This window comes from Ovis aries, chromosome 12, assembly GCF_016772045.2.
Source record: "Ovis aries strain OAR_USU_Benz2616 breed Rambouillet chromosome 12, ARS-UI_Ramb_v3.0, whole genome shotgun sequence".
In the NCBI taxonomy this organism is placed as follows: Eukaryota; Metazoa; Chordata; class Mammalia; order Artiodactyla; family Bovidae; genus Ovis; species Ovis aries.
Window position 1 is genome coordinate 10,550,455 of NC_056065.1, and position 72,089 is coordinate 10,622,543.

Consider the following 72,089-nt stretch of genomic DNA (forward strand, 5'->3'; position numbering starts at 1 on the left):
TTTATTTCACACTTGATGGTGATTATTTTTAACTTTACTGAAGCATAATTGAAGTACACTAACTCTTGAGAGTCCCTTGGACTGCAAGGAGATCCAACCAGTCCATTTTAAAGATCAGTCCTGGGTGTTCTTTGGAAGGAATGATGCTAAAGCTGAAACTCCAGTGCTTTGGCCACCTCATGCGAGGAGTTGACTCATTGGAAAAGACTCTGATGCTGGGAGGGATTGGGGGCAGGAGGAAAAAGGGACAACAGAGGATGAGATGGCTGGATGGCATCACCAACTCGATGGATGTGAGTTTGAGTGAACTCTGGGAGTGGGTGATGGACAGGGAGGCCTGGTGTGCTACAATTCATGGGGTCGCAAAGAGTCGAACATGACTGAGTGACTGAACTGAACTGAACTGAAACTGTACATATTCAAGGCAGATTATCTGATTTTAACAAATTTACATTCATGAAATAATCAAGCGATGGTGCTTGTCTAAAAAATCCACGCATAGTCCAGCCCCCTCGTTTCCTTGGTCAACACAAGAGTCATTCTGAGAATAGAATCCATCATGGAATGTCTCAGATATTGCCTGCATCATTGCATCTATGTTATGTAACAACATTTTCAGAAAATAATTAGCGGTCTCAACTTTCAACGGCTTATATCTTACCCATTGGGCAAATAATCTTCAATTAAAACATTATCTGAAATAAACTGGACAAGAGAATTCATGTATTCTCAGTGTAATCACAGCACATCTGTGTATTATCTCCTACATTAGAGAAATTTGTTTAAAGGAGAAAACCTACTGAATATTTTTTAGATCAAAAATAATAACAGCCAAATTATTCAACATGATTTTTCTGTATAGAATTAAGTTACAATGAAAGTACGAACTCTTCATGTCTATGACTGGGGTCACTAACGTTTGCTTTGGTCCTCTTTCTGGAACCATTATTATCAAGTTTTCAGAAAACTCATTCTGTTCCAATGAAATAATGTTATTAATCATGAATATCAAATCCCTTCTGATTATACAGTGGAAGTGACAAATAGATTCAAGGGTTTAGATCTGATAGACTGCCTGAACTATGGATGGAGGTTTGTGACACTGTACAGGAGGCAGTGATCAAGACCATCCCCAGGACAAAGAAATACAAAATGGCAAAATGGTTGTCTGAGGAGGCCTTACAAATAGCTGAGAAAAGAAGAGAAGCTAAAGGCAAAGGAGAAAAGGAAGATACATCCATCTGAATGCAAAGTTCCAAAGAAAGGCCAGGAGAGATAAGAAAGCCAGCCTCAAAGATCAATGCAAATAAATAGAAGAAAACAATAGAATGGGAAAGACTAGAGATCTCTTCAAGAAAATTAGAGATAGCAAGGTAACATTTCATGCAAAAACGGGCACAATAAAGGTCAGAAATTGTATGGACCTAACAGAAGCAGACTTCCCTGGTGGCTCAGATGGTAAAGCGTCTGCCTACAATGAGGGAGACCTGGGTTCAGTCCCTGAGTTGGGAAGATCTCCTGGAGAAGGAAATGGCAACCCACTCCGGTACCCTTGCCTGGAATATCCTACGGACAGAGGAACCTGGTAGGCTACAGGCCATGGGGTCACAAAAAGTCAGACATGACTGAGTGACTTCACTTCACTAACAGAAGCAGAAGATATTTAGAAGAGGTGGCAAGAATAGATACAAGAATTATACAAAAAAGATCTTCATGACCCAGATAAAAATGATGATGTGATCACCCACCTAGAGCCAGACACCCTGGAATGCAAAGTAAAGGGGGCCTTAGAAAGCATGACTACAAAACAAAGCTAGTGGAGATGATGGAATTCCAGTTGAGCTATTTCAAATCCTAAAAGATGATGCTGTGAAGGTGCTGAACTCAATATGCCAGCAAATCTGAAAAACTCAGCAGTGGCCACAGAACTGGAAAAGGTCAGTTTTCATTCCAATCTCAAAGAAAGGCAATGCCAGACAATGTTCAAATTACTGCACAATTGCATTCATCTCACATGCCCAGCAAAGTAATGCTCAAAATCCTCCAAGCCAGGCTTTAACAGGACGTGAACTGTCTGTGAACTTCCAGATGTTCAACTTGGATTTAACAAAGGCAGAAGAACCAAAGATCAAATTGCCAACATTCATTGGATCATCGAGAAAGTAAGAGAGTTCCAGAAAAACATCTACTTCTGCTTTATTGACTACCAAAGTCTTTGACTGTGTGGATCCCAACAAACTGTGGAACATTCTTAAAGAGATGGGAATACAGACCACCTGACCTGCCTCTTGAGAAATCCGTACGCAGGTCAGGAAGCAACAGTTAGAACTGGACAGGGAACAACAGACTGGTTCAAAACTGGGAAAGGAGTACATCAAGGCTGTATATTGTCACCCTGATTATTTAACTTATATGCAGAGTACATCATATGAAATGCCAGGCTGAATGAAGCACAAGCTGTAATCAAGATTGCTGGGAGAAATATCAATAACCTCAGATATGCAGATGACACCACCCTTATGGCAGAAAGTGAAGAAGAACTAAAGAGCCTCTTGGTGAAAGTGGAAGAAGAGAGTAAAAAAGTTGGCTTAAAATGTAATTTTCAGAAAACTAAGATCATGCGATCTGGTCCCATCACTTCATGGGAAATAGATGGGGAAACAATAGAAACCGTGAAAGACTTTATTTTTTGGACTCCAAAATCACTGAAGATGGTGACTGCAGCCATGAAATTAAAAGATGCCTGCTCCTTGGAAGAAAAGCTATGACCAACCTAGATAGCATATTAAAAAGCAGAGATATTACTTTGCCAACAAAGGTCCGTATAGTCAAAGCTATGGTTTTTCTACTAGTCATGTATGGATATGAGACTTGGGACCATAAAAAAAGCTGAGCACCAAAGAATTGATGCTTTTGAACCATGATGTTGGATAAGATTCTTGAGATTCACTTGGACTGCAAGGAGATCCATCCACTCCATCCTAAAGGAAATTAGTCCTGAATATTCATTGGAAGGACTGATGCTGGAGCTGAAACTCCAATACTTTGGCCATGTGATGCGAAGAACTGACTCATTGGAAAAGACCCTGATGCTGGGAAAAATTGAAGGCGGGAGAAGAAGGGGACAACAGAGGATGAGATGGTTGAATGGTATCGTCAACTTGATGGACTCTAGTTTGAGCAAGCTCTGGGAATTGGTGATGGACAGGGAATCCTGGCAAGCTGCAGTCCATGGGGTCGCAAAGAGTCAAACATGACTGAATGACTGAACTGAACTGTACTGAATTATGACTATAAATCATGTTAATGCTTGTTTAAAGAGGCCAATATTCACAAGGATACTCATAAACAGACCATGATCATTTTGTTTTGTTTTTAATGTCTGACACTACAAACTATAAACTATTATTTTTAAAATATATTAACATATTTTTCTTAAATATATATCTCTTGAGCTTAAAGATCTTCACACAATGGAAAGAAATGTATATGCAGTCTAATCAGAATTAGCCAAAAAATAAGGTTGATTTTTCAATAAAATCTTAGATTTGTCTTTAGTCCATGGAGCAGGAATGTGGCTAATGACCAGATATTTCTGATAACTGAAACATTCAAAGCATAAGGAAAAGCAGAGAAAAGTCTCAAGACATAAAAGCTGACACTAGTACATGAGGGAATTTTATTTTAAATTTGTATGTCAATTTGTTTGCTAAATACACAGTTTTCAAGGCTCTGCAGCTCTTGATAATACTGTTCTTTTTGTTATTTTCTCCCCCCAAAATCATAACTATTTAAACTATCTTTCAGTGTTCTTTAAGCGCTTCTTAGTCTTGTTGCCTGAGATTACACAAATGCAGTTCTACAACCACTGTCTGTCCTCTAACTTATATCTTTGGAGCCAAATATTAACTATTCTTAATATTGGGAAGAGATGATATAGATAGATACATACATCGGTAGGTACACAGACAGATACATAGATTGATAGAACAGATATTAACTCAGAATCTTATTCTTGGTGAACCTTTAAAATAATGATGGTGATGGTGACAGCTATCATCTATTAAGTACGCTACCATGTGTAAGACAGCTGCTGAATAGCACAAGGACCTCAGCTCAGTGCTCTGTGGTAACCTAGATGGGTGGGATGGTGAGGATGGGAGGGGATCCAAGAGGGCGGGGATATATGTACACATATAATTGATTCACTCTGCTGTACAGCAGAAACTAAAACAGCACTGCAAAGCAATTATATTCTGATAAAAATAAAGATCGATAAAGTGTGCCCTACCCGAAAATGTTTACCATATCCCAAGAATGTTTCATTTGTTCTAATTCATTTTCATCACAACCTAATGAATCAGTCTTATTCCACTTGTCTTACAGCAAATAGCTTAAGTGTCTCACTTGGTTTGCAAGTGGTTGGGCCAGAATTCAGACCCAGACCTACCAGGTGGTCCTAGCCTTGTTGCTGGTCATGTTACACATCCTCCTTCAGACCTCTTATTATTTACTACATCATCGTCCTCTGGGGAAAAAAACATCAATATCCATTAACCTGTTATTAATCTTTTAACACAAAAATCAAAAAACTTGCCAAATTTTGCTAAAGAGAATATTTCCAGATATCAAAATACAAAAATATTCCCATTTTCAGTGTTTACTTAAATGATGTCTGTTGAATATTGTTTTCCTGCCCTGCACACCATCCTATCTATCCAAATTCAGCCTAATTACAACCCTGGTGGATATGCCTTAAAGCACAACACACTTCACATTTGGAGCTCACAGGCACCAGGTCTCATTGACAGGATGACCTTTTCCTCCTGTGAGCAGCAACATGAACAATGCAGACAATGCTCCTGGGAACACTCTATGAAAGACAGTTGACACAGCTTACTCTTTGGGACTGAAGGTCTGTAACATGAGGGATTATATAATTGTGAAGGGATCCGTAACATTCCCGTTTCCCCTTCAGTAGTGAACATTTCATTTTTCAGAGAAACCTAATAATGAACAGTTTCATACTAGGAAGCACTTCTATCTTCCTTCCTAATATACAAAGCATTAGTTCCTTCAAACATATGCATGAGAAATGAACTTTTCTTCTGTTCATTTTACACTGCTAAGATTGAAAAAAAAAAAAAAAAGGAAACACCTGATAACAGAGACTTTGCAAAAGAGATGATTGCCATAAGCCAGCTTCTTTCATAGCTGAGTAATGAAAAGGGAAGTTTTTATTCCTCCTGAATTTATAGGAGCAAAAACTGCATGATTTTGCATAAGCCATGAAAAAGTAAGGGTCACAAAGAGAGAGAATGTGCTAGCCTGGCCTCACCTTCCATCATACTCAAGACAGCTGGCTTATGAGGACAACTCAGCTCAGAAGAGAAAAACTAGAGAAGTCCTAGCAGATGTCCCAAGGACATATCTTAAGAGACCAGATAAAGGAACCCATCACAAGTAACCGTCCCAAAGAAATCACGGATATGAGATCTCCAGTAAAGTTTGTTGCTATTGTCTCTTTCTTTTTTTTTTTTTGAAGGGGGAGAAGGAAAAGAAAGAGTCCATACTTGCCATGACCAGGGAAAACCCATCAGTGGAAGATCAATTCAAGTTCAAGGAGCCCACGTCCTGCCTCTCCTCCTTTGAGGTCCTGGAGGAGTCTTGGGCAGTCTAACGCCCTGGGAGGGGGCAGTGGAATCGTTGATGGGAACATGCCAGGAAATGCCCTGTGCTGCCTTTTCCCATGGCAGTCTCCCAGCCAAAAGCAGCAGCAGAGAGAAGGAGGAAGATTCAACTTCAATGAAGTAAGCAGTTTATCCTCACACTGGACTATACATGATAATTACTAAACCGGGAAATCCTTATAGAACCACTCATAATCAGAGAATGGTTGATTATCTGTGAGTGAATTCCTGCGCACACACACACACACACACACACACACACACAGGCAATAAGTCTGCCCAAGGGCAGAAAACCAACCACAGAATGGGTTGAAATGAATGGAGCAAAAGAAAATGAATGAGCGTATTTTCTATTTGTACACCATAGATATTGCTTACCTAGAATTATTGAAATCCCTTTAGGACACTCATAAAGCACTTCATAACCTACATTTTCATGAATCCTCTGTCATGTGCCAGGCATCGTTACGTTTGAGGACATTTCTGCCTAGAGTGAGATGTCTGTTTTAAACTGTGACAGGAACCTGTTTTGTCCATATCTTTGCCATTTTCTATTTTACATGCCCCAGGTGCTATATCTGCTGCCAAGAGTAGCCAGCAAAACAGATAACTAATTAACTTACCGTATTACTGGTCGTGTTCTAATTATTGATCCGCTGAACTTCTATTTATATGCTACGCTGAAGGAAGTGGCAGAGAATGGAAGTAAACCTCTGCCCTGCAATCAACCAAGAGATTAAAAAGAATCTGTTTTGTGGACTTCACATTAATCTTGCAGTTTCATATGACATTAGCACCAAACATTGCCTATGTGCTATAAGGTGTATGCTCCCTAAGAATTCAGAAGAAAGTACTAAGATCCAGTTTGTCACTGAAAATTATTTTCATATTGGAAAGAACAGAGTTCCTTTAACTGAATACATTACAAATTTCCAGGAAAAAAATGTTATAGATAAGCTAAGAGTATGATCTTGAGTAATGTATAGCAAATTAAGAAAGTCTTATGTTTTATCCCCTTCAACTAAAAGACAATCATTAATAATTAAGGACCCTTGGTATAAAAATATTTTTCAAGCACTTATTGAGATCAAAGGATGAAAATGAGAATTTTTTATCTTTTTTTTTTTTTTTTTTTTTGGTGGCAGTGTATGGTTTGCAGGATCTTAGTTCCCTGACAAGGGATTCAACCTGGGCCCCTGGCAGTGGAGTATGGAGTCCTAAGCACTGGATCACCAGTGAATTCTCCAAAATAAGAATTTTTGTCACAATATTTTATAAAAATCAATTGTGGTTATATAATTTTTCTCATGGTTCTAGGATAAAACACAGTTATATCCATTGAGACTCATCCATCTGGAAGGAATCAAGATGGAATAAAAAATTAGACTGAAACTTAAGACACCTAAGGCCTGGCCCTAGGTATCTTACTAATTAATATGTAACCTTGAAAATTATGTTATGTTGCTTTGAGTCTTGTTTTATTAAATGTATTTTTATAAGATTACTCATATTCCCTAGAAATAAAGAAATTTAAAAGTTCTTATACTATCAGATCAGGATAGGTATGAAAATTGAAAGTGAAAGTCACTCAGTCGTGTCTGACTCTTTGCTACCCCAAAGATTATACAATCCATGGAATTCTCCAGGCTAGAATACTGGAATGGGTAGCCATTCCCTTCTCCAGGGCATCTTCCCAACCCAGGGATCGAACGAACCTAGGTTTCCCACATTATAAGCAGATTCTTTACCAACTGAGTCACAAGGGAAGCCCAGGATAGGTATATTAAATCTTAATCACTTCATAAAGCTATTAAGAAAATAAAAAATATGTATGAGCAAATTTATAAACATATAAAGCGCAATACAAATGCCATGTGTATATTCAGTCATTAAATCATGTCCAATTCTTTGCAACTCCATGGACCGTAGCCTGCCAGGCCTTCTCTGTCCATGGGGTTTTCCAGGTAAGAATACTGGAGTGGGGTGCCATTTTCTCCTCCAGGGGATCTTCCTGACCCAGGTATTGAGCCCACATCTCCTGTGGCTCCTGCATTGACAGGTGAATTCTTTACCACTGAGCCACCTGGGAAGCCCTAATACAAATGCTAGTGAAGGCCAGATTCCTGATAACATACCAAATACATTTTGAAGATCCACTTTGCATAAATTATTTGACTAATTCTCACAATAACTCGGGTCAGATAAATACTTTTACAATCCTAGTTTCATAGAAGTATATTAGAATTATACCAAGGCTACATCAAACCGAGTAAATAGTTGTCAAGTAATCAATCACAGAAAGTTTTCTTACCTAGTCTCAGAAAAATATTTACGGGGGGAAAAAAGTACAGTATATTTAAAATTTGAGATCAGAACAATAATGGTGAATTTAAAGTATAGAAAAATTTGTTATTCTTGAAATTTAGCTTTGTGCTGTTTTAGAGTCAGCTACATATCCTTGGAAGTACCATCCAAATTATACAAATGTTAATAATTATTTGATCCATGAAGGGGACAAGGCAGTAACATACTATATCCAAATCTGTAGTAGTTTAAAATATAGAATTCCAATGTATGTGCAAAAGGAGAACTAATGATTAATGCACAATAGAGGTGATGCTGAGAAATGCAAAGAGGGGTACATCTACCACTTCCATAATTTTGAAACTGGTATGAGTAGAGATTGTGACTTGGATGCTGCCAAAATAAGCCACATGGATATAGGAACCTAAAATAAATTCAAGAAGACACATTTTGCTGTTGTTGCCCATAAATCATACCTTGATATAAATAGATTTGCTTGAAACTTTTTTTTTAAACAAAAAAATCAAAATAGTTTTCCAGAATGGAAACACAAATGAGATTAAAAAAAAAAAAAAAAAAGCCTTCTCTTGTGACACGCAAGTTCTTTTTAGAATTGTGTGATTTGCCCAATGGGTTATTGCTTACTTCCTCTAAAGCTAACTTAAGCTATTTTTCTAAAATCTAATAGTTCTCCTAAAGTCCCCAGAACTAGTAAATCAATCCTGCATGTAATTCTTTGCATAGCCTTCTGCAAATAGTTTGACTAAATTCTCTTTCTTGCCATTTGCACTAACTACAAACAAACTCGGCTTCAAAAGATTCTCACGTTTCCAGAAAGAGCACAAAGACTGTTCCTCCCATCTTGGTGGAGAGTTTGAAGGCCTGGAAAAGCTGAAGAGCTGAGAACTACATCCCACTGTTCTGAAAATTGCTTATGGGCCCCAAACAAAGACAGCCATCTGATTTTGTCATAGCTCTGGTGCAATCCTGGCGTTTCTCTTATAACCCTTTCCTTCACGTTACTTGACACTAGTTTTAACACCACCCATTCCCATTTAATCCATCTAGGCACCATTGAAGAATGGAACTGAAGAAACCCTTGTTGAGTTGAACACAAGCTATCACAAAATTTCAGTAGAAATTCCAAGAAGTCTTGGTAAGTACCAATAACACAAATAGTAAAACCATGCCCATGAGGATAATGGAATTATCTATTTTCAGGTCAATATCTCGAATCTGATTTAGATGAACATGGTGATCTTATTGATCTTGACTCACTTAGAAGACAAACAAAATGAACAGAGAGCAGAGAAATTGAATTGACTTTTTCTAAGTCAACTAAGCATTTTCTCCCTAAAATGTCAAATACACTGTCTGAACATTCTAAGACTCCTGTTACTACTTTTTGTTTGGGTGGAATTCATGTCAATCGTGTTACTAGTTTTAGGCTCATAATAATACCATAACAGTCAGAGATGGGATATTGATCACTCAACAGATATTTTAAAAAAAAAAAAAAAACCTCTACAAAATACATTAATTACTGGAGGCTCATTACCTGGTTCTTACTGATTTTATGTCACTCTAAAAAGTAGTATGCTTTATAAAAGTATATCAAAATTTCAATTTCAGAGAGTTTTCAGAACCTACAGACCTAAATTAACAAAAACTTTTCAAATCAGCACTTAAGTTTTTGGCTGTCTCTGTTCTGATATTAAAAATGCATGTATAGCAACTAACGTGAATCCAGAATGCTAGGAAAGCCTCAAAGTAACTCTGCTGTTCATTTACAGTCCTAAGCCATAGAATCACATAAATATTATGAAAGTTATAAATATTATAAGACTCTCTGGATGAGTATATTAGCATGATCTCTCTGTGCATGTGTGGCCAGTAGGAAGGGTGAGCACACAGGCACTGCACACTTTATTCAGAAGACGCATGGCTTCCCTATGACTCAGTGGTAAAAAATCCGTCTGCCAATGCAGGAGACACAGGTTCAATCCCTGGGTCGGGAAGATCCTACATGCCAAGGAGCAACTAAGCCCGTGCACCACAACTACCGAGCCTGTGTTCCAGAGCCCAGGGAGCTGCAACCACTGAGCCCACGTGCTGCCCGAGCCCCCGAGAGCCTGTGCTCCACAACACGAGAAGCCTGCGCACTGCAACTGGAGAGTAGCACCTGCTGGCCGCAACTAGAGAAAGCGGGTTCACAGCAACAAAGGCCCAGTGCAGCCACAAATGAATAAATTATATAAAAAAAAAAAAAAAAACAAGACACAAGCTCCTTCTTCACTTCCTCCTGAAGAGAGGAGACTCAGTCTTCTGACAGCTCTGGGTGGATGGATAAGGCTTGAATTTACTTCACAGGCTGGAGGTAAGGGGCTGTTCAGATCTCAGCCCCTTATCCTGATTTACAGTCCTCACAAAACAGATAACAAGGTGTTGATAAAGTCTACATGAAATGCATGAAAAATTAGGAAAACATACCCGAAAGATTCTTTCCCCCTTCCCTTTATAAAGAACCAGTGTTCAGTAACAACTTCTCTGAGAGAAATAAAACATATCCTAGTTGAAGCCACAAGAAATTGCTTTCGCAAAATCACTTGTGAACAAATGTGTTGTTTTAAGCTGATGTATACTGATTTTTTTAAGGCAGGATTATCATGCGATGGAGGTGGAAAGTGAAAGTAAACTCTTAGTTGCTCAGCCACGTCTGATTCCTTGAGCCCATGGATGGTAGCCCACCAGGCTCCTCTGTCCACTCTCCAGGCAAGAAGACTGGAGTGGGTTGTCATTTCCTACTCCAGGGGATCTTCCCACCACAAGGGTTGAACCCAGGTTTCCTGCATTGTAGACAGATTCTTTACTGTCTGAGCCACCAGGGAAGCCCAGAGTGGAGGTGAAGTCTGAGGGACAAAAAGGGAATAAAGGAGTCAAGGATGATGGCTGGGTTTGGGGAAGCTAAATAGGCCCAAATTCTGGAGATTCAATTCAGTTCAGTTCAGTTCAGTTCATTTCAGTTCAGTCGCTCAGTCATGTCCAACTCTTTGTGACCACATGGACTGCAGCATGCCAGGCCTCCCTGTCTATCACCAACTCCCGGAATTTACTCAAACTCATGTCCATTGAGTTGGTGATGCCATCCAACCATCTCATCCTCTGTTGTGCCCTTCTCCTCCTGCCTTCAATCCTTCCCAGCATCAGGGTCTTTTCAGTTCTTCGCATCAGGTGGCCAAGGTATTTGGAGTTTCAGCTTCAGCATCAGTCCTTCCAGTGAATTCTGGAGATTATCCATGTGTTTTTTTCTGTGTTTTTATCATGTTGGAGTAATGAAATCTCTTCTTCCTTCCTTCCTCCCCCCATCTCCCCATTCCCTTCCTTCTTACTTTCTTCTGTCCTTTCTTTTTTAAAAAAAAAAACATCAGTTTTTATCAAAACAAATATATACTATTACTTCTGGAAACTACCCAGAATCATTGATCACCTAAACAGGACCAATGAATATATGTGATCTGGCATGTAACAGACAGAACTACAACAAGACTCTCTGTTATTACAACTGGCCATGCTGTTGCATTAAGGGCATTTCATATACCCAGGAATACTGAGAAATATTTTCTTCCAAAGCTTGGAGTTAATTCTGCTTTCTGTATGAACTTTTGTATATTATACAAAATCATATCACATATGTCATACATATAATATTGTACTTATAATAACCTTATAGAATTGCTATTATTTATAGAGTTTTTGTTAGTGAACACATGGAAATTGCAGATTTTGCCTTCATTCCATAAAAAAATTGCTTTGCTAAAATGAAATTCCCTTAGGTTCAACCAAAAAACGTTTTCTATTGTTTAAATAAATAACATAGATACACCCATCCATTTCCTCTCTCCTACATCCATTATTATGCAAACTGCCTCTTTAATCTTTGTTAATAATATTTAACTCCAATTAGTGAGGCATAAGTCCCTCTGATTAGAATATCACATTCCATGTTATATCAGCTCAGTTGTGAATGATATAATGGACATTTTTATTGTAGTCGTTTTTCTTTTTCTTTGCAGGGATATTTTTCCATTTCATATATAAAATAATCTCAGTGTATATATAAAACCAAAAGAAAACCAATGAGAAGACATTCTGGGTGTGTTTGTAAGAATGCTTTGTATGCCTGTGACAATAGAAATTTGAACATGTTCCAATTTTTCGCACAGCTTAGCAGAAATAGCAACATTTCTCTACAAGAATCTCTCTTCTCTCAACACTGTCTCACTACAACCATATCAAACTTCCTCTTAAGTATCTTTTTGTTGCTATTGTACTATTCCATATTTCACCACATAAAAAGCAATCTTTGTGATAAGATTTATGTCTCCTATATTAAAGATGAAACCACATCTATATTTCTACTACAAAAATTTGCTCGTGTTTCTAATGCCATGTTTCTCACGCAAATAAACTTATCAGCATAACAACCCATTTCACAAAATAGAAAAGAGGCAATATTTACATCAATGGTGCTTTGAAACTAACAGTTTCCTTCAGGGATACATTGCAACAGCCTCTTCAGTCCTTTTTCCCGACAGGTTATAAATATTCTCAGAAGTAACTGTTTTGATGTTGCCTTAAAAACCAGAGGGAAAAGAAATAGAGAACACTGGGGCTACATGTGTTTTCACATAAATTTCTCTATCACATTTGACAGCTTAATTACATTGTTGTTATTTGCATTTCTCATGCAACTTCATACTTCAGAGTCCTAGCTAATGGCTTTCCATAAAGTGATACTTCATAGTATTCTTTGCTGAATCAACTCCTATCTTAGTTTCTTATTCTGCAAGATAAATTCAATCAACAACAACCATATGTTAAGAACTTTGAAGTTAAGTTTGTGAGAAAGAACAGTTTCTGAAAGCCTCTATTCTCGGCTTTGCATAATACATGTCTGAAAATCAAAGAGCATTGCATGACAGAAAGGGAATTTAGAGAAATGGCCATGGAAATACTGAGGAAAAAAAGAAATTGTGTTCATATTTCAACACAATTTGGGATGTTTGTATATACTTCCCCTCTAGCAACGTTTACCTGAGGTTTAGAAAAATTTCTGTCATCTATCATCTTTCCTCAAACTTTTCCACTAGAATCCAGAGATAACGTGATAGAAGCACACATTATTTTACTGTTTTGTGCTCTTTAATAAATGTTTACTGCTGTCAGACTCTAATTAATGTATCTTATTTTAACCTTGATAAGGAATGGATAGAGTGATCTGTCTTATGTGACAGGATATTAATAGAATCTGATCTGAATTGCCAAAATTGCATTACTTAGATTTCCTCTCTGGTCAGCGATGCTCATCACCTTTTCACCATATTTTGCTTAATTTTTTTTAATACTGAGAAAAATACTAGAAAACATAGAATAAGGTCTTCTGGTTTCTTTATTTTGCCAAAAGAAATAACTAGGTTCTAAAAACTGGATGTGCACTTTTAGCCACATTTGAGTTGAGTTCAGTCGCTCAGTCATGCCCGACTCTTTGAGACCCCATGGTCTACAGCATGTCAGGCATCCCTGTCCTTCACCAACTCCCAGAGTTTGCTCAAATTCATGTTCACTGAGTCAGTGATGCCATCCAACCATCTCATCCTCTGTCTTCCCCTTCTCCTCCCAACTTCAATCTTTCCCAGCATCAGGGTCTTTTCCAATGAGTCAGTTCTTCGCATCAGGTGGCCAGTGTATTGGAGTTTCAGCTTCAGCATCAGTCTTTCCAATGAATATTCAGGACTAATCCCCTTTAGGATGGACTGGTTGGATCTCCTTGCAGTCCAAGGGACTCTCAAGAGTCTTCCCCAACACCACAGTTCAAAAACAGCAATTCTTCGGAGCTCCACTTTCTTTATAGTGCAACTCTCACATCCATACATGACCACTGGGAAAACCATAGCCTTGACTAGATGGACCTTTGTTGGCAAAGTAATGTCTCTGCTTTTTAATATGCTGTCTAGGTTGGTCATAGCTTTTCTTCCAAGGAGCAAGTGTCTTTTAATTTCATGGCTGCAGTCACCATCTGCATTTTTGGGAGCCCCCCAAAATAAAATCTGTCACTGTTTCCACTGTTTCCCCATCTATTTGCCATGAAGTGATGGGACCAGATGCCATGATAGTTTTCTAAATGTTGTGTTTTTCACTCTCCTCTTTCACTTTCACCCTATTGTTCAGGCTACAGGATATTAAGGAAGGAAAGTAGAGAGGAAAGACGGAAAGGAGGCAGGGGAGGGAGAATGCAATAAATTAAAAAATTAGTTTTCAGGGTTTTAGAAAGAAAGATATTTTGAACAATAATGATAGCAAAATAAACACAACTTTGCCTAAAAGGAGGACTTAAGGATAAGCCTCAGAACCTGTCAGCTCTAGTGATTTTACAAACCATATCTATTGTTCTTAAATGATTTTTCTTTTAAATCTCACCATCCTGATAAGTGGCCAATTAGGGTAATTTATTGATAGGCTCATTAATACTTTTTATTTGGGGCCCTTGGGTGAGTTGCTTATTCTGATTAAATTAAGAAATTCCTACAGACTTTGTTAGCTCGTATGAATGCTCCAATCAGTGAACAATTTTGAAGCCAACCAATTTTAAATAGACTATTTTTGAAAGTTTAAAACATTTTACATGAACAATTTTCCTCATTACTAATCCAGGTTCTTCTATGGTGGAACAATTGAAACAAAGGCATTCTATCTGCAGCAAGTAACAGCGGCCTGTTGCCAAGATTCAGTAATCCTACCTTAAAATTTTATTCCAGGCATTGTTAAAAAAATATGGAGACAGTTGAACTAGATCCTCACAGAATCCAAATCTTTCTACCAGTGAGCTAGCTGACCATTTCAAGCCACAGGAAATTTTCAGACCACCGTAATAAGATCGAACATTGTTTCACCCATTTGTTGGTTGTTTATTGCATGCCTAGACTCTCCTAGGTTTGGCACAGTGCAAAGGATACAGGATTAGGTCTAGGTGCCTAAGAAGCTGACAATCTGATGGGGATATGATGAAAGGACCACAAGGAGTTAGAGGGATAAAGAGTCGACACGGCCCAGAAACCAAAGTGAAAGTGAAAGTGAAGTCGCTCAGTCGTGTCTGACTCTTTGCGACCCATGGACTGTAGCCCACCAAGCTCCTCCGTCCATGGGATTCTCCAGGCAAGAGTACTGGAGTGGGTTGCCATTTCCTTCTCCAGGGGATCTTCCCCATCCAGGGATCAAACCCAGGTCTCCCACATTGTGGGCAGACGCTTCAACCTCTGTGCCACCAGGGAAGCCAAGACAGTAAGAAAATACCCGATATTAACGTGGAAGCTTCATGGACACAGGAGGCAGTGGGGGTAGGGAAGGGGTCTTAGGTGGGACAGTCTCCTGCAGGCTCACGAGCTCAGTGCAGATGGCTGGGCGAGGAGCTAGTTTACTTTATCCTCACAACTGTTAGGGTGATGCTTCCCCCACCTCATCGCCCTCACTGTAGAGAGAATACTATTCTAAATTTGCTAGTGTTCAAGCTACCAGGTATTCATGGTCAGAGGGGATTATTTAAGCTCTAGACAGAACCGATCTTAAACCAGAGGCATAGGTAATTCTTAAAATCCAACTGTTGCTTTGTGGTTGAGAATATTAACAAGAATTCAACATTAAAAATGACCTCCACCTCGTTCAAATTAAATACATCCGCATTTCTATCCTGTTAAAGCTTTCTGCTACCTTCTTCTCAAAAGTCTTTGCTTACAGTGTTTCAGGCCTTTGGTTGGGGTCTTCTTCACATACTTTCTAGCTGAGTGTGCTATTGTTTCAACATTGCTATTTTTGTTTGGGGCAAAGTAACATCTATTCATTTATGCTGTAAATATTAAAACAGACTTTGTGTAACATGCACTGCTAGCTTAAACTTTATTTCTAGAAGTATTTCTTGTGGGTCCTTAAAATTTAAACACCTTTTTGGATCCATAATTGTTTGTGTGCGTGACTTACTTTTGATGCTGTTAAAGAAGCAGCTGTCAGTCTGGCTGAGTTCCTGGTAGCTTCTAAACAGACGAAGTCTGAACAGCCATTGGATATCTTTCACTGAAGTGTTCTGCAGATGTTGGCAAAGAGATAGAGTCCCTTGAAAGGGACAAATGTGCATTTTAAAGTGTATGTAGAAAGATGAAGCCTCAGGCAGGCATAGCGATGAAACAGTCTTTTAAAGGAATAACTATTTGTTCTGCCAAATCCAAAGGGGAAAGCGCCAAGTAAAAACTTAGATCCTGAACTGATGGTCTTTAAACATCTCTTCTATATGAAATGCATGATTTGAATGTTTAGAAGAAAATATAGTTTCAAATAGAACAATCTGTATCTACCCATGGATGTTTTAAAAACACTCTATATGTTTTAAATAAATTAGGCAACCTTTATACTTCCTATCAATTTATCACAAATGAGAAATTTTAGAAGTTGGAAATCTTCCAAATAAACATATTTCCCAGGAATGTTATGGGAAGATTTAGAAAAATTTAATTTATTCTAATAGTACAGAAACTGAAAATAAGACCAAAAGATTTATTTAAATATTGATGCAAATTTTGTCATGTAAGTAGTTCTAATATTATGTCTCTCCATTCAGTTAGATGTAGTTAATAAAAAGTTGTTGTATGTTATAAAGATAAAGAAAAAAAGTACCTAAAAGTATGAGGTCATTTCATTTTGGCTGATTAGAACAACTTAGAAAACTAGAAAAACATGGACTTGAAAATTAGGTATCTCAATTAATTTCTATTCTTTGTTTATTTCCTTGTTATATGGACATGCAGAAGTCACTTCAATTAATCTGAGCTTAAATTTCTCCATGATTACACAATAATATCCCCCATCAGTCCTGTTCTTTCAAGCATCATTTGAGATATAATAGATCAAAAGTAATTTACAAAGTTTAACACATTAGTCTCAATTAAAAAATAAAAACAAAACAGTGTACTTAAAATTAGAATGCTAGTTTCAAGATTGAGCTTGTCTAGCTGTGTGAACTTGGAAAGGCTCTTATTTCCCTTCAAGTCTCTGAGCTTCTTTGATTCTAGCACTTTAAGTGTGGTGTCCAATTCATAGCCTCAGCAAGCACCTGGGAACTTGTTAAAGTAGCAAATTCCCAGGCCCTTCCATAGATCTGAATCAGAAACTCAGGGGTGGGCCCATAAATCTTTGTTTTATAATGCACACTAAAGTTTGAGATCCTCTGAAAGAGAAAACAACAATACACACCTCAAAAGCTGTTGTGAAGATCAGCATCAGACTCACCTTGAATATATATGCATATGTGCACGTGTGCTAAGTCACTTCAGTCATGCCCAACTCTTTGCAACCCCATGGACTGTAGCCCCCCAGGACTCCTCTCTCCATGGAATTCTCCAGGCCAGAATACTGGAGTGAGTAGCCTTTCTCTTCTTCAGGGGATCCTCCCAACCCAGGGATCAAACCCAGGTCTCCCGAATTGCAGGCAGATTCTTTACCAGCTGAGCCACAAAGGAAGCCCAAGAATACTCGAGTGGGTAGCCTATCCCTTTCTCCAGTGGACTTTCCCAACCCAGGAATCAAACCAGTGTCTCCTGCATTACAGGTGGATTCTTTACCAGCTGAGCTATCAGGGAAGCCCTAAGTATATGTATTTGTACAGCAATTACACTTACATATACACACATCTGCCTACATACATATAGTCTGCCCACCCAGGCTGAGTACAACGATATCTCTAGGGTGCAAGCCAAGCTTCAAGGTAGTATTTCCAGAAATGTTCCAGGTGACTGAACACCTGGGAGACCCTCTAGTCACCGTTAACCCATTATTGCAATTGTGTCTGTTGTCCAGGATCACAGGTTCCCTGGAATTTCTGTGACATTCAGTATTTCTCTGCCAAACTGGCCAGAGAACTGCCTGTAGGTATGGGGGTGGGGGAAGCGGAAGGATCCTGGAACCCAAAGTCCAGTGCACTGCACTGCTTTCTCCTTCCCATACCCCCCACCCATCAAATTAATCCTTGACCCAGAACCAGAGGAAAAAAGAAACCGTGGGCTCTCCTCTCTCCTCTCCATAGCAGCTTCAGCTCTTTCCCTTAGGATATGAGGCTTTGGGAACTCAAAACCCAGACAAACAGTGGTTGTCTTCAAGTAGTGTCTACTTTCTGATTAAGACTCCCCTTAGACAAAGCGTGAAGTGGCCTGGGAAGAGCAAACACTCATCCTCACAACAGATGATCTTGGAACGCTAGTGCAGAGCAACTAATTGAAGACAAATATTTAAGAAAGTCAGTTATTTTGTTTTGCTCTTCATTGAAATGTGCAAAGTTTGGCCCCAACAGGGTAAATATCATATTGAGTTTCAAGTGCACAGACCTATCTCATTTTATCATGTTCCACTTTATTGTGTTTCACAGATAACTGTGATTTTTTTTTTTAAACAAAATAAAAGTCTGTGGCAGCCCTAGGTCAAGCAAGTCTATTGGTACCATTCCCAACAGCATTTGCTCACTTTGTGTCTTTATGTCACATTTTTGGTAATTCTCACAATATTTCAAACTTTATTGTTATCAATATTATAGTTGCTACAATGATCTGTGATAAATGACCTTTGATGCCACCATTATCGATCAGCATTTCGGTGCACCACAAATCCCAACCATCAAGGACAGTGAACTTAATTACTGGAATAAACAAAGGATTTAGAATATTTCATAAAATTGACGATAAAGCACAGCTTCAGGGTTTGAAAGGGTTGACTCTAATTTTGGGAACAGTTCCACTATGGATAAAATGCTATCAAATGGCATCGTACGTTAAGAGAAATCATTTCCTGAAATGATTTCATGAAATCATTCATGAAAGGAAGAGTCAATCACTGTGGCAACCTGCATTGCTGTCTTATTTTTTGAAATTGCCACAACTACCCCAACCTTCAGCAACTACCACCCAGATCAGTAAAGCCAGAATTCATCAACATCAAGCAAGACCCTCCATCAGTAAAAGGGTTAGAACTCACTGGAGGCTCAGATGATGGTTAGTATTTTGTATCGACACATTTGAAAACTCAAGTATGTGCATTGTTTTTTTAGACATAACACTGTTGCTCAGTTAAAAGATGACTGCATGGTGTAAACATTACTTTGATATGTACTGAGAAACAAAACAATTAGAGTGAAACTTGCTTTATTGTGATATTTGCTTTATTGAGGTGGTCTGAAACCAAACCCACAATATCTCCAAGGCATACTTGTATTTTAAATAAAATCAATTGTGTTTGATTTAATTATTTAGTAGGAAAAATGTTAGCTCTATCCCCTTTTGGGTAAAGTCTTTCGACTTCGATTAAATCAGTTCACCCAACAAATGTGGTACATAATACTGAAGCAACAGATTTGTGCAATGATGTGAGTGGAAGCTCATTTAAAGCCAGGAGATAATATGGAATAAAATACAAGTTGTAAGTGAATTAGAAAAATATCATATTTATGCTGGCCACTGTGAGCTTTACCACCAATCCCCTCCATGTATACCATCCCCACCTCTGAATGCTCATATTAAGCTTCTTCTGTCAAGAGAGATACAGACATAGAAAAATTTGAGCTCTCTATTTCACTTTTAAAAAATAAAAGGAAAATGAAGTAGGGGACTAATTCAATTACAAAAATCATCCTGGCTATAAAGAATACTATTTTTTGTACATCAGCATAAACAAGGTCAAAGAATTACAGGAATAGTGACTTAAAACTTTCATCTCATACACAAGTAAAATAAATTTCAATTTCATGAATGTCAACTCCAATCTGTTAGCAGAATAACTCTGTTAAATTAGAATGCTCTCTCATGAAAACATAGGTGACATTAGTGAAATCTTTTCTACTATTTCATTTAGAAAGCCAAAAATATAACAATACAAACAATACTCACTACACATATTTAACATATACACACACATATGCTGTGCTTCAAGAGCATTGTAAGATTTTTCTAAAATGTTTTTCAACAAATAGACAACTACAAATGAAAATACAAAATCATGAGAACCAAACTTTCATTCCTACAAAATTTCAACAGATAAAGTATTCAAAAATTTTGCATCGAATTCCTCAAATATGTATCCTGACAGTATGTTCAGTCATGTCCAACTCTGAGTGACCCTGTGGACTGCAGCCTGCCAGGCTCCTTGGTCCATGAGATTCTCTAGGCAAGAATACTGGAGTGGGTTGCCATGACTTCCTGCAGGGAATCTTCCCAACCCAGGGATTAAATCCACCTTTCTAACCTCTATCTGCACTGCCTGGTGGGTTCTTTACCACTAGCACCACCTGGGAACCCGATAATATATTTTAGGCTAGTGTTTAAGGAATGGTAATTTAAACAATTTGATATGATAAAAACACTACTTAAAACTTCAGGAAAAAACATATCACTTAAAAATTGATGGTATTTTTAGAATGACTCTTGAGAATTATATTTTCCTATACAATACAAAACAATATGGCCCAAATACACGCAATATAATACTGGGCAGGTGATATATTTAAATTGAAAGTGAAAGAAAGTGAAAGTTGCTCAGTCGTGTCCTACTCTTTGTGACCCCATGGACTCTACATTCCATGGAATTCTCCAGGCAAGAATATTATAGTGGGTAGCTTTTCCCTTCTCCAGAGGATCTTCATAACCCAAGGATCAAACCCAGGTCTCCTGCATTGCAGGTAGATTCTTTACCAGCTGAGCCACAAGGGAAGCCCAGTATATTTAAATTACTGAAGAGTATATACAAAATATCAGTCAAAATTTAGCATCAACAGAAGTTATTCTTTGTCATTGGTTATGTTATCTACATGTCTTTTAATTTTAATATTTTATATGCATTCTAATTAATGAAAAATTTATACCTATAACCTTGACAAAAAATTTTTAAAAGTGATAGTGTTTACTATTGGCATGGCAAAGAGATTACAGATGGAACCGCCAAATTTATAATACAAACAAGCAATATCTATTAAAATTAAAAATACATACAATTTGACAAAACAATTGTGCTACAGGTATTTATTCTACTCTTACATACGAAAATGGGCTTCCCTTGTGACTCAGCTGGTAAAGAATCCGCCTTTAAAGAATCCACCTTTAAAGAATTCAAAAGGCTTCCCTGATGACATAGATGATAAAGACTCTGCCTGCAATACAGGAGACCAGGTTCGATCCCTAGGTTGGAAATATCCCCTGGAGAAGGGAATGGCTACTCACTCCAGTATTCTTTCCTGGAGAATTTCATGGACAGAGGCGCCTGGTGGGGGCTACAGTCCATGGGATCACAAAGAGTCAGACACAACTGAGCAACTAACACTTTTAATGAATTAAAAAGAATTAATATGCAGCTCAAAAAACAATAGCTCTAAGTGTATAACATGAAATGATTTCTGATATATTAAGAAAGAATTTTAGGACAATATGTATTAGACATAATTTTAGTTGCATGAGAAAATGCACAAATAGAATGTCAATACATTCACATCTAAATTTGGAAACCCACTTACAAAATTTTGAGGTTCCTTTTGGAGATTATCTAGGTGGCTTAGAAACAAGCAAAAGAGGTAGATACTTTTCAATTTCATATTCTTTGTAAAATTTAAATGTTATATGATTTTTGTGGGCTATATAGTTTTAAACATTAAATTTACAGAGACAAAAATTTTCAGTTGATTTTTCCACATACACCACTCAGAGAAATGGAATACATTTATGATAAGAACCTAGCATTCTTCTTCATGTGTATGTCTATGTATGTGATTAGGAATGTTTTAACAGAGTCAGAGCCTGTATATTTACAGATGAAGAAACAGAAGATCAGATGAACTTAGTAATTTCTGCAAGTCTCACAGCAATTATACTGCAGTACTGAAGGTTAAATTCAACTTTTTTCAACTCCAAAGCCTATTGTCTTAACCAACATACAGTGCATGCTCTTTAGTTTTAACTAAGTATCTCTAAACGTTACTTTCAAATCAATATTCAATGTCAAATTGCCTAATCTAACCTTTCCCTCTTCCAACAACACAGTTTTCAAGTAGTTGATGTCTTTTACAGTAAATATCTTCATTTTTAAAATTCAACTATTTCTGCTAGCAAAGTTATGCTCAAAATCCTTCAAGCTAGGCTTAAGCAGTGAACTGGCTCAATACATGAACCGAGCTGGATTTAGAAAAGGCAGAGGAACCAGAGACCAAATTGCCAACATTCATCCAATCATGGAGAAAGCAAAGGAATTCCAGAAAAAAACATTTACTTCACTGACTATGCTAAAACCTTTGACTGTGTGGCTCACAACAAACTGTGGAAAATTCTTAAAGAGATGAAAGTACCAGACCACCTTATCTGTCTCCTGAAAACCTATGTATGGGTTGAGAAGCAACAGTTAGAATCAGACATGGAATCAGACTAGTTCAAAATTGGAAAAGGAGTATGACAAGGCTGTATATTGTCACCCTGTTTATTTAATTTCTATGCATAGTACATCACGAGAAATCCCAGGTTGGATGAATCATAAGCCTGCATCAAGATTGCTGAGAGAAATATCAATCTCAGATATGCAGATGATACCACTTTAATGGCAAAAAGTGAAGAGGAACTAAAGAGGCTCTTGATGAGGGTGAAAGAGGAGAGTGAAAAGGCTGGCTTGAAACTCAACATTAAAAAAGAAAAAAAAAAACCAAAAAACTAAGATCATGGCATCCAGTCCCATTGCTTCATGGCAAACAGAAGGAGAAAAAGTGGGAAAAGTAACAGATTTAATTTTCTTGGGCTCCAAAATCACTGTAGACAGTAACAGCAGCCATGGAATTAAAGATGCTTGCTCCTTGGAAGGAAAGCTATGACAAACCTAGACAGTGTATTAAAAAGCAGAGTCCATATAGTCCATACAGTCCACTATACCAACAAAGTCCATATAGTCAAAGCTACGGCTTTTCCAGTAGTCATGTACGGATGTGAGAGTTGGACCATAAAGAAGGCTGACAGCCAAAGAATTGATGCCTTCAAATTGTGGTGCTGGAGAAGACTCTTGAGAATCCGCTGGACAGCAAGGAGATCAACCCAGTCAATCCTAAAGAAAATCAACCCTGAATATTCATGGGAAGGACTGATGCTGAAGTTGAAGATACAATACTTTGACCACTTGATATGAAGAGGTGACTCACCGGAAAAGATCCTGATGCTGGGAAATATTGTAGGCAAAAGAAGGGGTGGCAGAGGATGAAATGGTTTGATGGCATCACCAACTCAGTGGACATGAAATTGAGCAAACTCTGGGAGATAGTGGAGGACAGAGGAGCCTGGTGTGCTGCAGTCCATGGGGTCACAAAGAGTCGGACATGACTTAGCGACTGAACAAGAAATTCATAGCCATTTTCAGACTTATTTCAAAAGCCTTTTTGAAGCATTGACCTTTTTTTACCTTCTGAATTGTGCTGCTTTTGCTTCAAAAACTTGAAAAACAACATGCCAATTAGTTTGGTTATTAACACAGTAAGAAGAAGTGAGTCCTGTTTGATAGTGCTAGGAACTGATAGTTTCATATTCTTAACTCAGTTCATAGCTTCACAACTGCTTTTGAAGTGTGACTTTTATGAAGCCTCTTAACCCCTGGAAATTTCCTCTCTAAAAGGATAGCTGCAAAATATACCATCCTCCATGGGATATTACGAGCTGTTATTAATTAATGTTTTGTAAAGCACTTTGAGATACGATTTGAATGGTGCTACATCAGTGCAAAGTATCAGTAAGCCACTTAAAAATCAAATTGTCACCTGCTCCAGGGACTCATGCAAAGCCTGTAGTTTGCTGATAATGAAGCTGACTCTCGAGATTTTTTTTTTTTTTTGAGGTCTGTCAGGGTGGAGTTTACTAAAGCAACACTTTAATAAGGTTATTTGTGAGCTTAATGGAATAATAAAGGTTCATAAATACTGAAAAATCTCAATTATTTGAGATTAATTGATTTTTATTAATTAACTGCGGTCAAACAGGCCTGAGCCTAGGTACCTTCTCTGTGCTGCTCAGGGATCAGCAGGTTGCTCACTGATGATGCTTAAAGAACCTGGTCAGGAAACAGAAAAGGGCAGAGCCCTGGAAGCAGCCCTCAGGTTAAAACTGGGAGGTCTGGAACCTACATTCCCTAAACTCTTGTGTGCCCCCTCTCTTCTGGAGAAGGTCAAGTCCTGAGGCATGGCTTTAATACCCACTAACTGTCCAAAAGGAAAGAAAAATAAGCCATGAGCTTGAGCTCAGTTTTAGTCCATTTAGAATTTTAGACTAATTCTGAAAGTCTCTAAAAGAGATAAACTTCCATTTCTCTGCTGTGCTTCATCTAAAGTAAATCCATAGGTCTGTTCATCCACTAAACCACACCCTCAGAAAATAAAGTATTGACTTTATGTTAGCCATTTTTCCAAGGCATGTGATCTTCCCTTGTCTACCCATTAAATAAGACTTCACAGCTGCTATGACTAATATCTATGCAAAATAATACGTTCAGCTATATTTTGAGAAAAAATTCAAGGTAATGTTTTTTCAGTAATATGCAAGAAAAAATACTAAATTAAGATCTCCAGTCTCTGCTTTTGCCCTGGAACTTAAAAAATGTAATTTGTGGTTCAACAAATTATGAAGAAATTACAAATTAAAGAATCCGTCTGCAAAGCGGGAGACAACAGTTCGATCCCTGGGTCAGGAAGATCCCCTGGAGAAAGGAATAGCAACCTACTCCGGTATTCATGCCTGGAGAATTCCATGGACAGAGGAGCCTGGCAGGTTACAGTCCATGGGGTCATAAAGAGTCAGACATGACTGAGTGACTAACACACACGGAATAATTACTATACATTTAATTTCCCTGCTAAATGAGATGACTTTGTCATAGTTTATATGCTCACAGATTGAGATTTGTTACCATAATTGTTTACTTTAGCATAGTCATTACTTATAAATTTAAACAGATGGGTTTCATTTAAGAAAATTAAGAAAAAACATTCAAGAATAGTTCTGATTATAAAAGTAACATGAGGTCTTACAAATAATTAAGAAAATAGTTTGCTTTAAAATCTTGGCAAAATTTAAAATGTAGCAGAAAATAAGGGCAAAAGTATGTTCAATCTCCAAAGTAAGACTTTAAGTTAGTCAAATGAATACTGAAGAGGCATTTCTGATAAAAATTACTTTAAAGAAATCAAAGAGAAATTCATTTTAAAATAAGGGTATTTAATATTATTGAAAGCTTTGCTTATTATAAGAAAATCTTATACTAGTAATAAAATTAAATTAAACTTTTAAAAATTCAGAAATTTCTATTGAGGATAGTATTTCCTATTGAAGACAGCATTGAGAAAAGTGTTAATAGCTATGAGTCTTTCTGGAAATAAATAACTGCAAATCATCATCAAACAAAAAATTTTAGTTGTACTACTTTCTAGCTAAAACAGAAATTCTGTAATACTTCCTGAAAATACATTTATCTACATTTTCCTGTACTGTCTCCTAGTTCGGGTGTTGTATGAATTCTAAAACAAAATTGACACTTACTTTGCAATTCTGTCCAATCCAGTGACAGATGAGAAGTACCAGTGAATCTATGCAACAGAGATTATAATTCATCAAGTAACATGAGGATAAAATTAATGGTCTAACATTAAAACTAGTTCCTAGGAAAAATAATTTTTTTTTAAATGTAACAAAGGTTAGAAAATATATATACTTTTAGATGGATTTTAAGAGTTACACCACATATTCATTAAAGCAGAAGAAATAAAAAAGATTGAAATGTAAATGACCAAATGAAACCGAGCAAACAGTACCTATTTTTTCAATAAAGTTGATGTACATTACTAAATCTTTAAAAGAAAGAAGGAAAAAACCTTGCAATTTATAGTCGATTGAAAATATCTCTGTGATTATATTGCAACTCCTTACATGAATAAAAGCTTATTCCCCCTAGCCCTTAAAACTGGGCTGGACTTGTGTCCTGCTGTGACCAGTAACCTGTAGGAAGTGATGCTGGGTGGGCTGCAGAGCTGAGGCAGTTACAATCATTGTGAATTCTGCCCTCACTTTCTTGGACCCCTGAGACCACACTGGTGTGAATCGTCTTAATGCAGTTTCCTGAAGAATGGAGCGCTACTTAGAGGAGATCCCAGAAATGGCCAGCTCCAACTGCCAGACAGATTCTGAGACCTGCGTGGATCCTCTGGGTCCATTCTAGCCTTCAGTAAACTGCAGCCTCTTAAATAGCCCCAAAATAGAAAGGCACAAAAACTGAGCAGGTTGCCAACCACAACACAGAAGATATTAAAGCACTGTTATTTCATTAAGCTTGAGGTGGTTTAATATGCAGTGATAGATAACTAAAGCAGTATCTTGGAGATTGTGCTAGCTTGTAAACATGGCAACAAGAAGTGAAATCTACACTATTGCCTATTAATCCAGGCGGGTGTCATGCCTTCCTCTGACCAAAAGCATAGGTTAGAATGGCAGAGCCTAGAACCTGAAACCTTGTATCTCTTCCTCCAAACTTCTTAGAACCCTGAGACTATATTGCTTTGCAAAAACCCAATCCAGCCAACTGGAAGAACACAAGCCATATGGAAGACAACAGATCTATCTTAGCCAAAACCAGCAGCGACTGCCAGACTAAGTAAAGCCACCGTGGACGCAGCAGACCCAATCAAGCCATCAAATGCCTACAACCACAGAAGTTTTCCCTAGCTGGGCCAGGAGAAGAATGCCCTAAAGAAAACTCTGTATACAACCACCAGAGAGCAGACAGGAGAATATTCATAGCTATACTGTTCATTAAAGCAAAATAAATATAAAGGGAAAAGGAAAAAATATGAAACAAATCGCCAGTCCAGGTTCAATGCATGATATTGGATGCTTGGGGCTGGTGCACTGGGATGACCCAGAGAGATGGTACAGGGAGGGAGGAGGGAAGGGGTTTCAGGATGGGGAACACATGTATACTTGTGGTGGATTCATGTTTATGTATAGTAAAACCAATACAATATTGCAAAGTAATTAACCTCCAATTAAAATAAATAAATTTTAAAAAGAACAAATAATAAAAATAATAGGTTTAATAATTTTTTAAAAAGTGAAGTCACTCAGTCATGTCCAACTCTTTGCGACCCCATTGACTGTAACCTGCCAGGGTCCTCTGTTCATGGAATTTTCCAGGCAAGAGTACTAGAGTGGGTTGCCATTTCCTTCTCCAGGGGATCTTCCCGACCCAGGGATTGAACCTGAGTCTCCTGCATTGCAGGCAGACACTTTACCATCTGAGCCACCAGGGAAGACCAAAATATAAAGGGAGGTGTCATCATAGTGAAACAGATAAACAATTGTAATTATGATAAAATGTAGGCACACCCTATAGAACTGAAAATGAATGAACTAAAAAGGTTCTATCAGGTGATGTCAGTGAGACAGCAGAGTAGGAAAACTCACCCTTATCTCTCCACAAGAGAATAACAGCCAGACCACTATTTGCAAACAGAAACAGCCTTAGGAGAACTCTGGACTCCAGTCATGAAGCTACAGCAGTACAGTAAAGGAAAAATAAAGAAAAGAACCACAAAGAACAGGTAAGAAGAAAGCTTTCCTCTCACCTGCATCATCCTGCCCGCCAGGATGGCATAGCTCAGCACCCAAAGGGTCCCCTTCACTGGAGGGTTCCACGGGCCAGACAGGCAGGAAAGTGAAGCAGAGTGAGCTTCCTCCTTCCCCAGCCTCTCTGGGTTCTGCCTGAGGAGCTGTCTCATCCCAGCCAGACCACGGGGGTGATGGGCACAGCAGAGGCGACTGGAGACACCTAGAAGAAAAGAAGGGACATAAGGGCAGGGCGACACCACGGCCCCTGTGGAGTGCTCTGTGGAGACCACAGCATCTGAGGAGACCATCTGCTGTGGGCCTGAGCAGCCCTCACAGCCACCACAGACTCCCTACAACTCTCACAGTCTGGACCTGGGAGTAGACACCGGAAGCCTGTATCAGAGCATCCCTGCAGCTTCCACCACTGAGCAGGCTGCTGCTTAATAGCCACTGCATCTGCTGCAGATTCCCTGAAGCTTCCATCACCAAAGGAGCCACAGTTTTTGTCCTCAGAGACGCCAGCTGCCTGAGCCAGTAGAACCCCCCTCCCTGGACCAGAAAAGCCCCAGTGAGGAGCCCACAGGTACCCCAGCACCAAGATCCAGCACAGGTGAGGCTGGCCCTACAGGACTCACCACTGGCTCTAGTTCTAAAACATACTCTTATCCTATGGTCCAGCAACCATGCTCCCTGGCATCTACCCCAAAGAGCTGAAGACAGGTGCAGAAAACCTGCACACAGCTGCTTAAAAAAGATTTATTCATAATTCTCCAAATTTAGAAGCAACAAAGACATCCTTCCAGAGAAGGAAATGGCACTCCACTCCAGTACTCTTGCCTGGGAAATCCCATGGACGGAGGAGCCTGGTAGGCTACAGTCCATGGGGTCGCTAAGAGTCGGACACGACTGAGTGACTTCACTTTCATTTTTCACTTTCATGCATTGGAGAAGGAAATGGCAACCCACTCCAGTGTTCTTGCCTGGAGAATCCCAGGGACGGGGAGCCTGGTGGGCCTCCGTCTATGGGGTCGCACAGAGTCGGACATGACTGACGTGACTTAGCAGCAGCAGCAGCAAGACATCCTTCAGAGAAGAATGAATGAATGAACCATGGTACATCCAGACAATGGAATATCATTCAGCATGAAAAAGAAATGAGCTATCAAGCCATAAGAAGACATGGTGTGGGTGGTTTAGTTGCTAACTCATGTCCGACTCTTGCAACCCCATGGAATGAATCCTGCCAGGATTCTCCAGGCAAGAACACTGGAGGGGGTTGACATTTTCTCTTCCAGGGGATCTTCCCTCCCCAGGAATCGAACCCGGGTGTCCTGCATTGCAGGTAGAGTCTTGACCAACTGAGCTAAGAGAAGACACGAGGGACACATAGGTGCACAGTGCTAAGTGAAGAAGCCAATCTCTAAAGATGACATACTTTATGACTCCAACTAAAGACACTCCGGAAAAGACAAAACTGCGGAGATGGTCAAAAGATGAGTTGCCAGGGTTGCGTTAGGGAAGGAAGCATGAATAGGCAGAGCGCAGAAAATTCTTAATGCAGTGAAAACACTCTATGATGACACCATAATGATGGATACATGTATTATACATTTGTCCAAACCCATAGAAGGTACAACACCGTGAGTGAACCATAATGTGTACTATGGGCTTTGAATGATTATTATGTGTGAATGTAGTTCATCAGTTACAATAAATGTACCACTCTGATGGGGGATGTTGAAAACAGGGGAGGCTACACAGTGTGGAGGCAAGGGTATATGAGAAACTTCTATACTTTCCCTTTCATTATGCTGTAAACCAAAAGCTGCTTTAAAAAATAAACTCTTAAAAAATAAATGGCCAAAGGACCTAAATAGACATTTCTCAAAAGAAGAAGTTCAAATGGCTAATAAGTACATGCAAAGATATTCACAATCTCTATTCATCAGGGAAATCCAAGTCAAAACCACAACCTCACCTGACTATCACTAGTCAGCATGGCTAGTATAAAGTTTAAAAAGATAAATATTGATGAGGATGTGGAGAGGAGGGAACACTTGTACACTGTTGCTGGGGATGTAAATTGGTACAGCCATTATGGAGAATAGTATCAGTTTAGTTCAGTTCAGTCACTCAGTCGTGTCCGACTCTTTGTGACCCTGTGAACTGCAGCATGCCAGGCCTCCCTGTCCATTACCAACTCCCAGGGTTCACTCAAACTCACGTCCATCAAGTCGGTGATGCTATCCAGCCATCTCATCCTCTGTCGTCCCCTTCTCCTCCTGCCCCCAATACCTCCCAGCATCAGAGTCTTTTCCAATGAGTCAACTCTTCGCATGAGGTGGCCAAAGTACTGGAGTTTCAGCTTTAGCCTCATTCCTTCCAAAGAACATCCAGGGCTGATCTCCTTTAGAATGGACTGGTTGGATCTCCTTGCAGTCCAAGGGACTCTCAAGAGTCTTCTCCAACACCACAGTTCAAAAGCATCAGTTCTGGGTCATAAGGTAGTTCTATTTGCAATGCTTGGGGCTGGTGCATGGGGATGACCCAGAGAGATGTTATGGGGAGGGAGGTAGGAGGGGGGTTCATGTTTGGGAACGCATGTAAGAATTAAAGATTTTAAAATTTAAAAAATAAAAAACTAAAAAAAAAAAAAAACAAAACAAAAAAAAAGACAAAAACAAAAGCATCAGTTCTTCGGCGCTCAGCTTTCTTGACAGTCCAACTCTCACACCCATACGTGACCACTGGAAAAACCACAGCCTTGACTAGACAGAACTTTGTTGGCAAGCACTGTCTCTGCTTTTTAATATGCTGTCTAGGTTGGTCATAACTTTCCTTCCAAGGAGTAAGTGTCTTTTAATTTCATGGCTGCAATCACCATCTGCAGTAATTTTGGAGCCCCCAAAAATAAAGTCTGACACTGTTTCCACTGTTTCCTCATCTATTTGCCATGAAGTGATGGGACCAGATGGCATGGTCTTAGTTTTCTGAATGCTGAGCTTTAAGCCAATTTTTTCACTCTTCTCTTTCACTTTAATCAGGAGACTTTTTAGTTCTTCACTTTCTGCCGTAAGGGTGGTGTCATCTGCATATCTGAGGTTATTGATATTTCTCCTGGCAATCCCGATTCCAGCTTGTGCCTCTTCCAGCCCAGCGCACTCTGCATAGAAGTTAAATAAGCAGGATGACAATATACAGCCTTGACGTACTCCTTTTCTTATTTGGAACCAGTCTTTTGTTCCATGTCCAGTTCTAACTGTTGCTTCCTGACCTGCATATGGGTTTCTCAAGAGGCAGGTCAGGTGGTCTGGTATTCCCATCTCTTTGAGAATTTTCCACAGTTTATTGTGATCCACACAGTCAAAGGCTTTGGCATATTCAATAAAGCAGAAATAGATGTTTTTCTGGAACTCTTGCTTTTTCAAGAATAGTATTGAGGTTATTTAAAAACTTAAAACTGGAACTAACATGATCCAGTAACTCCACTTCGGTGTACATATCAAAAACATTTGAAATTAGCATTTTGAAGAGATATTTGTACCCCTATGCTAATTGAAGCATTACATACAATAACCAAGTTATGGACAGAACCAATGTGTCTATGAAAGGATTAAAAATGTGAGATACAGATGTATATAGGTATGTGTCTCTATATCTTCTTTATATATACATACACACACATATAGATTCCCAATGGAATATTATTCAGCCTTACAGCAGAGCAACCCTTCCATTTGCAGTAACATGGGTAGAGCAATGTGAAATTACAGCTGTGTGAACATTATGTTCACAGAACACTATGCTAAGTGAAATAAGCAAGACGTAAGAAGCAAAATACTGCATGATCTTACTTTGTGGAAAGTAAATAGTCAAATTCATGAAAGTAGAGTAGAATGGGGATTGCCAGGGGATGGCAGAGGGAGAAATGGAATGATTTTGATCAAAAGGTATAAATTTTCAGTTACACAAGCTGAATAAATTATAGGGATGCAAGGTACAGCTTGATGAGTATACATAATGATACAAAATTGCATATTTGAAATTTTCCAAGATGATATGTCTTAAATTTTCTGGACACATGCACAGAAAACGGTAACTGTGCAGAGGTGATGGATTCATTACTTAACTGTGATCTTTTCTCAATGTACAAGACATATGTCAAAATATTAAGTTATATACCTTAAATATTTACAATTTGTGTATATCAAAGATAGCTCAGTAAAGTTGTTTCTAAAAAGTTTCTAAGTAGATGACTTCAGTCATTTGAAGCAATCTTCAACAACCAAACAATATGTAAAAATTATATACGTTAATGTCAACGATCTTTTGAGATACTCACATTCCAAAAGGAGAGGGCAAAATTAATGACATTTTAGAGGATATGTAGAAAAAAATGTTAAACTACACTATCACTTCTTAGAAACAATGATTAATTCTATTTAGAATTTTGTTTCTTTATATATGTTCACTATGAAAATGATAAAGCTAGAATAAAATGAAGAAAATAAGCAGTCACTTAAACTGTAACCCAAAGATAACACTCAATCAGTTCAGTTAAATAGCACAGTCATGTCCAACTCTTTGCGACTCCATGGACTGCAGCACGCTAGGCTTCCCTGTCCATTACCAACTACTGGAGCTTGCTCAAACTCATGTCCATCGAATCAGTGATGCCATCCAACCATCTCATCCTCTGTCATCCCCTTCTCCTTTTGCTCTCGATCTTTCCCAGAATCAGGGTATTCTCCAATGAATCGGTTCTTCACATCAGGTGGCCAAAGTATTGGAGTTTCAGCTTCAACATCCGTATATCCAACGAATATTCAGGACTGATTTCCTTTAGGAAGGACTGGTTGGATTTCCTTGCAGTCCAAGGGACTCTCAAGAGTCTTCTCCAACACCACAGTTCAAAGGCACCAACTCTTTGATGCTCAGCTTTCTTTATAGTGCCAACTCTCACATCTATACATGACTACTGGAAAAACTGTAATTTTGATTAGATGGAACTTTGTTGGAAAAGTAATGTCTTTTCTTTTTAATATTCTTTCTAGGTTGGTCATGGCTTCTCTTCCAAGGAGCAAGCATCTTTTACCTTCATGGCTGTGGTGACTTTGGAGCCCCCAAAATTAAAGTCTCTCACTGTTTCCATTGTTTCATCATCTATTTGCCATGAAGTAATGGGACTGGGGCCTCTTGAGAAACCTATATGCAGGTCAGGAAGCAAGAGTTAGAAATGGACATGGAACAACAGACTGGTTCCAAATAGGAAAAGGAGTACGTCAAGGCTGTATATTGTCACCCTGCTTATTTACCTTTATATGCAGAGTACATCATGAGAAACGCTAGGCTGGAGGAAGCACAAGCTGGAATCAAGATTGCCAGGAGAAATATCAATAACCTCAGATATGCAGATGACACCACCCTTATGGCAGAAAGTGAAGAGGAACTAAAAAGGCTCTTGATGAAAGTGAAAGAGAAGAGTGAAAAAGTTGGCTTAAAGCTCAACAAACTTCAGAAATCTAAGATCATGCCATTCAGTCCCATCACTTCATGGCAAATAGATGGGGAAACAGTGGAAACAGTGTCAGATTTTATTTTTGGGGGCTCCAAAATCACTGCAGATGGTGATAGCAGCCATGAAATTAAAAGATGCTTACTCCTTGGAAGGAAAGTTATGACCAACCTAGATAGTGTATTCAAAAGCAGAGACATTACTTGCCAACAAAGGTCCATCTAGTCAAGGCTATGGTTTTTCCAGTGGTCATGTATGGATGTGAAAATTGGACTGTCAAGAAAGCTGAGTGCCGAAGAATTGATACTTTTGAACTGTGGTGTTGGAGAAGACTCTTGAGAGTCCCTTGGACTGCAAGGAGATCCAACAAGTCCATTCTGAAGGAGATCAGTCCTAGGTGTTCATTGGAAGGACTGATGCTGAAGCTGAAACTCCAATACTTTGGCCACCTCATGTGAAGAGCTGACTCATTGGAAGAGACCCTGATGCTGGGAGGGATTGGGGGCAGGAAGAGAAGGGAACGAGAGCAGATGAGATGGCTGGATGGCATCACCAACTCGATGGATGTGAGTTTGAGTGAACTCTGGGAGTTGGTGATGGACAGGGAGGCCTGGGGTGCTGCAATTCATGAGGTTGCAAAAAGTCGGACACAACTGACCGATTGAAATGAACTGAACTGAACTGAATGGGACTGGATGCCATGATCTTAGTTTTCTCAATTTTGGGTTTTTCACTTTCCTCTTTCACTTTCATCAAAAGGCTCTTTAGTTCTTCTTCACTTTCTGTCATAAGGATGGTTTCATCTGTGTATCTGAGGGTTATTAATATATCTCCTGGCAAACTTGATTCCAGCTTATGCTTCATCTAGCCTGGCATTTCGTGCGATGTACAATGCATATAAGTTAAATAAGTAGGGTGACAGTATACAACCATGATGTACTCCTTTCCTAATTTGGAACCAGTCTGTTGTTCCATGTCCAGTTCTAGCTGTTGCTTCCTGACCTGCATACAGATTTCTCAGGAGACAGGTCAGGTGATCCGGTATTCCTATCTCTTGAAGAATTTTCCACAGTTTGTTGTGATCCACACAGTAAAGGCTTTGGCACAGTCAATAAAGCAGAAGTAAATGATTTCGTTTGGAACTCTCTTGCTTTCTCGATGATCCAATGGATGTTGGCAATTTGATCCCTGGTTCCTCTGCCTTTTCTAAATCCAGCTTGAACATCAGGAACTTCACAGTTCATGTACTATTAAAGCCTGGCTTGGAGAATTTTGAGCATTACTTTGCTAGTGTGTGAGATGAGTGCAATTGTGCAATAGTTTATAAACATTCTTTGGCATTGCCTTTCTTTGAGATTGAAATGAAAACGGATCTTTTCCAGTCCTGTGGCCACTGCCAAGTTTTCCAGATTAGCCGTAAGATTTAGTGCAGCATTTTCACGTAAGTGCCCTGGAGAAATTGTCAGCAAAAAAATAAAAAATAAAAAGCAAAACAAACCAACAGAAAAAAAAAAAAAAGAAACAACTCAACTGGAATTCCATCACCTCCACTAGCTTTGATCGTAGTGATGCTTTCTATGGCCCACTTGACTTCACATTTCAGGATGTCTGACTCTAGGTGGGTGATCACCCCATCATGGTTATCTGGGTCATGACATCTTTTTTGTATAGTTCTTCTGTGTATTCTTGCCACCCTTTCTTAATATCTTCTGCTTCTATTAGGCCCATACCATTTCTGTCCTTTATTGAACCCATCTTTGCCTGAAATGTTCCCTTGGTATCTCTAATTTTGTTTAATAGATCTCTAGTCTTTCCCATCCTATTGTTTTCCTCTATTTCTTTGCATTGATCACTGAGGAAGGCTTTCTTATCTCTCCTTGCTATTCTTTGGAACTCTGCGTTCAAATGGGTACATCTTTCCTTTTCTCTTTTACCTTTAAGCCTCTCTTCTTTTCTCAGCTATTTAGAAGGCCTCCTCAGACAACCATTTTTCTTTTTTGCATTTCCTTTTCTTTAATATAGCTCTCAATATTTGGTGTTCTATTAAATGTGTTCTATTATTTACAAAACAAAAACAGATTGACAGACTTAGAGAAGAGCTTATAGTTACCAGGGGGAAGATTGGGTAGGGGAGGGACAGACTGAGTATTTGATATAGACATGTGAACATTGCTATATATAAAATGGATAACCTACAATGACATATTGTCTAGCACAGGGAACTCTGTTCAATACTCAGTAATAACCTAAATGGGAAAAGAAGAGTAGATACGTATACATGTATAAATGAGGGTAGACATTAGCCACACAGATCATGAGAAGCCCTGTGGGTTGTTGTACGGAACTTTAAAGAAATGGAGAATCATTGAGGGATTTGAGCAGAGAAGACAGGTAAATTAACATACATGAAAAGTGAAAGTGAAAGTGAAAGTCGTTCAGTCATGTCTGATTCTTTGCAACTCCATGGACTATACAGCCCATGGAATTCTCCAGTCCAGAATACTGGAGTGGGTAGCCTTTCCCTTCTCCAGGGAATCTTCCCCAACCCAGGGATCAAATCCATGTCTCCCACATTACAGGCAGATTCTTTATCAGCTGAGCCACCAGGGAAGCCCCGAACATATACGAAAAGGACTTCTCTAGATCCTGTGCTGACATTAGCTCATGTGGGAAAATGTAGAAACTGGATGAGTAGTCAAGGGATGCCCCAATGATGTAACCAAAACATCAGGGGCCTGGACCAAAACCTACCAGGTGGAAATGGCAGAAGGTAACTGTATTTCTCACTACATATAAAATTAAAACCAAAAATGACTCATTACTGACTGGATATGGTATGTAACAATAAAAGAAAGAGAGGAGACAAAGAAAACACCAAGTTTTATGACTAGACAATCAGACTGCCGATAATGAGAAATTCTAAGGTAGGAAATGCTAAGGAAAGAGCAAATGTAGCTTCAGAATATTTAAAATTTTCTATAGCATACCGTTAAAAATAGCTTAGAAATAGCTGCGACACCAAAATCTAAACATATTTTATAAAGCATGATAAGGAAAATAAAAAAAATAAACCATAAAATATATCAATTATTCAGTCTTATACAAAATTAATGCTAAAAGATTTCATTTTTTCTAGCTTTATTGAGATCTATTTGACACATAAAATTGTGTACATTTACAGATTATAATATGATGATGTAATATACACCGTATTTCCCTAATGAAATGATTACAACATTTAATTCTGAGGTTAATCCATTACCTCTCTTAGAGACAAAACAACTAGCCCAAAATGGAGCTACTTATGTTAAGCCCAACATCACCAGGGACTTAATTAGTCTCAGCTCTCCTAGAATTGGACTCTTACGGCAGTCAGTCAGGGTGGCCTGATCAGCACTAGTGAGGTCATCTCCCCAACAGACACCTACCATCCTCTATAGAGAAGATAACCTTCCAACAACCAAGCTGCTTTTTCACCTAGTATAATATAACATCACTGTTCTCATGCCTTTCTATCTATAAGTCTTTCATTTTGCACACATCCTTGGAGCTTCTCTCTATCTGCTAGATTGGATTCTGCCCAGTTAATAAATTATTGAATACAATGAGAAAAGATCTTTAAAATGTATTCAGTTGAACTTTGTCTTTTAACATCTCACATAATTCCACTTTTATGCCTGTGATGATAAGATGTAAGATCTACTCTTTGGCAACTCTAAGGTATACAATGCAGTATTGTTCACTATATTAACTATACTTTAAATTAGATCCCCAGAAGTTAATCATGCACATTAGTAGATGTTGACCAATGTCTTTCTATTTCCTTTGCATCCCAGAACCTGGTGACCACCAATCTACTCTGTGTATGATTTCAACATTTTGAGATTCCACATATAAGTGAAAGCATAAAATACTTGTCTTTCTCTGCCTTATTACACTTAGCATAATGCCCTCCAGATCCATCTATGTGGCTTCAAATGGCAGAAGTTCTTTCTCATGGCTGAGAAATCTTCCACTGCATACATAAACCAGACTTTCTTCATATAATCACTCATCAGTAGACATTTTAGTTGTTTCCATGTCTTGCTTGAATGAACATGGTAATATAGATATCTCTTTAAAATAAGTATTTCACTGCATTCAAGTAAATAGCAAGAAGTGGTATTGCCAGATGATAAGGTAATTCCACAGTTTGTTGTGATCCACACAGTCAAAGCTTTGGCGTAGGCAATAATGCAGAAGTAGATTTTTTTTTTTTTTTTTTTGGAACTCACTTGCTTTCTCAATGATCCAACGGACGGTGGCAATTTGATCTCTGGTTCCTCTGCCTTTTCTAAAACTAGCTTGAACATCTGGAAGTACATAGTTCATGTAATGTTGAAGACTGGCTTGGAGAATTTTGAGCATTACTTTGCTAGTGTGTGAGAGGAGTGCAATTGTGCAGTACTTTGAATATTTCTGGCATTGCCTTTCCTTTGGGATTGGAATGAAAACTGACCTTTTCCAGTCCTGCGGTCACTGTTGGGTCTCCAATCTGCTGGCATATTGAGTGCAGCACCTTCACAGCAAAATCTTTTAGGATTTGAAATAGCTCAACTGGAATTCTATCACCTCTATTAGCTTTGTTCATAGTGATGCTTCCTAAGGCTCACTTGACTTCCCATTTCGGGATGTCTGGCTCTAGGTGGGTGATTACACCACTGTGGTTATCTGGGTCATGAAGATCTTTTTTGTATAGTTCTTCTATGTATTGTTTCCACCCTTTCTTAATATCTTCTGCTTTTGTTAGGTCCATACCATTTCTGTCCTTTACTGTGCCCATCTTTGCATGAAATGCTCCCTTGGTATCTCTAATTTTCTTAAACAGATCTCTAGACTTTCCCATTCTATTGTTTTCCTCTATTTCTTTGCACTGATCACTGGGGAAGGCTTTCTAACCTCTCCTTGCTCTTCTTTGGAATTTTGCATTCAAATGGGCATATCTTTCCTTTTCTCCTTTTCCTTTAGCTTCTCTTCTTGTCTCAGCTATTTGTAAGGCCTCCTCAGACAATCATTTTGCCTTTTTGCATTTCTTTTCCATGGGGATGGTCTTGATCCCTGTCTCCTGTACAATGTCATGAACCTCCCTCTGTAGTTCTTCAGGCACTCTGTCTATCTGATCTGATCCCCTGAGTCTATTTGTCACTTCCACTGCATAATTGTAAGGGATTTGATTTAGGTCATACCTGAATGATCTAGTGGTTTTCTCTACTTTCTTCAATTTAAGCCTGAACTTGACAATAAGGAGTTCAGGATATGAGCTACAGTCAGTTCAGTTCAGTTCAGTCACTCAGTCATGTCTGAATCTTTGTGACCCCATGAACCGCAGCATGCCAGGCTTCCCTGTCCACCACCAATTCCCGGAGTCCACCCAAACCCATGCCCATCAAGTCATTGATGTCATCCAACCATCTCATTTCCTCTGTCGTCCCCTTCTCCTCCTGCCCTCAATCCTTCCCAGTTTCAGGGTCTTTTCAACTGAGTCAGCTCTTCATATCAGGTGGCCAAAGTATTGGAGTTTCAGCTTCAACATCAGTCCCTCCAATGAACACCGAGGACTGGTCTCCTTTAGGATGGACTGGTTGGATCTCCTTGTGGTCCAAGGGACTCTCAAGAGTCTTCTCCAACACCACAGTTCAAAAGCATCTATTTGGCACTCAGCCTTCTTTATAGTCCAACTCTCACATCCATACATGACCACTGGAAAAACCATAGCCTTGACTAGATGGACTTTTGTTGGCAAGCAATGTCTCTGATTTTGAATATGCTATCTAGGTTGGTCATAACTTTCCTTCCAAGGAGCAAGCGTCTTTTAATTTCATGTCTGCAATCACCATCTGCAGTGATTTTGGAGCCCCAAAAAATAAAGTCTGACACTGTTTCCACTATTTCCCCATCTATTTGCCATGAAGTGATGGGACCAGATGCCATGATCTTAGTTTTCTGAATGTTGAGCTTTTAGCCAACTGTTTCACTCTTCTCTTTCACTTTCATCAAGAGACTCTTTAGTTCTTCTTCACTTTCTGCCATAAGGGTGGTGTCATCTGCATATCTGAGGTTATTGATATTTCTCCCAGCAATCTTGATTCCAGCTTGTGCTTCCTCCAGCCTAGCTTTTCTCATGATGTACTCTGCATAGAAGTTAAATAAGCAGGGTGACAATATACAGCCTTGACATACTCCTTTTCCTATTTGAAACCAGTCTGTTGTTCCATGTCCAGTTCTAACTGTTGCTTCTTGAACTGCATACAGGTTTCTCAAGAGGTATGTCAGATGGTCTGGTATTCCCATCTCTTTGAGAATTTTCCACAGTTTATTGTGATCCACACCGTCAAAGGCTTTGGCATAGTCAATAAAGCAGAAATAGATGTTTTTCTGGAACTCTCTTGCTTTTTCATGATCCAGCGGATGTTGGCAATTTGATCTCTGGTTCCTCTGCCTTTTCTAAAACCAGCTTGAACATCTGGAAGTTCACAGTTCACATATTGCTGAAGCCTGGCTTGGAGAATTTTAAGCATTACTTTACTAGAGTGTGAGATGAGTGCAATTGTGTGGTAGTTTGAGCATTCTTTGGCATTGCCTTTCTTTGGGATTGGAATGAAAACTGACCTTTTCCAGTCCTGTGGCCACTGCTGAGTTTTCCAAATTTGCTGGCATATTGAGTACAGCACTTTCACAGCGTCTGTCAGCACCCACTTTTGTTTTTCCTGACTGCATAGAGCTTCTCCATCTTTGGCTGCAAAGAAATCAGAAAAATCTGATTTCAGTATTGCCCATCTGGTGATGCCACGTGGAGAGTCTTCTCTTGTGTTCTTGGAAGAGGGTGTTTGCTATGATCAGTGCGTTCTCTCGGCAAAACTCTGTTTGCCTTTTCCCTGCTTCGTTGTGTACTCCAAGGCCAAATTTGCCTATACTCCAGGTATGTCTTGACCTCCTAATTTTGCATTCCAGTTCCCTATTTTCTTAAAGAGATGGGAATACCAGACCACCTTCCCTGCCTCCTGAGAAATCCGTATGCAGGTCAAGGAGATACAGTTAGAACTGGACATGAAACAACAGACTGTCCAGATTGGGAAAGGTGGCTGTATATTTTCACCTTCCTTATTTAGCTTCTATATAGAGTACATCATGTGAAACACCAGGGTGAATGAAGTACAAGCTGGAATCAAGATTGCAGGGAGAAATATCAATAACCTCAGATATGTAGATGACACCAGTCTTATGGCAGAAAGTGAAGAATTAAAGAGTCTCTTGATGAAATTGAAAGAGGAGAGTAAAAATGCTGGCTTAAAACTCAACATTCAAAAAACTAAGATCATGGCATCTGGTCCCATCACTTCATGGCAAATAGATGGGGAAACAATGAATTTACAGACACTATTTTGGGGGGCTCCAAAATCACTGCAGATGGTGACTGAGGCCTTGAAATTAAAAGACACTTGCACCTTGGAAGAAAAGCATACAGCTTATTAAAAAGCAGAGACATTACTTTGCTGACAAAGGTCCGTCTAGTCAAAGCTGTGGTTTTTCCAGTAGTCATGTATGGATGTGAGAGTTGGACTATAAAGAAAGCTGAGCACCGAAGAATTGATGCTTTGGAACTGTGGTGTTGGACAAGACTCTTCCGAGTCCCTTGGACTGCAAGGAGATCAAACCAGTCCACCCTAAAGGAAATCAATCATGAATATTCATTGGAAGGACTGATGTTGAAGCTGAAACTCCAATACTTTGGCCACCTGATGCAAAGAACTGACTCACTGGAAAAGACTCTGATGCTGGGAAAGATTGAGGGCAGGAGGAGAAGGGGACGACAGAGGATGAGATGGTTTGATAGCATCACCGACTTAATGGACATGAGTCTGAGCAAGCTCCAGGAGTTGGTGAAGGATGGGGAAGCCTGGTGTGCTGCAGTCCACGGAGTCACAAAGGTTGCACATGACTGAGTGACTGAACTGACTGAACATACTTCCATGTTTATTTTCTTGAGGAATATGCATATTTTCTACAATAGCTGTAGAAATATAAAGCTACACTTTACATTTCCACCAACAGTGCACGCGGTTTCAGCTTTACCATATACAAACAGTTGTTCTCTCGTTTTTTTGTTTTTTTTTTTTTTTGATGCTACCCATTCTGACAGCTGTGAGTAGTTTTGATTTTCTTTTTCCTAATAAGTTGAGCAACTGTTTATATTCTGGTTGACCATTTACATATCACCTTTAAAAAGAAACTTGGGTACTCTGCCCATTTTTAAAAACTTAGATTATTGCAGCATTTTTCCAATTGCGTAGTATAAATTTCTTGTATATTTTTGATAGTATACCTTCATAGGCTTCTATGCATTGGAGAAGGAAATGGCAACCCACTCCAGTGTTCTTGCCTGGAGAACCCCAGGGATGGGGAAGCCTGATGGGCTGCCGTCAATGGGGTCGCACAGAGTCGGACACGACTGAAGTGACTTAGCAGCAGCAGCATAGGCTTCCCAATTGGCTCAATGGTAAAGAATCCACTTTCCAATGCAAGAGATGCAGGTGTAGTCCCTGGGTCAGAAGCATCCCCTACTGGAGGAAATGGCCACCCACTCCTGTATTCCTGCTTGGAAATCCCACGGACAGAGGAGCCTGGTGGGCTACTGTCCATGGGGTCACAAAGAATTGGACACAACTAAGAACAATCACCCCAGCAACCATGCCATTTGTTGTTTGCTTCTCACTCTTTGCAACGCCATGGACTGTAGCCTGTCAGACTCCTCTTTCCATGGGATTTCTCAGGCAAGAATACTAAAATAGGTTGCCATTCCCTCCTCCAGGGGATCTTCCTGACCCAGGCATCAAACCTGTGTATCCTGCACTGGCAGATGCATTCGCTACCACTGAGTCTCAGGGAAGACAAGAGACATGGACTCTCACATAGTTGGATATTTCCCTTAAATTTGTAATGGCCTGTGCTTGAGATAGCTACTCAGGCAGAATGTCTCATGGGAGATTAGACAGAACACATCCAGGCCGGAGCAGCTTAGTCATGTTAGTTCCTGACCAATGTGGTCTCATATGGAGTGACACAGCTGCCTAAGATAGGGGATCTCCTCTTTCCTCCTTTCAGCTGAAAAGGAGGAGTTTGGGGACTTCCTGCCAGGTAAGAACTAAAAGCACAAGGGATTCCTGCAGGGTACTCTCCAGATTGTTGGGGAGCCTGGAATTCTGCGCTGATAATGAGAGGAGAGCTCAGGGAACCCCGGATGACAAAGCATTGTCTAAAGTGCATCTCGTAAGCAAAGGGAAAGGAAAGGTAGGTCAGCGGGTGTTTCCTATTCTCACCAGCAGCTCCCAGAACTTCCTGTTGATGGGGTTCCTGGTCTTTGGAGTAGCTCACAAAGTTCCTCTGCCCACTTCAGAGAAGCTAGCACAGACCCCACGAGGCCAAGTTACTGTCGTGCACCTACCCTGGTACCATTTATCACTCAGGCAACCCCAGTGCCTTTTCCTGAACTTGGACTGGGCATCCTTGTTCCATTTTAGCAGGTGGTCCCCATGCCTTTTGATGCCTCCTATTTTGGTCTTTGAGGAGTCCATTAATAGTTTGGGGCTGGTTCCAAATTTCCTGAACTAGAAATCTTATTTGGGTCAAATCATGTGGCATTTCTGGGCCAATGAGTCATTCCAACTAATCCCCTCAGTACTTGGACACAAACCCAAAGGATCTAGGGGAACCAAATGTTCACCATACTAAAGAATGCATTATACAGGACTGAAATCTTTTCAGGTATCACCCTGTGACCCCCAAAACATCCTATGTAGTATAGCCTGGTCCCAATATATGCTGAGAGATGGGGAAAGCTGGCCACCAGTGGGTCTCTAAATTACAATACCACTTTACAACTGAATCTGCTATGCAAGAAAGAGGGATGAATTTCCCTTTGTCCTTGTATGGCCTTTTATCAAAAAAAAAAAAAAAAAAAAAAGCCTTTCAAAAGGGACATGGACTCTTCTCCACAGAGGAAATACCAGTCCTTGACCCTTCTCCCAAGGACCTTCTTGATCTCCTCTCTTACCCTCCTCTCACTGCTCTGTCCCTTCTACCTTTCTTTTGGGCTCCTCCAGGACTGGGGAGCCTGGTGGGCTGCAGTCTATGGGGTCGCACAGAGACGGACATGACTGAAGTGACTTAGCAGTAGCAGCAGCAGCATACCAGTCCCATCCTTCAGAACCCAGTCCAGCAAGGACAAAGGGCAGGACTAATTACCAGTAAGGGTCCACCAACCCAACAGGAAAAGTATTTCCTTGGAGGCAAGTCCCCAGTGGAAAAGGACAGCCCATGCAGGGACACAGCCCATTTACCACTTCTGACCTGTGTAACAGGAAAATCCATAGTAAGGGGTTGAGAGAAGGTCCAGAGGGGTTCCTGAATCTGCTTAGGGGACTCTTTCAGACCCATGTCTCCACAAAGGCTGACACACAGAGCCTCCAACAGGTACTCCAAATGGGGGAATAAAAGCCAAGAGGTATTTTCAAAAGCCCAAGAGGAAGCAGACAAGGAGAAAGAAATAATGCAGGCCATGCTCTTTTCAGAATGAGGAATCAACGGGTTTCAGGGTAACGCGCTCCACTGGGGCCACCAAGGCATTGGAGAAGGGACTGGAAGACAGAGGCTGACCCACCATGAAAATATGAACCTAAACAGAATCCAGGCAGTAGCAGGAAAGGACCCTGGCAATCGGAATAAGACAAAGACAATCAACCAGGAGCCAACAGAAAACCCCTTGACTTTTTGCCAAGCAGAGGCTGCCTAGCTGGTGTTTCTTAACTGACGAATAGAAGCTGCAGGATAAACGGCCCAGAGCAAACCCACCTACTGGCTGTTGCCCCCCAGTGTCAACTGGTCAGCAGAGGGGACAGTGAGCCAAAGAAACAGGACCCAATCCGCGTGCCATATATAAACAAGAGAGACAGGAAGAGAGAAGGCTCACACCACCCCCCCAAAGTGGGGTGGAAGCAGCAGATCCCCACCGTGAAGACAGATGGTCCAAAGAGATTAAAAATGATGGAGCTGAGGGCTGGCATGCCAACTGATCTCCAAGGAGCCCCAGCTGACATTAGGTATAAAGGGAACGCCTGTCAAATTCTTAGTCCACACCGACGCCACTTACTTGGCTCTGAACACCACATCAGACAAATTTTGTCACATGAGTAGCACAGTTATGGAGGTATTAGGGAAAGCTCAGGAACAGGCATTCACAGAGCCAGCAGAATGTAAGCTGGGTAACCACATGCTTACCTATTCCATCCTTATGTCCCTGAATGACCTGTACCCCTGCTGGGAAGAGATATCTTGCATAAATTGGGGGCTACCTCCACTCAGTGGGAAACAACTGGAGACTGGCATTCCCTTATATAGAGGACACATGATGATAAGGTTAATGGCTGAGGACAGACCTCCCTGGACAGGGCAAGTTGACTTCCACGGAGTCAGTCCTGAGGTCTGGGCCTGGGGACAGGTGAAATGAGCTTCAGGATTCAGTCCCATGATATTCCATCTAAAACCCAGATAAACATGGCCCAAGAGGAAACAGTACCCTTTCCATTGGGAGGCCTGGTTGGTTATTATCTAGGGCCCAATTGACAAGCCCTATTAGACCATCCAATCCGTCTGTAGTACTCCCATTCTCCTTAAACCCAGTGAAGTCCTAAACCTGAAGCTATAGGACTTCAGGGAAGATCCATGCAAAGTTTGAAATGGGCCTTGGCCAAGCTATGTCAGGAAACTCAAGAAAATTGGATTAGGTTGCTTCTCATGGCCCTGTTCCCCAAGTAGTTAGCCACAAAGGATAAGTTTAAGTTAAGTACATTTGAACTCATGTAGGATAGAACCATTCCCCAAGTCCAAGAGACAGGACATCCTGGCCCACTTAAAATGTAGTAACTCAGCTATGTCCACCAGGCAGCAGAAGCCGTGAAAGCTCTCATGAGATATAGGCACCAGGTGCTGCCTGCATCCACTGACCTGGCCATCCACCCCTTCTGGCCAGGAGTCTGAGTATACCCTAAAACCTAGAAAACCAGCAGTCCCCCCAAGTTCAGCTCATTCTTAAATAGATGGACCCCACACAATGACCCTAACCACTCACACTGCCCCAGAGTTGCAGGGGTCACTCTCTAGAAACCTCTCACTAAAGAGGCCCCCAACCTCTGGAGGGACAGCCTGGGGCAACAGGTCCCCTCGACCACACATGCAAAACACTTTCTGACTTGAAGCTTCTCTTCTGAAAAACACAAGTGTGAGCAGGGAGATTCAGGCCACAGCAGTGAGCCTGGACATCAGGACATACTTGCCTACAGGCCCAAGACCAAGATAGCTGCATTCTTGGGAAAAAGTGGACAAGCGGTCATTTTCCTCTTGCTAGTATTTAGGCATGTATCTTAAATTGTCTGGTGTCCTTTGTCTCCAAAAGGTTAGTGGGATGATGGTCACTCAGGGAGAAAAAGAGTCAGGCCTGAGGCCTGGTGACAGACAAACACACCTAAAGGCCATTGGGGGACATTCTGCTCCTCCACCCGAGTTGTGATGATGCCCACACTTAGCAGGAAACAGTTACAGAAGACAGACCTGCATCCTTTCAGTGCCCCTCAAGAATGAAAGTGAAAGTGAAGTCACGCAGTCCTGTCTGATTTTTTGTGACCCCACGGACTGTAGCCCACCAGGCTCCTCCATCCATGGGATTTCCCAGGCAAGGATACTGGAGGGGGTTGCCATTTCCGTCATCAGGAGATCTTCCTGACCCAGGGATTGAAGCCGGTTCTCCCGCATTGTAGGCAGATGCTTTACTGTCTGAGCCACCAGGCAAGAATGAGGAGCAGGACAAAAGGCAGAGAAGGGATTTGTCACCAGCAAGACCCAGTAACAATTTCAGGGAAATAAAAATAGAATCTGGATAATAAAATTGAAACTTTTTTTTCTTTTCATATTCCTTCGTGCTTAGTCTAGTTTCACTGGCTCACAGGATCCTGTGTGCAGAGGTCTCAGACTCAGCCCTTCAGACTGGAGTTCCCAGTGCAAAACGCCTGCCTCAGCACCTCACCTCAGGGCCACATGCAGACGCTGCGCAGGACAGGCCATCCGAGGGGCCGTGTGTGGAGATGCTGCGCGTGGCACTGCGGTCTGGAGAGTGAGCGGCAGCGCCTGCGCCGCCCCGCACCCCACGGCAAGCTGCAGGGACCCCACAAAGCAGTCCCACTGCAGTCTGTCACTGGGAGAGCCTGTGCCCTAGAGCCTGAGCTCACACCTCTGATCACAGTAAAACATTCGTTCTCTTCGGAACTTAGCCTCCTCCTCCTGGCTGCACCAACACTAGGCAGAAGGACACTTGCTGGGGGCCGACTCAGGAGGACTGCTAACAGTTTCACAACTTCCTATCTACATCCCAAAGCTCGCACAAAGGGGCTTTTACCCATGCCCATTGAAGGGCCAAATTATTTTTGTTGAACACAGCCCTAAGCAGGGGACTCCTCCTGACATCACGCTCCACTTATTTAAATGAATATAAACTGCTTAACCTTCCTTTCTAAAAGACCAAAGTTTTCAAATAAGGTTAAGTTCAGTTCAGTTCAGTCGCTCAGTCATGTCCGACTCTTTCCGACCCCATGAATCGCAGCACGCCAGGCCTCCCTGTCCATCACCATCTCCCGGAGTTCACTCAGACTCACGTCCATCGAGTCCGTGATGCCATCCAGCCATCTCATCCTCTGTTGTCCCTTCTCCTCATGCTCCAAGTCTCTCCCAGCATCAGAGTCTTTTCCAGTGAGTCAACTCTTCGCATGAGGTGGCCAAAGTACTGGAGCTTCAGCTTCAGCATCATTCCTTCCAAAGAAATCCCAGGGCTGATCTCCTTCAGAATGGACTGGTTGGATCTCCTTGCAGTCCAAGGGACTCTCAAGAGTCTTCTCCAACACCACAGTTCAAAAGCATCAATTCTTTGGCACTCAGCCTTCTTCACAGTCCAACTCTCACATCCATACATGACCACAGGAAAACCATAGCCTTGACTAGACGGACCTTAGTCGGCAAAGTAATGTCTCTGCTTATGAATATACTATCTAGGTTGTTCATAACTTTTCTTCCAAGGAGTAAGCGTCTTTTAATATCATGGTTGCAGTAACCATCTGCAGAGATTTTGGAGCCCAAAAAAATAGTCTGACACTGTTTGCACTGTTCCCCATCTATTTCCCATGAAGTGATGGGACCAGATGCCATGATCTTCATTTTCTGGATGTTGAGCTTTAAGCCAACTTTACTCTCCTCTTTCACTTTCATCAAGAGGCTTTTTAGGTCCTCTTCACTTTCTGCCATAAGGGTGGTGTCATCTGCATATCTGAGGTTATTGATATTTCTCCCAGCAATCTTGATTCCAGCTTGTGTTAAAATATATACTATTTATAAGAAAAAAATTAATGATAAAAACTTACAGGAAGATCAAAAATGAGTAAAATATATTCTAAAAATAAGCACAAATAAAGCAGGATATGAATCAAAGAAGTAGGATTCCAGGCTAAAACTATTAAATTTTTAAAATATTAAATTTGTTGAAGACTCATTTTACCTTGATACAAAGTTCAATCTACAATGACTATATCCAATTAACACAGAAAAAAATGTATAAAAATACATTAAAATTGTCTTTGATTTTTCAGATGTTGGGCTTTAATAAAACTCAAACTGTTTTCAAACTCTGACAACCTAAGTCCCTTTCATATTTTCATCTTTCATACAGCAGTTCTCTAGTGATAATTTCAAGCTACCCCAACATGGCATTTCCTGCCAGCCAGTACTGGAGGAATTGCATGCTTTGCCAAGATGGTGTGAGCGTTGATACGTGAGCATTTTTAATGGCACCAGTTTCTGGTAGAGATGAGACAGCCCCCTCTAGCACCAGTGAGTCAAAGTGAAGTCGCTCAGTCATGTCCGACTCTCTGGGACCCAGTGGACTGTAGCCCACCAGGCTCCTCCATCCACGGGATTCTCCAGGCAAGAATACTGGAGTGGGTTGCCATTTCCTTCTCCAGGGGATCTTCCTGACCCAGGGATCGAACCCAGGTCCCCCACATTGCAGGCAGATGCTTTAACCTCTGAGCCACCAGGGAAGCACAGTAGCATACTCTAATTACCCATCAGTATCCCCTGTGTGGGCCTTACAAATATCTGTGAAAAGAAGAGAAGCAAAAAGCAAAGAAGAAAAGGAAAGATGTACCCATTTGAATGCAGAGTTCCAAAGAATAGCAAGGAGAGATAAGAAAGCCTTCCTCAGTGATCAGTGCAAAGATACAGAGGAAAACAACAGAATGGGAAAGACTAGAGACCTCTTCAAGAAAATAAGAGATACCAAGGGAACATTTCATGCAAAGATGGGCTCGATAAAGGACAGAAAATGGACCTAACAAAAGCAGAAGATATTAAGAAGAGGTGGCAAGAATACACAGAACTGTACAAAAAAGATCTTCACAACCAAGATAATCACGATGGTGTGATCACTCATCTAGAGCCAGACATCCTGGAATATGAAGTCAAGTGGGCTTTAGAAAGCATCACAACGAACAAAGCTAGTGGAATTGATGGAATTCCAGTTGAGCTATTTCAAATCCTGAAAGATGATGCTGTGGAAGTGCTGTACTCAATATGCCAGCAAATTTGGAAAACTCAGCAGTGGCCACAGGACTGGAAAAGGTCAGTTTTCATTCCAATGAAAAGGAATGAAAACTATATTCCATCCCAAAGAAAGGCAATGCTAAAGGATGTTCAAACTACTGCACAATAGCACTCATCTCACACGCTAGTAAACTAATGCTCAAAATTCTCCAAGCCAGGCTTCAGCAATACGTGAACTGTGAACTTCCTGACGTTCAAGCTGGTTTTAGAAAAGGCAGAGGAACCAGAGATCAAATTGCCAACATCTGCTGGATCATCGAAAAGCAAGAGAGTTCCAGCAAAACATCAATTTCTGCTTTATTGACTATGCCAAAGCCTTTGACTGTGTGGATCACAATAAACTGTGGAAAATTCTGAAAGAGACAGGAATAGCAGACCACCTGACCTACCTCTTGAGAAACCCATATGCAGGTCAGGAAACAACAGATAGAACTGGACATGGAACAACAGACTGGTTCCAAATAGGAAAAGGAGTACGTCAAGGCTGTATATTGTCACCCTGCTTATTTAACTTCCATGCAGAGTACATCATGAGAAACGCTGGGCTAGAAGAAGCACAAGCTGGAATCAAGATTGCCGGGAGAAATATCAATAACCTCAGAAATGCAGATGACACCACTCTTATGGCAGAAAGTGAAGAGGAACTAAAAACCCTCTTAATGAAAGTGAAAGAGGAGAGTGAAGAAGTTGGCTTAAAGCTCAACATTCAGAAAACAAAGATCATGGCATCCGGTCCCATCACTTCATGGCAAATAGATGGGGAAACAGTGGAAACAGTGTCAGACTTTATTTTTTTAGGCTCCAAAATCAAAGCAGATGGTGATTGCAGTCATGAAATTAAAAGACGCTTAATCCTTGGAAGGAAAGTTATGACCAACCTAGATGGCATAATTCAAAAGCAGAGACATTACTTTGCCAACAAAGGTCAGTCTAGTCAAGGCTATGGTTTTTCCAGTGATCATGTATGAATGTGAGAGTTGGACTGTGAAGAAAACTGAGTGCTGAAGAACTGATGCTTTTGAACTGTGGTGTTGGAGAAGACTCTTGAGAGTCCCTTGACTGCAAGGAGATCCAACCAGTCCATTCTAAAAGAGATCAGTCCTGGGTGTTCATTGGAAGGAGCGATGGTAAAGCTGAAACTCCAGTGTTTGGCCACCTCATGCGAAGACTTGACTCATTAGAAAAGACTCTGATGCTGGGAGGGATTGGGGGCAGGAGGAGAAGGGGACGACAGAGGATGAGATGGCTGGATAGCATTACAGACTCGATGGACGTGAGTCTGAGTGAACTCTGGGAGTTGGTGATGGACAGGGAGACCTGGCGTGCTGCGTTTCATGGGGTCGCAAAGAGTCGGACACGACTGAGCAACTGAACTGAACTGATCCCCTGTCAACTATAACACAGCCAGAGAAGGAAGAGTTACAACACAAAAGTTATTTATGAACAAAACTATATTTTAGTTAGTCCATAGGTTGTTAGAAGGCTGCTTTGTGGTTTTTGTTTGTTTGTTTAACATAGTATCTGAAAATTTTGCTGAGTCCTGAGTAATTTTGGGACATGGGGAAAACAGCATTATGTGATTCCCTGGTGGCTCGAACAGTAAAGAATCTGCCTGCAGTGTGGAAAACTGGTTCAATCCTTGGGTCAGGAAGATGCCCTGGAGAAGGGAACCACTAACCCACTCCAGTATTCTTGCCTGGAGAATTCCACGGATAGAGGAGTCTGGCAGGTTACAGTCCTTGGAGTCACAAAGAGTCAGACTGACTGAGCAACTAAAGCTTTCTTTTTAAAACAATATCCTATTTGCTGAAATACTCATTTGATAAGTGATAAGTGATAAGTCTGCACTGTAAGCAGCCAGATGTGCTGAATGTCTTATGTTCCTTGGCTCCCCTGCCTGCAGGAGGCTTCACCTTCTTGCACCGCATGTTTCAGCCATGGCTGTGTTCATTGCCAAGGGCAAAGAGAGAAGAGCAAAAGGAGGGTGCAGTGCCTGCTTTGACCACCGTGTACTATACTCTTCTCCCTCAGCTGTAGTTACCACCACTGTTCACTCTAGTTGATACATTATTCTGGATCCCAGAGTGAGAGCTTTAATAAGTAGAACTCCCAGGCCTGCTCATCTATGCATATGGCATGGCAGGAAGTAAATTGTGGTGGTTGTTTTAAATTTGTCGAGACAGCATAGGCTGTATTTTGAATTATAAACCAAACTTGAAAAATTGGCCTTCAGCTCAGACTATTGAAGATGACTGACCCTTTCAGGCATTTGACATTATTTGGAGTAACTGAACAAAACCCAAAACACACTTCAATTTGTAGACAGTTTTAATTGACATGGCACTGCTTAGAGTGGTTTTGATCTTTGAGGGAGCTCCAGAAAGCATTCATGAGGCACTCAGGGAAATGCATACATTCACATCTCAAACTTCACTTAGTCTGTAGTTAAAAAAAAAAAAAATGCAATTTGCCAAGCCCAGAATGTAAATTCACTTTAAATGAAAACATTTTCTGTTGAGCTTTCCTTAGATCTTTATCTTTAAAACAGAACCTGCTGTTTATAAATTTTTACTTTTATTCTTAATTACTTGATTTGCCACAGTTAAAATTTAATATAATCTGGAAAGACAATGGTCTCATTCTTTCAACTTTAGGTGTTACAAACCATTCCATCTGAAAGCTGTATTTTTAGAAAAATACATTTTTTTTGTTTAAATGTTCAGTGTTTGAATGAACATTCAATGCTCAGGTGCACATAATCTTACATGATCGAAACACAGTGTGTATTCTAAATTGATCCTGGCAGTTAGGTGATGGTTGAGGCTGCATCACCAATAGGAGATAGCTACAGACCTCTGATTTCCTGTGGGGCTCAAGTTTTACTTTACACAACTCTGTAACATATTCAGAGTATGTTCCCTTCCATTATATTCTCAAAACAAAATTCTTAAATGGCTAGCTGATATACTATCACTGCGGTTTTGCCTTTAAAAAGCAGTGTGACGCAGAAAGGTATGATTTCTTGGCTAAGAATATAGAACTATATATTGGAGTAAAAGGCAACACTAAATATTTCTAGTCTGGTTCTTATATCTTACAACATCCATATATTTTACATCTCTTATTTTATTACCTAATTTAATAACTTGCTTTTGAAAAGTTTCAGACTCACTAAATAACAGCCAAATTTGCACCTATTTTATTACATGCCTCCACTAAACAACTGCAATAGAATTTCTTAAACAGTAAAAAGGGAGGTTTTCAAGGATTAGTAAGAAATATTTGGGAGTCCAAGCATCACTTGAAACCTGAGTCACAGACTCGTAGTTCTTTTTGGAAGTACTGGGTTGGCCAAAGCATTCACTTGGGTTTTTTTCAAAAAATGATATGAAAAACCCAAGCAAACTTTTTGGCCAACCCAATATATGTCTTCCAAAAACTTAATAGGCTTCATAACTACCTATACCAACCTTTTCATATTCCTGTAACCATACTTAGAATTCTACTTCCTTAACAGAAATACCAAAACCAATACAAATGTCAATATTGCTTTGCTTTCCTGCCTTCATGTCTCTCACAAATCAACAGTAGGCACTTTGAACATCTGGCCTTCAGTAAAAGAGCCACAACTTCTTGCTTTTGCCCCAAAGTCATTTTATCGAATTTGAACTTTTACTTGGCCCCATTGTCTTAATGTGAACTTCACCTTACGCACAATAATCCATTGAGGATAATTAATAATAAGTATAGAGCTGCTGCTGCTGCTAAGTCGCTTCAGTCGTGTCCGACTCTGTACGATCCCATAGATGGCAGCCCACCAGGCTCCCCATTGCTGGGATTCTCCAGGCAAGAACACTGGAGTGGGTTGCCATTTCCTTCTCCAATGCAGGAAACTGAAAAGTGAAAGTGCAGTCCCTCAGTCATGTCCGATTCTTAACGATCCCATGGACTGCAGCCTACCAGGCTCCTCCGTCCATGGGATTTTCCAGGCAAGAGTGCTGGAGTGGGGTGCCATTGCCTTCTCCGAAGTGTGGAAACCATATTCTTAATTCTGTCTTTGACAAAAGGTTGACCTTTAATAAAGCAAAGGTCACTCATCATTTTCTCAAGTGTTTCTCATATTCTCTTGCTGTTTGGATTTAGAAAGCCATTGCCTTTTTCAAGTCCCATTTCTGAAAATTTTCTTTTTATTTTCATTCTTACTTGCAAATTGGCCAGCTCTTTCAAACTTCACCTCTTAATGATGCCATGTTAGAGAGAGCCAGGAAGAAACAAGCCACGTTCTTTGACTGTAGCCACCACTCCAATCTCTGCTTCCATTTTGACATGGTCTTCTCTTTCTGTGTTTAAGCTCCTACTGCCCTTCTTTTTTTCCAGTTTTGTCGAAATTTTCATAGAGATTGCATTCAATCTGCAGATAGCTTTGGGTAGTAAGAACATTTTAACATATTAATCCTTCTGATGCATGAGATATCTTCCCATTTATTTGTGTCTTTTAATTTTTTAAATCAATGTCTCATAGCTTTCCTTGTATAGACCACATCTTGGTAAAAATTTACTCCCAAATATAGTATTCTTTTTGACACTATTATAAAAAGGGTTGTTCTCTTAATTTCTTTATTGGACATTTTGTTGTTAACATACAGAAACACAACAGATCTTGTATGTTGATTTACATCTTCAACTTTACTTAATTCATTTATTGTAATAGTTTTTTATGGAGTTTAGGGTTTTCTTTGTGTAAGATCAACGTCATATGCAAACAGAGATGATTTTATTTCTCCCTTTCTGATTTGGATGACTTTTCTTTCTTTTGCTTGACAAACTGCTCTGGGCTAGGACTTCCAGGGCTAAGTTCAATATAAGTGGCAAGAGTGGGCACCCTTGTGTTCCTGATCTTAGAGAAATAATCTTTTTTTTTAACCATTGAATATGATCTAAGCTATACATTTGTCATGTTATAGCCTTTATTATGTTGACGTACATTTCTTCTATACCTAGTTGTTCTGAGTTTTTATCATAAAGGGGTATCATTTTCTCAAATGCTTCTTCAGCATCTCATAAGATGATCAAGTCATTTTTAATTTCATTCTGTTAAGGTGGTGCTCATACTTATTGATTTGCATAAGCTGAATCATCCTTGTATCTCAGCGATAAATCCCACTTGATCATGGTGTATGCTCCTTTCAAAATACTATTAAATTTGGTTTGCAAGTATTTTGTTGAGAATTTTTGTTTCTATGTTGGAAGGGATATTGTCTTACAATTTTCTTTCATTGTAATGTCCTTATCTGGCATTAACATCAGGGTAATGCTGGCCTTGTAAAATGAGTTTTTCCGTGATCCCACCACTTCAGTGATTTGAGAGAATCTGAGAAGAATTTGTGTGAATTCTTCTTTAAATGTTTAGAAGTACTTACCAGTGAAACAATCTGGTCTTGACTTTTCTTTTTGGGATATGTTTAACTGATGATTCAATCTCCTTACTCAGTTTTGGTCTGTTCAGTTTTCTATTTCTTCATGATTCAGTCTTGATAGATTATGTTTTCTAATAATGTATCCATTTCTTCTAGGCTGTTGGCATATAATTGGCCCCAGAAACTTCATGATGGCCTTTCCTGGTGGCACAGTGGTAAAGAATCTGCCCGACAATGCAAGAGTCTCAAGAGACAAGGGTTGAATTGCTGGGTAGGGAAGATTGCCTGGAGGAGGAAATGACAACCCCCGCCACTATTCTTGCCTTGAAAATTCCATGGACACAGCAGCCTGGTGGGCTACATTCCCTGGGGTCACAAGGAGTCGGGCAGGACTGGGCACATATGGCGTCTTATGATATGCTGTATTTCTGTCTATCCTTGTAATGGCTTCTCTTTCATTTATAACTATATTTACTGAGTACTCTTTTTTTCTTGGCTAGTCAAGATAAGGATTTGTCTTTTATCTTTTTTTAAATATTAATTATTTGTTTCATTATTCTTTCATATTATTTTTTCAATCTCTATTTCATTTACTTTTGCTCTGAGCTTTTTTCCTTCAGTCAGCTAACTTGGGGTTAGTTTTGTTATTTTTCTAATTCCTTGAGGTATAAAGTTAGGTTGTTTGAGATCTTTCTCTTTGCTTATCAGAGGCGTTAATTGCTATAAACTTTTCCCTCAGAACTGCTTTTCTGCACCCACTGAGTTTTGATATGATGTGTTTTTATTTTCATTTGTGTGAGGATGTTTCTGGAGTTCCTGTTTGATTTCTTCTTTGACCTATTGGTTATTCAGGAGTGCATTGTTTAATTTCCACATATACGTAAATTTTCTAGGATTCTTGTTATTTATTTCTAGTTTTATGCCATTATAGTCAGAAAAAGTAGTTTATTTTTCGCTTCGTATTAGGTAAAATCGATTTCATGTAATTAAGTGCTCTGATGCTGAGTACATATATACTTAAAATTATTGTATCCTTCTGATGTGTTGACACTTTTCTCATTCTATGATGATCTTTATTTTTTGATATAGACTTTGTTAAAATTTATTTGTCCAATATAGATATACCTAACTCTGCTGTTTTGTTTCTTGCATGGAACGATCTTTTACCCTTTCATTTACTTTCACCTTATGTGTGTCTTTAAGCCAAAGTGAGTCTTTAAGCAGAATATAGTTGGTTTTTGGTTTTTTATTGTTTATTTGTTTGTTTATATATTTAGCTACCCTATAGATACTGATTGAGAGTTTGATCTATTTGCATGTAATTATTGATAGGTAGGGTTTCCCCAGTGGCTCAGTGGTAAAAAAAAATCTGCCTACAATTCAGGAAACACAGGGGTGATCCCAGGTTAGGAAGATCCCTTGGAGGAGGAAATGGCAACCCACTCCAGCATTCTTGCCTGGGAAATCCTATGGACAGAGGAGCCTGGCAGGTATGGGGTCACAAAGAGTCAGGCATGACTGAAGAAACTGAGTGTGCACTCACATGTTGATAGGTAAGGACTCTCTATCACCATCTTGTTCATTTTCTGATGGTTTTATATTTCATTCTCCCTTTCTTCTCCTTTTTCTGTTTTGCTTTGTGATTTGATGATTTTCTTAGTGGTATGCTCTTTTCTTTCTCTTTCTCTTTCTCTTGTATATCCACTATAAGTTTTTGTTTCATGGTTTACCACTAGGCTTGCAAAATTCATCACATATTTATAAGTTAAAGTTGGTAACAACTTTGGTCACATACAAGACCTCTACCCTTTTACCTCCCTTATTTTATATTTTAATATAAAATAGGTAATTTTTATTTTAATATAAAATAGGTAATTTTTATATGGTATATTAACAAGTTATTATCAATATAGTTATTTGGAATACTTTATTCTTTGAACCTTTATTCTACAGTTGAGTGATTTACATGCCAAAACTACAGTAATAGAGTTCTGAGTTTGACTGTATACGTACTTTTACCAGTCAGCTTTACACTTTCAAAAGTTTTTATGTTGTCATATGTATTCATTTGTTTCCTTTAACTCCATAATTTGTCTTTTATTTTATAATTTCTACCTTTTTGTGGAACTTCTCATTTTGTTCATGTATTATTTTCCCCATTCTGTTGAGGTGTCTATATTCTCTCATAGCTCTTTAGCATCCTTAAAACAATTACTTTGACATCTCTGTCAGGCAATTCATAGATCTCCATTTCTTTGAAGGTGGTTACTGAAAACTATTGTTTTCTTGGCAGTTTTGCGTTTCCTTGACTTATCGTGTTCCTTGGACACTGCGCTGCTGACTTCACACTGGAAGAAGCAGTCACTTCCTCTAGTCATTACTGACTGGCTTTAGGAAAAAATGCCTTTACATGTCAGCCCAGCTAAGGATTCTGAAGTTCTCTCAGACCTTTTTTATGGATGTGCCCATTTTCACATCTCTTGTTCCCTCTTGCAAGGGGGAATTCTGAAGAGTGTATGCCTCCTCTCAACCCAGCAAAGCCAGGTCAAGTGTCAAGAGCCTTCCACTGGGGTTCCCTAGGGCAGTTCCCTGAAATGCTCCAGCTTCTGTGTTTTCTCCCAGTCCTGCAGGGTTGGGCCGGCTTTCTGCATGTGTCCATAATTCAGCTACAAATGCTTGCTCTGGGAGTCAGCCACGAGGCAGGAAGGGATCAGGCACACGGAGCAGTTGCCCATAGGCTAGCTGGGCTCTCCACAGCAGAGGTGTCCCAAACAGCTCATAGGCTGTCTTCCTGATGGAGTCTGCAACACCTCTACAGTCCCCCAGAGAGTTCTGAGTCCTGGTTGCTGTCTGCCCAGCCTCTCCCAACCTCTCAGCTGAGCCCATCTCTTCAGTGCTCCTGGTGGGATAGGAAGAAGTGGGTGCCTTGGGCATGTCCTGCACCTCTGGGGAGGTTAGGTGCTCATGCACTGCGTACTTATTTTTCTCTCTGGGAGATACTGGGGGCTGAGAGGTTTCCCTTATCACTGAACTAACTGAGCTGTCCTAGGAGAGGGGTGATGTAGATGAAGTGAAACTATTCCTACCCTCTTCAGTTGCCTTGTATGTTTTTTGCTCCAACAGTATGCTATAACTTCGCCACTGGACTTCTGGGCTCCCATAAAAGTACAATTTGTCCATGAGTGGTAGTCAAAAATGAATGTTCTATGATGGGATAACAGTGGAAAGCACCTATGCTGTCTGCTTGCTGAATTCACTAAAAAATATCCCATTAAAACATACAGAAGGCTCAAATCCACATATAGTATGGGTTGAAGAGCAATGGTTTAACAGTTCAACACCATTATTAATATGACTATAACATTCTTAAGTTCTCATTTTTAATATGACATAAATATGCTGAATTATGTTTCAAAATTAAATGAACTCTCTTCATCTGCCAGTTTCTTACTCCTTATTTCTTTAAACTAAATTAAATAGAAGTACTTTGAAAGCTGTGACAGACATCACAATCAATATTTAGACATTATCCAGTTTCTATTAGGCACTGTTGTCGCATTAACAGGCAACTTCATTAGAGGCTTTGGAAATAAAATATCTGGGTTCAAACTTGCCAAGGTATCTTCTCTACAACTCAGAAATACTAATTTAAGGGAAGGTATCATACAAATAAGTGGCTACTGAATAATAAAAGCAGATGACATTTACCTGTATAAAATCTGACATCAGGTTGGGTAAGAGGACAGAATTAAATAGTTTAGTTCATAGTAAATAATCGAAAGTCACATAACCTTTCAAAAGTAACATCTTAGTTTCCCTGCCATAATATTCATTTTCTCCAACCTTGAGATTTTTTTTCCAAATGTCCGATTAAATCTTCACTCAATACTTGAGATAGTCTTTAAACCTATTTGATTTAATTCTAACAGAAATTACTCTAACATTTCTCTTTAACATTTTACTGGAATAACTTATTTTAAAAAATACAGACACCTGTGGAAACCTTGTACAGTAGAGAAGTATACTGTACTATACTATACAGAAGTACATTTCTTGATAGTTTGTAAAATAATGAATCACTAGTACATTTAAAAGTTTAAATCTTAAAGAACCATCAGAAAGAAAAATATTTAGTACCAAAATAAGCATTCATTAGGGAAGTGTCCCCCCAAAATAAAAAAGCAGCATGTATTCTACTTCTATTAGAAGTATTTTATTAAGTAATTTGCATAAAATTAGGGGAATAACTCTTCTTCTAATAATATTGCATTCTTATTTACATATTTTAAATGATTAATTTAGATTAATTACTTTTTTCTATTCTGTTATTGGAATTTGTATCTTACAATGGATAAATAACTAATTTTTATTTTAAACTTTATAGATTCAAAAATACTTGAAACTGTCAAATAAATTAAAAAGCAATATTGTGCAATGGTGTTAAATGTTTAAAATATTTTAAAATTTCAGATTTTATAGAAAAAAACAAAGTAATGCAAAGTAATCTATTGAGGCAGGAGAAAATTAGGAGGAAGGGGAGGAGAAAAGAGATAAGAGTATAGAAGGGAGTACGAAGGGCAGTAGCTGAGAAAGAAGAGAGGAGGAAAAGCAGAGCAAGTAAATAGGACAGAAGGCAGGGAGGAAAAAGACAAGAGAGAAAAGACTGTTAGTTCACTGGGCTGACCTACACACTTACTCAAGATATTATTTATTTATTTATTTATTTATTTATTATTACTATTATTTTCTTTTACTTTTTATAATATTGTATTGGTTTTGCCATACATCAACATGAATCTGCCACAGGTGTACACATGTTCCCCATCCTGAACCCCCCTCCCACCTCCCTTCCCATACCATCTCTCTGGGTCCTCTGGGTCATCCCAGTGCACCAGACCCAAGCATCCTGTATGCTGAATCGAACCTGGACTGGTGATTTGTTTCGCATATGATATTATACATGTTTCAATGCCATTCTCCCAAATCATCCCACCCTCTCCCTCTCCCACAGGGTCCAAAAGACTGTTATATACATCTGTGTTTCTTTTGCTGTCTCACATACAGGGTTATCGTTACCATATTTCTAAATTCCATATATATGCGTTAGTATACTGTATTGGTGGGTTTTTTTTCTGGCTTACTTCGGGGACTTCTGTGGTCGTTCAGTGGCTAAGACTCCGTGCTCCCAATGCAGGGGTCCTGGGTTCAATCTCCTGTCAGGGAACTAGATTCCACATGCCCCAACTAAGAGTTCACATACTCTCACCAACAGTTCATATGCCACAATTAAGACCAAGCACAAATAAATAAATAAATAAATAGATATTTTTTTAAAAGAGATCATTACACTTTAAAAATGTGTCACTGACTCTGATGTCTATCAAAGAAAATTATAATCCTGTTAATATAAAATTAATAGTATTGTGTGACTCTTTCTTTCCCATTTTCGAGACTCAACTCAGCACTCAACAATATAAACCCTCCACACTAATGTAAGCAAATTAGTTCTAATTGATGACTACACCAACCTTTCTCATACCACTGGGCACACACTCTTTGGTCTTGCCCTTTTCTCCCTACCTCTTCGTTTTCAAAGCTCCCTTCTCTAGTCTTCACTAGTCCTACGAGCATTCCTCAGTGACATCTCCAATCTTGATTTTTCCCTTAGGTGTTCCCTGATAGATCCTGCTCTTCAGAAAAGGCTATGTCCCAAGACTTCCAGTGGTTAAGACTCCACACTTCCACTGCAGGGGGCTCAGGTCCGATCCCTGGTTAGGGAACTAAGATCCTACAGGCAATGCAGCCAAAAAACTTAAAAATAAAATTAAAATACTATATTTTTAAAAATTTCATGTACCCTCTATTCCAGCACCTAACATGAGTGTACTGTGCTGTAAACAAATATGAACTTCATGAGTACTGGAACTAACCATCACTATGTCCTCAGTGATGAGTTCACTACTAAATTCTTAGAAAGCAATAAATGTTTACTATCATGACAATTAGTAGATGTTAATTACTATGAGACTGAGTGACTGAAGAAATCTCATTGTGAATTAAATTACCTTTAGAGAAAGTCATATAAATTAAGTATGTAATTCATTTATATTGGTCAAATTTGCTTGATAGTTTCCAACACTGTCTTATAGTTTGTTAATTGTAGTCCTAGACTAGCATTTAATTATTGCAAAGTGAACTTTTCATGAATTAGCCAGAATGCCATGCATAAGAAGTCTACAGAGGGTTCACAAAGTTCAAAAACATGCCAATTCTGTACAAAATAAGGTCTGTTGCGCTCAGGGTACTCTTGCTGCTGAGTATGCAAGAGCATTTGGTAATTAATCTGAGCTTTGGGGAATTTTAAATGTTGGCAAACATGTTTTAAATTTTAAATCTGTTGTTTGAAGGAATGTTCCTGAGTAGAGGTTATACTGTAGGAAATAATAGATGTTTGAGTTTAACTTGTGCATTTTATTTGGATAAATGAGCAAAACAAAATTTGTGGAGATAGAGTTTGATTTCAAATAAAGCTTATTGATAGTTCCAGTGAATATAATATAAAACATTTCTATACACTGATCTGATTATGCATGAGTTAGCTAATAGCTATGAATTTGTTTTTAAATTTCTTATATATTATTTGGTTTTATCATATTAACCTGGGATTCAGTGTAAGTAAAATAGCTATTTGCCATCATCTGTGTTAGAAATGCTTGTTTATTTGTGGATATTGATTGGGAAGCTAGGACCAAAGAGAACCAAACTAAAACTCTACAAGACAGGAGGCAATATGCAAAATACACAGTAAATATAAGTGAGATGTAATGTATTCAACCAGGTATTTCAAACCCAGGAAGCTGGAAAAGACCTGTAGGAATTTCAGCGAACACAGCACAACTGATTTTAGAAGAATGAGCAATGTATAAATTAGACTAAGTCCTTAAATATGTATGGCTTGGGTGAAAGACATCTAAAATTGTGCTCACTGATAATAAATATTTGAGAAGCATAAACATCAATAAGAAAAGAAAAAAACTGGCCATAAAATTAAGCTGAAAACATTTAGAAATAAAACAACCTTAACAAAACCTGGGCCAAACACAATTGTTTAATATAACTAACAAAAATCTTGGAGAATATTACAAATCAAATACTAAAAAGATTAATATGTAATCAAAAAATCATAGGACTTCCCTGATGGCTCAGCAGTAAAGAATTGCCTGCCAATGCAGGAGACACGGGTTCGAGCCCTGGTTTGAGAAGATTCCACATGCCTGGGAGCAGCTAAGCGCATTCACCACAACTACAGAGCCTGCACTCTCAAGCCCTAGAGCACAGCTACCAAGCCTGTGTGCTGCAGCTGCTGAGGCCGGATTGCCCCAGAGCCCATGTGCGGCAGCAAGAGAAGCCACTGCGATGAGAAGCCTGCACTGCACTGAAGAATCGTAGCCCTGGCTCACGGCAACTAGAGAAAGCCCATGAGAGCAAGGAAAACCCAGCACAGTCTAAATAAAGAAATAAGAAAAAGCATAGGTTCTTATTTTTGGATGGGACTCTGAAGGTAGCTAATGCTTATTATGTTTGCACTCATAGCTTGAAGGCCTCCAAAGATAAAAAGATAATCTACAAACTGAACTCATATGGGCGGGGAACAGTCTCTGATTACTATTGCCACTAATTTATTGCTAGCAATAACGTATTACAATAGACATATAAATAAATGGCTACAATATAATGAGATCTCCTCCAGCACTTCAGGACACAAGACTTCTTCACCAGCACCAGGGCGCTAGATCACTCTGTATCTGCCAGAAACACATGCCAGGAAAATTGAGTGTCCTTTGTCTCTTCACAAAAATAGCCCTGTTTTTATTTCTGTCATAGCATTTTCACACTATTTTCTAATTTTTTATTGCCTTCTTAGTCCCCTCTGAACTTAAGCTGTTTGAACATTTCAGTTTCATCATTTTATTTGTAGTATCTACTACAAAGCTTGGCAAACCATTAATTATTCAACAAATGTTTTTAACTACAAATATGGGAGTTTGGGAAGCTGAGCTCATTGGAAATTATAATATTCAGGAAAAGTATTAAGGAAATATTAGGGCTTGCAGAGATTCACAGGCATAGTAAGAACTGGAACACTTAGAAGTAGATGAGGAGGACAGTCCACATGAAGAAATCATAATAAAAAAGTGACCAAATGTCTCTGGATTTTGTATGGCATTCTCTGTCTTTAGCTACCATTAGCATGGATAACTATCTAAACTTTAGATGTTCCATTAATCTTTTCTTAAAAACAGCTGGTACTGCTGCTAAGTCACTTCAGTCATGTCTGGCTCTGTGTGACCCTGTAGACGGCAGCCCACCAGGCTCCTCTGTCCCTGGGATTCTCCAGGCAAGAATACTGGAGTGGGTTGCCATTTCCTTCTCCATTCTTAAAAACTACTTATGTATTTATATTGACGTATGGTTGATTTACAGGCTTCCTCAGTGGCTCAGGGGTAGAGAATCCAACTGCAAAGCAGGAGCCTCAGAAGATGTGTGTTCAATCCCTGGGGTGGGAAGAGCCCCTGGAGCAGGGCGTGGCAACCCACTCCAGTCTTCTTGCTTGGAAAATCCCATGGACAGAGGAGTCTGGTGGGCTACAGTCCATAGGGTTGCAAAGAGTCAGATAAGCTGAAATGACTTAGCACACATGCACAGCTGATTTATAATGTTGTGTTAGTTTCAGTGGTACAGCAGTGATTCAATTATGTGTGTATATATATATATATATTTTTTTCATATCAGATCTTTTTGCCTTATAGGTTATAACAAAATATTGAGTATAGTTCTTTGTTCTCTTCAATAGGTCCTTATTGACTATTTTATATATTTGTTTTGCTGTTAAGTTGCTAAGTCATGTTCAACGCTTTTGCGACCCCATGGACTGTAGCCCTCCAGGCTCGTATATCCATAGGATTTCCCAGGCAAGAACACTGGAGTGGGTTGCCATTTTCTTCTCCAATTTTATATATATATAAGTATATATACATATGTTAATCCCAGACTCCAAACTTATCCCTCCCTACTCCTTCCCCTTCAGCATCCATAAGTTTTCCACTTCTGCGGGTCTCCTTCTGTTTTGCATATAAGTTAATTTGCATCATCTTTTGAAGATTTATATCCTATATGTGATATCATATGGTAATTGTCTTTCTCTGGCTAACTTCGCTTAGGATGATAATCTCTAGGTCTAATCATTCTGCTGCAAATTATTTCATTTTCTATGTTTAAGTAATATTCCACTGTATAAGTATGCTACATCTGCTTTATCTATTCATCTGTGGGACATTTAGGTTGCTTCCATATCTTGGCTATTGTAAACAGTGCTGCAGTGAATGTTGGGGTACATGTATCCTTTGGAACATTTTTCTCTGGATATATTGCCCAGGAGGTGGATTTCAGGATCATATGGAATCTTTTTAGTTTTTTAAGGACTCTGTACTGTTCTCCATAGTGGCTGTGCCAATTAACATTCCCACAGTGTAGGAGGGTTCCCTTTTCTCCACACCCTCTCCAGTATTTATTGTTTGTAGACTTTTTGATGCTAGCCACTCTGACTAGTGTAAGGTGATATCTCACTGTAGTCTTGATTTGCATTTGTCTAATAATTTACAAAATTGAGCATCTTTTCATTTGTCTTTTGGCTATCTATATGTCTTCACTAATCATTAAATGATAACATAAGCAAAGTTTTATTCTGAGGATTTAGAAAGCTTTGCTTTTATAAAACTGTGAACAACAGAATAAGCACAATTATAAATGAAAATTTGACAAGTTATTTTTCACGTCCTTCCCTACAGTCCCCTGTATTAAAATATGAATAGGAAAGATTAACATCTGTAGCTAATAATTTATGCTAATACTATTTATCTAATAACTTACTATTCAACTATTGCATATAATAACCTCCTCACCCTTACACACATATAAGGGAGAAGGAGAGGAGGAGAGGGAGGTAGGGGAAAAGAAAAGTTATAAGATCAATCTAAAAGGATGTCCACTCAGAGGACCTCAGGTAGGAATCTCTCATGGGTCCTGGATATCAGACTTATTCCTGAGCTTCCAAGAAACATTCTTATCGGATGGCTTTCTGAGTAGTCTACCTGCACACTGCTCCCTCACGTACATTTGTTGAAGTCAATGCATTCTCCACAATTTCCCACTAAGAATAAAGACATAAATGTTATGACAGCAGAATGCACATTGAGGAGTGTAAGTATATATAAGAAGATATATAAATCGGAACAGGTGAGGGGGAAATGAAAGAAATCAGGTCAATAATTTTTAATAACTACTGGCAATCACCCTGATACACATTTGGGATCAGTAAAGAAAAAATTTGTAGTATTCAGAGCTAGTCAAGATGAAATAGTTTCAGAAAGTAATGAACTCTGATGGTGGGAAATGTTCAAGCAGAAGCTAAGTGACCATCTGTCAGGGACGTTGTAGAAGGGAGACTTCCATTGAGTGGGAGGTTGTGCTAAATTATCTAGAGCTATTTCCAACCCTTGAGATTCTGTAATTCAATGAAGTAGAGCTTGAAGAAAACCCCAAAGAACTATTAAATAACTCTGTGTACTCAAACATATATATCAGCAGTTAATTTCAAACCAACCGTTAACTTCATTTAAGTATTTAATTTTTCTCAGAAATTTGAAGAAAATGGTCATAAAAAAGGAAACAGAAAAATCTCTTACCTGCATGGATGATCTATTTAATGGGTTTAAAATTATGCTCTTTAGATGTCTTGGGAACAGAGAGAAACCTTGGAGCTTTTTCAGAAGTAACCTCGAGGTAGGAAGTGTTGAAGGGCAGAAAAGGGAAGCTACATAGGTGAGGTTTCAGATCCACTATAACCAGGGCAGCTCAGCCATCATCTCTATTTTATATACTGAAATTCTGAAAAATATATTATTTGAACAAGGCAACTCATGCTTAGGAATTTTGATCATAACTAACCTAGTTCAGGAGAAGGCAACGGCACCCCACTCCAGTACTCTTGCTTGGAAAATCCCATGGATGGAGGAGCCTGGTAGGCTGCAGTTCATGGGGTCGCGAACAGTCGGACTCAACTGAGTGACTTCACTTTCACTTTCCACTTTCATGCATTGGAGAAGGAAATGGCAACCTACTCCAGTGTTCTTGCCTGGAGAATCCCAGGGATGGGAGAGCCTGGTGGGCTACCGTCTGTGGGGTCGCAAAGAGTCAGACACAGCTGAAGCAACTTAGCAGCAGTAGCAGCAGCAACCTAGTTCATGCAAGAATAATACAATCTCTGGTTCAATTCAGTTGCTCAGTCGTGTCCGACTATTTGCGACCCCATGAATCGCAGCACGCCAGGCCTCCCTGTCCATCACCAATTCCCAGAGTTCACTCAAACTCACATCCATCGAGTCAGTGATGCCATCCAGCCATCTCATCCTCTGTCGTCCCCTTCTCCTCCTGCCCCCAGTCCCTCCCAGCATCAGAGTCTTTTCCAATGAGTCAACTCTTCACATGAGGTGGCCAAAATACTGGAGTTTCAGCTTCAGCACCATTCCCTCCAAAGAAATCCCAGGGCTGATCTCCTTCAGAATGGACTGATTGGATCTCCTTGCAGTCCAAGGGACTCTCAAGAGTCTTCTCCAATACTGCAGTTCAAATACATCAATTCTTAGGCACTCAGCTTTCTTCACAGTCCAACTCTCACATCCATACATGACCACTGGAAAAACCACAGCCTTGACTAGACAGACCTTTGTTGGCAAAGTAATGTCGTTGCTTTTCAACATGCTATCTAGGTTGGTCATAACTTTTCTTCAGCATTAAAAACAATATCAGGTAACAGAATACTACAGATCCATTATGAAAGTTTTAAGACAGCAGTTTTTCCTTGGGGGAGATAATGTAAATATACTATTATTCATAATTGACTATTTCAAATAATCACATTTTTGTCCACTAGAACATATGGTTCATGGGTATTAGAGAATATTAACAATTATGTACTTTGATATATTCCATGAATCTAGAAAAATATGGTAGAGAGTCAGAGATAATTAAAGTTTATTGAACTAAATAATAGAAATATAAAAGTTTTCCAGTTTAGGCTAATTTAAAAAATATTACATTGACAGTTCTGCTTTTATCTGGGATGAAGAAGTTTACACACATACACACACACACAAATCACTTCTGTCTTAATTCTGAGAACACTTTAGATAAAATCAAATACTATATATTTCTTTAAAGCACAGAAGAACAGAGGGTACAAAAAACTCCAGAGATGGATAAATTCTTTCTTAAAAGGTAGTCATTTTTTGTTGTTGTTCAGTTGCTATGTGGCGTCTGACTGTTTGAGACTCCAGGCAGCATGCCAGGCTTCCCTGTCCTTCACCATCTCCCAGAGTTTGCTTAAACTCATGTCCGTTGAGTCGTTGATGCCATCTAACCATCTCATCCTCTGTCGTCCCCTTCTCCTCCTGCCTTCAATCTTTCCCAGCAACAGGGTCTTTTCCAATGAGTTGGCTCTTTGCAACCAGAGGCCAAAGTATTGGAGCTTCAGGTTCACTATCAGTCCTTCCAATCAATATGCAGAGCTGATTTCCTTTAGGATTGACTGATTTGATCTCCCTGCTGTCCAATGGACTCTTAAGACTCTTCTCCAGCACCCCAGTTAGAAAGCATCAGTTCTTCAGCGTTCAGCCTTTTTTATGGTACAACTCTAACAACCACACATGACTACTGGAAAAAATCATAGCTTTGATTATACAGACCTTTGTTGGCAAATTGATATCTCTGCTTTCTGATATGCTGTCAATGTTTGGCATGGCTCTCCTCCCCACCCCACCCCCAACCCCGCTAAGGAGCAAGTGTTATTTAATTTCATAACTGCAGTCACTATCTGCAGTGATTTTGGAGCCCAAGAAAGCCTGTCACTCTTTCCATGTTTTCCCCATTTATTTGCCATGAAGTGATGGGACTGGATGTCATGATCTTCACTTTTTGAGTGTTGAGTTTTAAGCCAGCTTTTTCACTCTCCTCTTTCACCTTCATCTCTTGAGTTCCTCTTCGTTTTCAGGCATTAAATTGGTATCATCTGCATATCTGAGGTTGCTGATATTTCTCCTGGAAATTTCGAATCCACCTTGTGAGTCATCCAGCCTGGAATTTAACATGCTGTAAGGAGCCTGGCAGTCTACAGTCCATGGGGTTGCAAAGAGTCAGACATGACTGAGCAACTAAGCATACACACATACTGTGCACATAGGTTAAATACACAGGGTGAGAATATACAATCTAGACCTACTCCTTTCCCAATCTAGAACCAGTCCATTGTTGCATGTCTGGTTCTAACTGTTGCTTCTTGACCTGCATACAGATTTCTAAGGAGGCAGGTAAGGTGGTCTGGTATTCTCATCTCTAAGAATTTTCCACAGTTTGTTGTGATCCACAAAGTCAAAGGCTTCAGCATAGGCAATGAAACAGAAGTAGATTTTTTTTGGAACTCTCTTGGTTTCTCAATGATCCAACGGATGTTGGCAATTTGATCTCTGGTTCCTCTGCCTTTTCTAAATCCAGCTTAAACATCTGGAAGTTCTCAGTTCACATACTGCCAAAGCCTAGCTTGAAGAATTTTGAGCATAATCTCACTACCATGTGAAATGAATGAAACTGTACAGTAGTTTGAGCATTCTTTGGCCTTGCCTTTCTTTGGGGTTGGAATGAAAACTGACCTTTTCAAGTCCTGGGCCACTGCTGAGTTTTTCAAATTTGCTGGCGTATTGCGTGTAGCACTTTAACAGCCTCATCTTTTAGGATCTGATATAGCTCAGCTGGAATTCCATAATATACACTAGCTTTGCTTGTAGTGATGTTTCCTAAGGCCCACTTGACTTCACATTCCAGGATGTCTGGCTCTAGGTGAGTGACCACACCACTGTGGTTATCTGGGTCATGAAGATCTTTATTGTACAGTTCTTCTGTGTATTCTTGCCATCTCTTCTAGTAATTCTAGTAAAAAGTATGCTTTTACTAGAATATATATAATAGTAAACAAACTTTTTATCTTGTTTCATCTAAAATATTTTTTATCTTCAGTTTCTCATGAGCATAGGTTAGTCAAAGGAGAATCTGTTCTCCACGTATTTCCTAGTTGCCAAATTTTGCTAAGGTATCATTTCACAATCATTCCTTGACATGTAAAAGAAGCTCTGGTTTTTTCATCAATTTAATTTCATCTCACAGATTTGTAATGAGAACCTCTCTATGCAGTTAATTTACTAGGACTAAAAGAAAACCAAATTAAATACATCACCTCTACCCCCAAGGAAACTCTGAACCTAATAGAAAATACAGTGTGTAAACATAATTAGGCTACAGTGCCATACATTAAATAATGAAAACATTGTTACTGAGTAAAACAGTGACACAAAAATGGAGTTATCAATGGCACATTGGTGAAATAGGAAGGAAATCACAAAGGAAAAGCTCAAATTGAGACAATAAACATGAGTAAAATTTTGCCAAGTGAGAGAAGAGGAAAATTACATTCCAGGAAAAGCTATAGGATGAGAGAAAGGATGAATGTCAAGTAACTTGAAGACATAATACATTTTACAGAGTAGTGAACAATGAGACGAGAGAAAAACAAGAAGGTCGGCAAGGGTTATATCTTACAAAGTATTAACCATACAAAACAATTTAAAAAGAAGTTTTTCCAGTAGTGGTTCCCAAATCTGGCTGCTCATCAAAATCGTTACATATATATAGGTTGCTGAGTCTAATCTCCAAACTTACTGAATCAGAATCACTTTGGGGTAAATAGTTTGGACAGGTTTTCAGGTAACTATGATATAATTATATCAGGCTTCAGATAGGAAGAACCTTAAATAGATATAGCATCTTATATAGTAAGTAGCCTCAAGATGGGACAGTTCCATTGTTGGAATAAGTTAGTAGCCCAGTGATGGCAACAAGGATTCAGATTCTGTTTTTCTGCATTACACTCTGCACTGTGTCAGCTACTCCACCTCTTGGTTCTGAGGTGGGTTCAGTAGCCTTGGGGTTTATATCCTCATACAACAATATCAACATCTGCAGTGACTTTGGAGCCCAAAAATCAAAGTCTGTCAATGTTTTCATTTTTTCCCCATCTATTTGCCATGAAATGATGGGACCAGATGCCATAATCTTAGTTTTTTGAATATTGAGTTTTAAGCCAACTTTTTCACTCTCCTCTTTCAATTTCATCAGGAGGCTCTTTAGTTCTTCACTCTCTGCCATAAGGGTGGTGTCATTTGCATATCTGAGGTTATTGATATTTCTCACGGCAATCTTGATTCTAGCTTGTGCTTCATCCAGCCCAGCATTTTGCATGATGTATTCTGCATGTAAGTTAAATAAGCACGGTGATGATACACAGCCTTAATTTAATCATTTCCCAATTTGGAAGCAGTCTGTTGTCCCATGTCCAGTTCTAACTGTTTCTTCTTGATCTGCATACAGATTTCTCAGGAGGCAGGTCAGGTGGTCTGGTATTCCTGTCTCTTTAAGAATTTTCCACAGTTTCTTGTGATCCACACAGTCAAAGCTTTGGTGTAGGCAATAAAGCAGTAGATGTTTTTTCCGGAACTCTCTTGCTTTCTCAATGATTCAATAGATGTTGGCAATTTGATCTCTAGTTCCTCTGCCTTTTCTAAATCCAGCTTGAACATCTGGAAGTTCTCGGTCCATGTACTGTTAAAGCCTGTCTTGAAAAATTTTGATCATTACTTTGCTAGAGTATGAGATGAGCACAACTTTCCAGTAGTTTGAACATTTTTTGGCATTGCCTTTCTTTGGGATTGAAGTGAAAACTGACCTTTTCCAGTCCTGTGGCCACTGCTGAGTTTTTCAGATTTGCTGGCATATTGAGTGCAGCACTTTCATAGCATCATCTTTTAGGATTTGAAATAGCTCAACTGGAATTCCATCACTTCCACTAGCTCTGTTCATATTGATGCTTTCTAAGGCCTACTTGATTGCATTCCAGGACGTCTGGCTCTAGGTGAGTGACCACTCCATCATGATTATCTGGGTCGTAAAGATCATTTTTGCATAGGTCTTCTTGTGTATTCTTGCCACCTCTTCTTAATATCTTCTGCTTCTGTTAGGTCCATACCATTTCTGTCCTTTATTGTGCCCATCTTTTCATAAAATGTTCCTTTGGTATCTCTAATTTACTTCCTCATGTTTCATTATCCAAGACGTCCTTGTATAGCCCCTCAAAACCAGCCACTGTCAAGGGCTGTGGATTTACCAGGACAGCTAACCACTACTCATCTCTTGTTTCTGAGAACAGGCATGGACTTCTGTGAAATACCTAAACACACAATATCTGATAAAATAAATGAATAAAATCAGGGTTCTGATATAATAGAAATAGGCCATATTCCTTTTAGGGAATCAACAGTATACAGATACCACAGAGAAGATCATTGAACTAATACTTTGGAACCATGGCCTAAGTAACATTATTGGTGTAAATTAGATAAACATGACTAGATTGGCATTTTGAAAAAAAATTAGTGGGAATTTGGAGAATGATTCAAAGAGAAGTCAGATCCTTTCTAAATTTTTAAATGAAGATTACTTACAAGAACATTTTAGTAGGCTAATAAAAAAAGTTGGTAATGTTTTTACCTACAAAAGTAAGATTGGTGATGAACAGGAGCTGCATAAGAAAACCATTATTTCAGAGTACAACCAGCAATACTTTTGATCCCTGTGAACTTTTGTGGTAATAGGGGGAAAGAATTGAGCATTTTTTACCAGGTTCCTCACTGGTTATATAGTACAAGTATTAACCAAATGATTACAAATATGTTATAAAGTGAAATTCATTTTAATAAGGGTATAATTGTAAGGCCAAATGCTGTGAGGAGGTCAAGTAACATAAGGATCAAGCAGTGGCTATGAGCAATCACTACTGACACTGCAAGAGCCATTTTAATGCAGTAATAAAATCAGAAATTACAGTCATTGAAATGGACACTGAAAAGTGCAGATGATGAGATAGATACTCTTTTGAAGTACTTGATCGTGGCGAAAAAAGGAGCAATAGGTTGATCATTTAAGCTGGTCAGCTCTAAGGAGGGCTGAGTGTGGATGGTAGCTACTTGAAAAGTCAACAAGTAGAGAAAGCTTTAAAATGGAGAGACTAAATAATTCATGGAATAAAAACCTGAGAATATTGATGGGCATATGAATTAAAATGCAAACAAAGAGATTTTGCTTTTACAACAAAAGTGCTCTTTTTCACAAAAGTTTAATAGAGGAGTTATAGATGGCACACTTATATTGATAGATATATTTGGTGGCTGAAGGACATTTAGGGTGATTGGAGAAGGTCTTTATGGGGTCCAAGAACACATATTGCTAAAGAGAACAGTTTGAATAGGGACCATGAGAGAAAAGATTAAAGTTGGAAAAATAAAGTTCTCCATGGACAATAGGAGAGCAACCTGGCCACAAAATTATGAAGGCTGTTGAGTGGGCCTGTATCTAGATGAGACTGGAAACCACAGTTTATTGATATTATAGATAGGTAGATAGATAGGCAGACAGAAAGGAAGGTAGATCTCCACCAATTTTATGAATGTTCTCAAAAATTTTAGGGAAATTTAAATAATGTAGCAGAGGGTAGTTACTAGATTGAAAATGTCCAATT